At 29.1% G+C, this 71,767-nt stretch overlaps 6 protein-coding genes across 26 annotated transcripts; 5 read left to right on the top strand and 1 right to left on the bottom strand.

Annotated features, from left to right (window-relative positions):
• Window positions 1-23,060: 23,060 nt before the first annotated feature.
• LOC111280376 (uncharacterized) lies at window positions 23,061-26,714 on the bottom strand. Its single transcript, XM_089757057.1, has 6 exons — window positions 26,375-26,714; window positions 26,147-26,281; window positions 25,877-25,966; window positions 25,730-25,782; window positions 24,519-24,621; window positions 23,061-23,823 (listed from the first exon to the last, which is right to left on the bottom strand). The coding sequence occupies exons 1-6, from the start codon at window positions 26,630-26,632 to the stop codon at window positions 23,656-23,658; spliced, it is 807 nt and encodes a 268-aa protein (XP_089613183.1). The 5' UTR covers window positions 26,633-26,714; the 3' UTR covers window positions 23,061-23,655.
• A 1,211-nt stretch (window positions 26,715-27,925) lies between these two features.
• On the top strand, window positions 27,926-34,710 carry LOC111280375 (DEAD-box ATP-dependent RNA helicase 20). Of its 2 annotated transcripts, none has more exons than XM_022867714.2 (10): window positions 27,926-28,206; window positions 28,721-28,986; window positions 30,850-31,029; window positions 31,123-31,284; window positions 31,493-31,647; window positions 32,252-32,344; window positions 32,658-32,743; window positions 32,855-33,081; window positions 33,817-34,050; window positions 34,457-34,710. In XM_022867714.2, exons 1-10 carry the CDS (start codon window positions 28,151-28,153, stop codon window positions 34,513-34,515), a joined length of 1,518 nt encoding a protein of 505 aa, XP_022723449.2. In that variant the 5' UTR covers window positions 27,926-28,150; the 3' UTR covers window positions 34,516-34,710. The 2 variants fall into 2 exon arrangements, with proteins under 2 accessions (XP_022723449.2, XP_089612960.1); XM_089756834.1 differs by having other exon boundaries at window positions 27,951-28,206; window positions 28,729-28,986.
• Window positions 34,711-35,729: 1,019 nt separating this feature from the next.
• Window positions 35,730-39,968, top strand: LOC111281266 (uncharacterized). Of its 2 annotated transcripts, none has more exons than XM_089756835.1 (3): window positions 35,730-35,919; window positions 35,963-36,177; window positions 39,560-39,968. In XM_089756835.1, exons 1-3 carry the CDS (start codon window positions 35,852-35,854, stop codon window positions 39,880-39,882), a joined length of 606 nt encoding a protein of 201 aa, XP_089612961.1. In that variant the 5' UTR covers window positions 35,730-35,851; the 3' UTR covers window positions 39,883-39,968. The 2 variants fall into 2 exon arrangements, with proteins under 2 accessions (XP_089612961.1, XP_022724702.2); XM_022868967.2 differs by having other exon boundaries at window positions 35,733-35,894; window positions 35,977-36,177.
• Window positions 39,969-43,714: 3,746 nt separating this feature from the next.
• Window positions 43,715-46,928, top strand: LOC111280433 (3-epi-6-deoxocathasterone 23-monooxygenase CYP90D1-like). The gene is made up of 7 exons (XM_022867826.2): window positions 43,715-44,401; window positions 44,626-44,950; window positions 45,651-45,800; window positions 45,881-46,132; window positions 46,328-46,417; window positions 46,504-46,689; window positions 46,800-46,928. Exons 1-7 carry the CDS (start codon window positions 44,154-44,156, stop codon window positions 46,926-46,928), a joined length of 1,380 nt encoding a protein of 459 aa, XP_022723561.2. The 5' UTR covers window positions 43,715-44,153.
• A 4,566-nt stretch (window positions 46,929-51,494) lies between these two features.
• LOC111280431 (protein FLX-like 3) lies at window positions 51,495-59,418 on the top strand. Of its 19 annotated transcripts, none has more exons than XR_016334987.1 (8): window positions 51,495-51,768; window positions 52,728-53,268; window positions 53,421-53,566; window positions 54,205-54,281; window positions 54,383-54,559; window positions 56,661-56,756; window positions 58,394-59,034; window positions 59,133-59,418. XR_016334987.1 is itself a non-coding variant. In XM_022867824.2 (5 exons), the coding sequence occupies exons 2-5, from the start codon at window positions 52,739-52,741 to the stop codon at window positions 54,455-54,457; spliced, it is 828 nt and encodes a 275-aa protein (XP_022723559.2). In that variant the 5' UTR covers window positions 51,502-51,660; window positions 52,728-52,738; the 3' UTR covers window positions 54,458-54,717. The 19 variants fall into 19 exon arrangements, 1 of the variants encoding a protein (XP_022723559.2); XR_016334991.1 differs by lacking the exon at window positions 56,661-56,756 and having other exon boundaries at window positions 51,502-51,660; window positions 58,394-58,545; window positions 58,963-59,034; window positions 59,143-59,418; XR_016334990.1 differs by lacking the exon at window positions 56,661-56,756 and having other exon boundaries at window positions 51,502-51,660; window positions 58,394-58,545; window positions 58,963-59,034.
• A 3,739-nt stretch (window positions 59,419-63,157) lies between these two features.
• On the top strand, window positions 63,158-63,970 carry LOC111280432 (PRA1 family protein F2-like). The gene has a single exon (XM_022867825.2). It carries the CDS (start codon window positions 63,312-63,314, stop codon window positions 63,864-63,866), a length of 555 nt encoding a protein of 184 aa, XP_022723560.2. The 5' UTR covers window positions 63,158-63,311; the 3' UTR covers window positions 63,867-63,970.
• Window positions 63,971-71,767: the final 7,797 nt, after the last annotated feature.

Genomic DNA, 71,767 nt, shown 5'->3' with positions numbered 1-71,767 from the left:
TTATTCTTTTAGTTTAATTCCAAATAATATCTTAATGAAATCAATCTAAGATTATTTTAGTCAATAGAACTATCATTAAACAAATATTTTCACTATAACATTCAAGTCTACAATTATAAAGCATACTTACATCATAAAGAAGTATTTTCAAAGAAAAAAAAAGGTAAGAAAGCTTTCTCAAGAGAAAAAGAACAGGCTTTAAATCATAGTGTAATTTAATAATTATGATAAAGATAATGGGCAATGTTTCAAAAACATAATTGCATGATTCAAAACCTAGATTCAAAATTGATTTTGGCATTCTATCTAAGAAACAAGTATCAAGCAATGCATTTTCACATATATATTATATAACAACGAGTTTACCATTTTTATTTTGATTAGATTGATGACTTGAATTTGAAGAACGATAGTTTTCACGTGTGATTTTTATAGCACTATTTGCATCAGAAACCTAAAAATAATTCAAAAAAAATTTTTAATAAAATTCAAGATTCATGAGCAAGATGATAATTTACATATATATAAACTAAAATAGATATTATATATACCTCTTTATTCACCATGCGAGTAACAGTGTTCAAGATATCTATATTTTCATTAGAAAATTATTTTTTAAGTACTGATAAGATAGTACTTAAAATTTTTTTCAAGTATTTAATTTCAGCCTTTAACTCTTATACCTCTTTCTTATGCTAAACAAATTCAAAGATGAAGGATCATATTATTTAGATGAAGTAAATACTGTACCATGTAATGAACATGCCTTTTTCTCTTCAATCTTTTAACTTTTGAATAAATATCATCTTTTCATAAACTCCCTTCAGAATTCTGAGCATTAGTTTCGTTCAAACCATTTTTCATGAGTTCCTAAAATTGTAAACAAACATTTTAGTATAAAGAACTAAACATAAGTAAAAACAACTAATAACTAAATTAAATACTACAATTTCAACTACCTTGTCATTCACAATACTTCCATTTTTAAGTTTACGAGATAAAATATACACTTTAACACGTGATGGTGGAATTTTATTAGCTTCTTGTTTTTACAAATGTATAATATTAATTATTGTAATAATAAAATCGCACATATAAAAAGTAAACTTCATATTCATTTAACTGAGTGTAACAAAGAAACTTGATATATGTACCAAAGTTTGAATGATCCTCAAGAATGATTTTGTTCTTGTGCAAAAAGGCTCATCTAATTTTGAACAGTTTGTTTTGTTTATCTCATTTTGTTCCTTTAAACAAATGAATAAGAAAAGATATAAATAATTAATTAACTTAAATCACATTTTTATTATAAAACAATTTATTAACTTACTTACAAATGTTTATATATATATATTTTTCAGTGGATAATAGATTCCATATTCAATTGAAATTACAAATTTTTCTTCCTCACTTGACTCTTCAAGAAACCATCAACAAAAATAGAAAAACATTATCTCTAGTGATAGAATGAGAATCAAAGATGCTATCATAGAACTGCATACAACTAAGGCAATGTTGCTTTGGATAGGGGTTTGTGATTGGGAAAGGGAAAAAAAAAAAAACAAACCTGTTACCATCATAAGATCAGTTTTGATTGAATAAACAAGAGAAAGGAAGATGATAGAAAGAAAGTAGCTCAAAACAAAAATAAGAAAGCTACAAATGTGAAATAGGGTTACCAATATAGGGTTACTAATATAGGGTTATTTGGGTTTGGGTTTTAAGGCAATAGGAAATATTTGAAATAACTCACAATTGCAAAAGGACAAAATCTAGGCAAATTGTAAAAACTATGTAGAAATTAGAGATTTTTGCAAAGAAAACAAGTTTTAAAGCTTGAAATTTTAAATAAGGATTTTAGCTACGAAGTTAAAAAGATCAACGACAAGGTAGAGTGAGATAAGATAAGCTTTAGGCAAGGTAAGAATGGTGGGAACAAAATTTTCACTACTTTTGTTTTAATAAGTTTAGATTTTTTTTTTGAAGGTTTTCATGCCTAAGACATGGGAGCATAAGGACCAATCTTTTTCAAGTTTTTCTTTAAGTATTAATTGGATTTGTTTTGCATGAAACTCTTACATATGTATCATTCTTTTGAAGAGAATATTTTATATAAAAATATTATTTTATAAAAAAAACTTTTATAAATAAAAGAGAAAAATATTTATGCCCAATACGTGAGGGCATTTGGTTCACAGAATTGTAGATTTTAGAAAAAAGTGCGATCTCTGAGAAAATGCAATATCAAGGGTTTTCTTCCATTTTTAGGGCATATCGTGTTCAGATTCACTCGTTTGGTTAGGAAAAATCTATATATATTAAATATTGAATAATTACTATAATCTCATTGGCATATATGATGGTAACTTAAATAATTTAATTTTTAAGTAATGAGGATTATTAAAGGCATTTTTTGCCAAAAAACGTCTTAAATAATCTTTAAAAAATCTTGGCATATGGTTATTCAAGGTATTTGTAGCAAAAAATACCTTGAATAATCCCCTTCAATTTTTATGAAGAGATTATTAAAGGCATTTTTAACTAAAAATGCTTTGAATAATCTTCAAAAAATTTTTATGGGGGATTATTGAAAGCATTTTCTGCCAAAAACGCCTTCAATAGTCTTTTATTTTTTATGAGGGGATTATTCAAGGCGTTTTAGCCCAGAAAATGCTTTTAATAATCCCTTACAAAGAATTGAATGAGGTTATTGAAGACGTTTTAAGCAAAAAACGTATATAATAATCTCTCTTTAAATTTTTATAAGGAGATTATTTAAGGCGTTTTTGGCCAAAAACACCTTCAATAATCTCCTTTCATTTTTTTTTGAATTATTCAAAGCGTTTTTATCCAAAAATGCATTAAATAATCCCTTACAAAAAAATTGAATAGGGTTATTGAAAGCATTTCTAGCTAGATACGCCTTGAATAATCCTCTTAAATTTTTATGAGTAAATTATTGAAAGCATTTTTGACCAAAAATGCATTAAATAATCTCCTTCAATTTTTATGAGGGAATTATTAAAGGCGTTTTTGACTAGAAAACACCTTGAATAATCTCTTACAAAATATTAAATAGGGTTATTAAAGGCATTTTGTTAGCCTTGAATTAATCCTTATTTTGAAATGGTAAAACATTAAGCTAAATAAGCTTCACCAAGATTTTAAAAAAGATTTATTTAGTACATGTTCTTAAGTTTTATATTTTGGTACTAAATAAATAATATGTTTTTCAAAGTATAAACAAACTTTTCTTTGTTTTCATATTTCTCAAACCAAATCTATCTTTAAAGATTATTTATTTAAGCTTAAATGAAAGTCTAATTGTTGTTTTTAAAGTAAACTTATTCATTTTGGACTTAACACAATTTTAATAATACTAGTTTTGAGAAATAAATTAACTTAAGAAAGTTGTTTCACAAGAATAAAGTTTTTCAACATTGAAATTATTTTATTTTCCTGTATTAATTCACAAAGCTTTAATATTTAAATTTTATATGATTGGAAAGTTCTTTGAGTCTACTTTCTAATAGATCAAACAAAATCAAAATCTAAATTTTCTAAGAAAAGATTTTAAATTTTTACTAGACACTCTGCAGTTGTCTAAAAACTGCATAAAGGGTAGTTTTGAAAATTCACTATAATTCGTACACAATGAATTAGGTGATGAATTTTATATGAATTTTAAGTCTAGTTTCCAAATCTTCAAATATTTTGTGATTTAGATTTGTATAACTCAAGATATGATCAAATTAGTGAGTAGAGTGCAAAACAGGATATAATATAGCAACTTAACAAGATTTATCCTTTGAGTTACAGGATCGATCCCCTAGCTGACCCAATCGATCGGGTACCAAAACAAATCAATCCCTTCTGTTGTAACTATCAAAAATTGAGTAAAATTTAAGAACCAATCGATCCCTTCGTCCCAAACAAGCTTCAACGGCTAGTTTCAAAGGAAGAAAGCATGGTTTTGCATTTTTCCAGCATTCCTAATAGCTATTTCCTCAATTTCTCTATAAATTGGGCATTTCAACATACCAAAAAAGTTGATGAAGTAAGAGAGCAAGTGTTAACAAGTTATATTTTCATTTTCTCTTAGAATCAAAAGTTTTTAGAGCTTAAATTCAATATCCTTTATATTTTTTGTATCCAAAATATTGTTATGTTTCATTCATCATTTTTTTTGTACTGTATTAGGCAAACACTCAACCTTGAGAGGTATTTTGGTTTGTAAAAATATTTTGGTTATCTTATGAGCAAGAGTTTAGGTATCCTTTTGATATTGTAAGAATAGAGGTTGTTATCTAAACCTTGAGAAAAAGATAGAGATTTAGTACAAGATAGGTTTGTATCTTGTAAGAGTTTTTCTTCAATAGTGGATTGAAGCCTTGGTGTGGACAACTAAGAAGAAAAGACGTAGATGCCTTGTGGAGAGAGACCGAATCTCTATAAATCATTATGTTTGATTTCTCTATCCCTATCTTCTTACAATTTATTGTTGTTTATATTTGATTTTAGGTTCATTAATTGTTATTGTTTGCATTATATTTTTATCAAAAGTGCTTATTTTTTAATTTTCATTCAAATTATATTAAAATCATTTGTTTGGGAAGAATTTGAAAAAATCCAATTTACCCCTATCTTGGATCACCATCTCACCTACAAAGCTAACACATTTCTTACTAAAAATGTCTTGAATAATTCGTGAAATATTCAAGGTATTTTTGACTAAAAACTCCTTCAACAATCCACGAATTATTCATTTAGAGGGATTATTCAAGTTGTTTTCTATCAAAAACGCCTTCAATAATCTTAGCATTTTTTTTGGATTATTCAAAACATTTTGCCTAGAAACACCTTGAATATTCTCTTACAAAAAAGTGAAGGCATTTTTTTTTGGTAAAACACCTTGTGATCATTTTTAAAATTCATTCTCCTTTCTTGAATTTTGAAATCCCAAACTGCGATATAATGAATGATAAATATTATTTTATCAAATAACATAGAAAAAATAATATATATATATATATGAATATAAATATTACTATGTAGATTATTTATAATTTGACTTTCAATCTAGAATAATTTTAAAATTTTATGAAATCATATTAAAACTAAAATAGTAATTGAAACCAAATTAATATAATATTTAAATTTAAAAAAATTTTAGTCTAATATTTAATTATAAATTTATTAATTAATATAATACTTACAAATTTTATTTAAAACTTATTAACATTTAAAATTAATTAAGTTACAAATTTTATTTTTCAATAATTATAGTTTTTATCAAATTATAGTTTTATCCAATTTATATTCAAAGGAAATATTATGAATTAATATTTTTTTAAAAAAAATTAGAAATAAATATTTTTGAGCTTATACTGACAGTTATTATAACTGTCAGCATATATATTTACACTAACGGATATTTATATACCATCAGAAAAAGTTTATCTATACCAACGATTATACAAAGTGTTGGTATAGGCACTGTCTATACCGTCAATAATAAAAATCCGTTATTATAGATATTTTTTACTTACATAATTTTACCGTCAGTATAAATAAGTATTAGTATATAACATACTTATATTGGTGGATAGTTATATACCATTAGAAAAAGTTTATCTATACCAACGGATGTATAAAGTGTTGGTAAATATATGGTATATTCGACGATATTAAAAAAGCATCAGTATAAACTCTTTTATTGACACAATTTGATTATCAGTATAACCAAGCATTAATATATAAAAAATTTCTTGTAGTGTACATTCCATATATTTAGTTTTAGGCTTATGCAATTTATAACCATAAGATTTCAGCTTATGCATTCATAATTCTAATTTTGTATTAAGATCATCATTAGTTTACATTATTAGCAAATAACATATAACATGGCATCTAAAAGAGTTTACATATATAATTACTAAAATTATATACATGCTTTTTTGAGGTTCTAATAAGGCTAAAATAATAAAAAAAATATCCATGAACCTTATCATTTTATTAGATAAGTTCCTACCTTTTTTATTACGCTTATATAAGTTCTTAACCTTTATTTTGTATCCAAATTAATCTTTAAACTTTAATTTGTATCCAAATAAGCCCATTTATTTTAATTTATACCTAAATAAGCTTTTAACATAAATTAATCTTTTGTTTGAAATATGGATATATTTGAATACAAATTAAAAAATAAAAAATTATTTTAACCTTCTAAAAATATAAAAATTTATCTAAATAAAATAATAAAATAAAAAAATTCTTTTAATATTTTAGCCTTCCAATAATTCCTTGCAAACTATCAATATGGTTTCTCAATTCTAAACATCTAAATTAACTTTTACTTCTCATCCCATTTATAACCATTTCTTTCAATGCACTCAAGCCACATAAAAGAGTGATAACTCATAAAAAAGCAGTTGGGAAAATTCGAAGTATCATCAAAAAGTGAATTAAAGGCTATAAAAAAATGCAATAAATTAAGTGTATAAGCTATAACTGAATAATTAAGTTTTCATTCATATTTAGGAAGAGTATAAAAAGTTTTAACTATTCAATCACATGAGATGATCAGCTTAATGATAGAATTGTTATTTTAATATCTCTTCTAATCATTTTTATTCTCTCAAAAATTTTAAAAGAAAATTAATTAAGAAGAGAATGAACTTCATCAATTACCATTATTCATTCCAATCACTCTCTTCTTTTTTTGGTTTTTTTTATACAATATATATTGCGTGAGTGAAAATGTTTTTTTAATTGATTGGATTTATAGAGATGAACTTGCATTAAGATATAAGATCATCCTAAAAGGTGGATTTTTAAGCATCAACAAAATAATGTCACCTCATGTTATTTTTTAAAAGACATGTAATTATTATTATAAACTCACTCTCACCAAATTAACTTTCTAACTCAATTTAACTATGGTTAATTTATCTAAAATCAACAATTAATTAAAAAAAAAAGGTAAAAATGAACTGTTAAGTATGGTTTAGGATGATAAAAACTCAAATCCTAAAATTGTTTCTATCAAGTGCTCCATCAAAATTTACTTTGAATACTTGTTTTGGGTGGTGGAGTCCATCTATATTTACCTTCAGTACTTATGTCAGCAGCATGCTTCACTTGCGCTTGGCTATATACTTCTTTAAGTAAAATTATTCTTTCTATTTTATGTATAATAATCAATGGATCGAAATTTTGGTATGAGCTCGAACAAGATGTCTCGACACGTTTTAGGGTCAAGAAATTAGGTCCCAACTTAACCAAATTAATTATTAAAGGATCGAAGTCGTTGGATTCCATGCTTAACACCTCAGTTATTATACATTAATTTCTTTTTGTGCTTGTTTGTTGGTATAGAGCAGCAAAGGAAGATGAAGAAACTTTCACTTTCAGAATCATGAAGAGAATAAGATAGTTTACTTGCCGGGGAGAGAAAGAGGAACGTAAAAGAGAAAAAGCACTAAAAAACTGTTTTTATGAATTATATAGTAGTATTAGGTTAGCATTTTCGGTTAGCAATCCCATAAACTAAGCAAAGATAAAAAGAAAAATGGAAAAAGAAAAAGTATCGCATGCACGCTTCCTCTCTCGAATCAAAGCATGATTACAAGCACCCACTTCCTTAAAAGCTGGTAAATTTCACTTACAATTTTTTATTATAATTTTATAATTATTCAATCATAATAAAAATTATGTAAGAATCCATTTTGATGAACCTTATACAATTTTAAATTATAACTGATTTTGACAAATGTTATAAAATTTAAATTACAATTAATTAATTATTATATAATGATTGTAGAAGATATACTCTCCTTAAAAGCTCCAATAATTTAAACAAAATCATGATTCTATGAGAAGCAGTATTTTTTAGATAATTCTCTCAATCGAAAAAGGGACACGAGGAAAGGATAAGACACCTGATTATATCTTAATTGTAAAATGTACATATTTTTTCGTTTGATTATTGTTTTGTATGATATTCTATATTTAAGAGAAGTTTTCTATCATTAAAATTTTAGACTTCAACTTGAAAAACCCCAATTCAAATTTTGAGAAAAAAAAAGTGGGATTAAGAATATGAAAACCATGCTCCAAATATGTCCAAATAAAATGTATTATAATTAAATAACCCACAATATTTATGTGTAAGAGTACTTATCACATTGAATCTAAAATGAAAATGAAATCAGGTATGTATATGAAATATGGGAAATTGTTTGCTTTTGGATTTTTATAAGATAAGGATGCATACGAAGATTATGCATGGTTCCAAAATAAATAGCCTAATGAGAAATAAAGGTGTTTATGAGTCGGGATTAAGTCGGATTCGGGCCAAGTTCATGTTTCATATTTATAACTTATATACTTGTTCATGTTTAGTCTGATATAAAATTTTGGATCTTAAAATTTTCTTAAGCTCGATTTAAATTAATAAAATAAATTTCAAATTAATCTATTAAACTTAATTTATACAATAAAAAATTAAAAAATTGTGATTAAATTAAGTTTAATGAATTATATTTAATTCATACTAGTTTGTGACATGTGCTATACATGGGTTATTTTTATATAATTATACATAAAAATATTATTTTTAACAAAATATAAAATGTGCATATGCATAAAACCAAATGATATCTAAGAAAATAAACTTTTAAAATATTCAAACATTCAATAAATAATATTTTTTAATACTGAATTAAACACTTAATAAAATTAGCATATGCATATATCCAAATTATATCTAAGAGTAACCCATTATCATATGAATACTACTTGTAATTAAAAAGTTAAATAAAAAAATCAAATTAAATATTTTCCATAAGTGTGATTAAATTTGCCTTAATTAATTTAAGATTTCAATATGATTTCACCTTTTTTTAAATAATTAGAGGAAATGCATGATTACTTTTAATAACTATTTTTCTTTTTATTAATTTGAATACACATATATTAGTCATAAAATCATATCATTAAAAAATTTATATTGCTATTAAAAATTGAAATTTTAATAATTTATGACATTGTAAAATATGTTTTTGGAAAAAAATAATTATATATTAAAGTATATGCTGAACCAAAGATTTATTATATATGTTTGAGAAAAAAAGAACCAAAGATTTACTATATATGTGTGAAAAGAAAAGAATTAAAGATTTATTATATATGCATAAACTTCGAGTTGAAAGCCTAATAGAAGTTCAAATAATATCAAATTGGTTAAACTTTTTGTTGAATCACGTACAAAAAATGAAAAATAAAACTATAATAAAAATAAGTGAAGAATAATCTTTTTCCCTACTCATTACAAATGAAATACTTAATAATCAAATAAAAAATGAGAATAGTAGACTTTTAATCATTTTTTTTGGCAAATTCAATAATGAATTCATCAAAAAGATAGAAATACATAAGTGCCAAATATTAATAATAAATCAAAAAATCATTCAAAGAGGTCTATAAAAAAGTTAAAACTTTTGATAAAAAATTTATCATCATTCATATTCTTTTTTAACATTATAACTTTTTGTTTTAATATGAAAACTTTGCAACTGTAAAATTGAAAAGAAAAGATTAATTATCAATTAATTTTCATAGTAAAATATTTAAGAACACTAAATCAAAACTGAAATAAAAAGAAAAAAAATTACATAATCATAATTAAGATTAATCTAAAAATTCTAACTTGAATAATCAAGGAAAATATATTTACAAAAATATAATACTAAATAAAATAAAAGAAGATGTCACAAAAAATAAAAATAGTCACATAGTTATAATCTAACAACTCCGCTTTAGAGCTTATTATAAAATGTAAAAAATTGATGTAAAATATCAAAAAGTCATACTATTTTTAAACAATGTATAACGGTAAAAAAGAATAGAAGAATACAAATGAAAATTTTTTGACAATAGTTGTTGTATGTGTCAACTTAATCATATCATCTATTATATATATAGAAACTTACATACTCATAAATATGAATCTCAATGATTGAGTTATCAATCAACTACATATTATTACAAAATATTTTTGTCCCCTTAATTACATATTATTATAGAGTTTAAATTTTAAATATATAATTTGGCCTACCAATTCTTTTTATTTTTGTAATCAAACATTAAAAATTGAGGTAATGTAAGTATAAAAAATTTAAGAGAATTCAAAACAAAATTAAAGCTATTGAATGCATAACCAATACAACTTTTATTGTAAAAAAAAAAAAATAGAAAGAAATATTCATACTTAAAGTTAAAAAAAATAAAAACTAGAATTAAAGCCATTGAATATGTAGCAATATTTTTTGGACCCTAATTGAAAAAATATTAAAAATTAAATTAGTTTGTAATTTTAATTTTGAAATTTGAATTGTTGATTATGATCAAAACATATGACATCATTTGACACTATTCATGTATAAAAAATTACCCTACATACATAGACTTATTTGGTTTTTTTCTTTTTTTCATGTTAATATATTAAAGTTATCTTTTGTGTGTGTATATATATTAGATTGTTCTAGCAAATTAATATGTTTATATAATCATAAATAAAGATTAGTAAATATGCAAAACTATTCATGATTAATTAGCTTTCTATCTAAATTTTGATTTTTTAAAATTAATGATCAAATTAATTATAGCTAATTTATAAGAGGCAAGAATATTGATATTTAAACATAATTAATTTAGCCATAATAAATTATTTTAAAATTAATTATACAATCAAATTCATTAATTATATAACACATGAAATTTACCTATGGCATTCCACATGTCAAAAATGTAACTTATCTATATAGAATTATTTCCTTTTATGCTAAAAGCTTTGGCTTTTATATATTTATATAAGATATATAAAAATTAAAAATAAAAATTACGTTTAATAAAATATATTTTTTTTATTTTAAATTTTTATATACATGTAAATTAATTTATATATAATTCACATATATATAAAAATAAAAAATTTATATACATGTGAATTCAGACCGAACCAAATCAGGTTCGAGTTTTAAATTTTTTATTTAAGATTTAACTTGATATTTAAACCGATCTAAAAATTATATCTAAACTCATTTATAATGAATTTTAATTTTTTATTCAAATCCTCTCAAAATTTAAATAAACTTTCAAGTTTGAATGGATAGCTTGACCTTTAAATAGGACTAAAGAGAAAAGAATTGGAGGATTAATATTTTTATTTATTTTCAAAATATAATACATCAAACATAAAACAAGATAATATTATTTAATTTTATTTTATTTATAATATAATTTTATTTAATCTTATTATGTCTTATATATTAAAAATGATCTTAGACAACAGGTTTTTGTAATTAATTTGCTTTCATGAAATTTACAATCACTCCCTTTTTCCGCCACCGCCCCATGTTGCGCGTGACTAAATATTTGATTCAGTTTAGCATGATCGTTGAAAGTAAATTTTGCATTTTAAATTATTTTTATTCAATTTCAATGTTAAACAATTAAAAAATTATAGTTTTTCAATTTAAAATTTTAATTTATCAATCCAAATCAAAACACTTTTGAAGAGATGTTGTTACGGTAAAAAAAAATTATATTATCCCTATATTTTTAATATTTTAATATTTTATATATATATGTATAGATATATCTTCTTAATCATTTCAATTACTCCACTTATTCATAGTAGCATCCAATATTTAAAATTTCTTTTTTTTATCCCACTATTTTAAAAATATTTTTTTAATTCAAAAATTTTCCAACTGCAACAACAATATTAAACTATCCCTTCACTAACTCAAAATTGATGATGTTGAAAATTTATAATGCTTAAAAAAATTTACTAATTGGTAACATACTAACACTTTGAGATGAATATTTTTTGAAAATTAAAATTAATCCTTTAAGGATTTTTTTAATGCCAAGTTGCCAACTAATAATTATTCTTTCTAATTGCTACAACCCGTCCATAGACATTCATAATTCATTAATTACATATGTTTGTTAAACCTATGAAAGAAATGAATAGTAACCCTAACTTGAATATTATATTGATACGAAATTAATGCTTAGAATATATATAAATCATGTTTGATACATAAAATTATTGATCGGATAAGATAATAATCATTTTATATCATATTTGATTTGTATTTAAAGAAAGGAATAGGGTTTGCAAAGATTATCAATATTCTCTTGACATGCATAAAATTGTTCGATTCTTTTCAAGTGAAGATGATTATTTTTAATTTATGAGATTAAACTTACATATTTAATTTTATCTTTAAAAATTATATTAATAATTTAAATTATATACATTTTAAAGAATGATAATTTTGATAAATAAATAAATTATCATATCCTAATCATTGTATACATTAAACATAAAATAGGATGATATTATTTAATCTAATCATATTTATAATATCATTTTATCTTATCTTATCATAATTTTGTGTATCAAACATGATCATAATATATAAGAAATTGGATAAAATGATAAAAAAATTTATTAAAATTTATTATTTTATTTAAATAAGTCTCTATATTTTTATTATATCAAAATAAGTCATTAATTTTTAATTTGTATCCAAATAAGTTTTTAACTTTTAATTTATATCTAAATAAACTCATAACCTCTAATTTGTATTTAAATAAATTTTTAATCTTTAATTAGTACATAAATAATATCTTAATATAAATCAATATTTTATTTAGATATAATAAATTAAAAACATAACAACTTATCTAAATAAAATAATAAAATTTAAATTTTTTTGTTACTATAACCTAAGAAAAAAAGAAAAAAACGTTGGAGGAACTGGAGCTCAACCATCTTCGAATACATGCTTTGGTTTGAATGGTTTCTTTCTTTCTGGTTTCTGCATAATATTGAAAGTAGAACTGTGGCGTTTCATCGTTGGGATTGTTTTCAATGCCAAAAGTGAAAGATCTCTGTCTAAAAGATTTTTTTTTTTCCTTCAAAAAGTTGTTTGAAAATTGTCAGAAATCTAAAATTTTCATACTCATGTTCAGGTATTTTCTGTTCTGTCACTAATTTCCTCCACTTGCATGAAATTTTTGAAAATTATGATTTTCTTTTTATTAAAATAAATTAGTGGCAGAAGTCCAAGTAAAATGTGCCATATCACTTGTATTCAACATTAATTTTTAAAAAATACTAATAAAATTCAAATCTAAAATCATTTGCATCTAAATTTATAATATGAGAGTTACAAACAAGTCAACATTTTGACTCATGATCCAACAATAAATGTATATATTTTTTGAATAATGCAAATGGTAGAGTAATAGTAATTTCTTTCTATTTTACTTTTAACTTCAGATCCAAATTTTGCTAATTAGGATGTTCAAAAAAAAAAAATTTCTAGTTAGGAGTTTTCTTTTTCTTTTTCCCTTCCAATACTGATTAAAAATTAATCAAATAAATTAAAATTATACATATTAGCATGTGAATTAAGGTACATATTAATTACCTACCCTGTCAAAATTTCAAACTCCTAAAAGTGCGATTGATTCACAAATTTTTAAATTTTTAAAGGAAAAATAATTTTGAAAAAAAATGATATTGAAAAAAATGTGTGATTCATGAATTTTATTGATCTTAGAGAATATAATATTTTTGAGTTTAGTTAATAGAATATAAGATAATATAATAAATTCTTTTATTATATTATCTTTAATAACAGATGAATAATATGTAACATTTATAACATGAAAATAATAAGTGATTTATTTAAAATTTTATTTATTTAACATGTAAATCATTCATTTCATATTTTTGTTAAATTATCTAATTAAAAAAAAGTATTTTAGGTTTTATTGCATATATAATATATGTAATAATAAATTTTAGAGGAGGGATAACTTACACTAAAAAGTTTTAAGAATTGATTTTAATAGATTCAAAGAATGAAATTAAATATATATATATATATATATTTACTTATTTCTCTCATCTCTTGAATCTAATAAAATTAATGATTAAAAAAATATGTAAAAATTTTTAATTTTACCCTGTAAGTTAATCCCCTAAATTTTATATGTAATAATAAAATTTTTCATAATACACTTTTAATAAATATCGTGTTTTTAATTTTAAAAACTTTGTCCTCATTTAAAGTAAAAAATTTTGAAAAATATTTTTTTCATATGTTTTAACAAAAATTGCATATTTTATATTAAAAACTTTGTTTATGTTGAATTATGAAAGAATACTTTTTTTTTATACTTTCAACAAAAATCACATTTTTATTTTTAAAATGTCGTTTTTGTTGAATTTTAAACAACAAATTTTTATAATATATTTTAAATAAAAAATATATTTTTAACCTTAAAAACGTCCTTTTTTGTCGAAACTATAAAAATAAAATATAAAATTGTTACACTTTTAAGATAAATAATATCGTCTATATAGTTTGAAAGTACGATTAAGTAAGCGCAAATAAAAAAAAAATTTCACTTTCCATTCGAAATCTAAAAAAGCTTTAGAGAAACAAGAGTTTTATAAAATTTCTAATTTAAAAAAAATTTCCCAACCAAACAAAGAAATTAGATAAAAAAAAAAAGTTATATTCCGAAAAGAAAAATTAGAATTCTTGAACTAAATGCCTCATAAAAATCTTTTTTGGTTACATTCCGGAGTAATTCTCACCTTGTCATAATTTTGTTTTATAACTATACCTCTAAAAATTTAATGAATTAAAATGAGATGCAATCGAAAATTTCTCACCTCTCAATCAAATGAATTCTAATTATTTCTATTGTTAATGGTCAAATGTCAAAGCAGCTAAAAATCGTTATCAAAATTTCAACATGTTAGACTGAGTAGTCCCTTTTTATAGCAGGTAAGGAGTGGAACGATCATGCAAAACAAATATATTATATTAATTAGCAAAAGTATAACAAATTATGTATTTGCATGAACCAAATCACTTAAGAAATTATTTAATTTATCATATCTTGACTCTAAAATGGACTTTGTGGGGTACTATTCTTGTCCATTACTATTATTGAGTTGTTGGGGCCTGGAGGATATAATTGATTTTCATGGAATAATGAAAGTATTAGTTGTTGTTTCCTTTGACTCTAACATGGGTTTGTTAATATGATTTGTAGCATTTTCCTAATATATTATGTCAATTCTGTTCAAACCACATGAAAATAGCATTAAGTTATGAGTATTTTTGTGTGAATATGTTTTGAAAAAAAACATTATATATATATATAGATATATTTGAAAGTTTAGAGACTTGTTTTTCGCCCCCAAGCTTTTGGTTTAGTGTAGTAATTATATATATTTACAAATTATAATTAATAAAACGGTTATAGATGTTGAGATTTAAATCTTAAATAATTAAATTGTATAAATTAATTAGATTTAACTTTAAATTCTAATTATTTATATTTTTTATTCGAAGAATTTAACTAGAATTTCCTTTTTCTCAAGTTAAAAAAAATGTTGTATTTTTTATAATTCCAATATATCAAGACTATTTTTTTTTATTTATTTGGAAAAAGGTGTCAAATCCTATTATTCAAACAAAGCTCATGCACCAATTAATGTCATAAATAAATAAATACTACAATTTTTTTTCTTTCTTTATGAGTGCATATTTTGCAACTAGTATAAAAAAATGCGAGGATAATCACAAATAAATAATTTAACAAATCAAATAATATTATTCTTCCCAATCTATTATGCTTTTAAATATAATTAAGTATCATTTTCTACACAATGTATAAAATATATGTAATGGGTCCAATAAGTGGATACAATAATTGATTTAGGAGATCAGAAAGCACCTAATTTATGGCACATTTCTAATTATTTTTTGATGTATTTGTCCATGGGCACATTGCAATGGTAATCTTCAACTATTTACCATAAGAAAGAAGAATAATTTTACTAATTTTTTTATGATAGGTAAAAAGGCATTTTGTACCATCAAAATCTTTTTTATGATAGGTTTTTTTCCAATAAAAAAAATTATCAAAATTAAAATGAAAAAAAAAAAAAGTAGTACTAATATAATTTTGTTGAAGAGAATAATTTTCCTTATTAGACCATGAAAACCTTTTTTCCACTAAAAAAACAAATATGCTTTTAGTTGCTGTTATGATTTTCTCAATATATGGGCCCTGCTTTTCTCAGCTTGCCCAAAGTTATCATCACCACCCTTGACAATTTTCTTGGACCATATCATCACAGCCAGCTCATATAATATCTATATATATATATATATATATCATCACAGCTAAGCTGTATTTGAAAATTCTAGTAAGTATATAATTGCTATAGTCTGTCACGTCTATTAGGGAGAAAGTGCACGTGAATTGCTTTTCAGTTCCCTTCCATTGCAGTTACTATCTATTACAATGCGTGTGGCAAAGAGGTCGTAAATTAATTGGATTAGCTGTATATGTATTTTAATATAGTAACAATTTGGATTATGAAAGTTTCTGAATTTTATTCATGCTTGAAATCTACCACTTGAGAAATGCAACTGCTTGAGTAATTAATAAGAAAATCAGCATTCGGCAAATGGTTTATTACTGGTCAAATCAGAAATGGTAGCACCGGTACTTATTAACAAAGCTGAAAGCCTCCAACAGTGAAAAATATTGAAGAATCTATGAAATAAAAGAACTGCTTCAAAAAGTAAACAAGAGAACATAATTTTTAATAAGTGATGGAGTCTGCTTTGTCCTGCATGACATCATCTCTTTTGTTTGCGCTTGACATTGGATGGGAGCATTTTTTTTTTTTTTCCTTCGCCAAACTTGTTCTCACCTTATCTTTCTTGGCCTCCAAACAGAGCTGAATAGATTTTAACCCATATCTTCAACTGCCAATCCAACTTCAAAACTTGTGGCTGAAACGCAGTTCTTGACATATTGGTCCATCTCAATCACCTAATGAGCAAGCAATCTCACTTTTAAAGTTGAAGTTGCCTACTTCACATTCAACTCTTATTTGCTTTGCCTTTAGTGTTACACTTCTATATTAATGAAGCCAGAGAGTCCCCAGGTTCAGCGGCCAATGGGATCTTTAACACAAGGTTTGGCAATCTTATCTGTTGAATCATATATTATAGATGGTCCCATGGAAGTACCTTCATTCCATTACTCCAAAAAGACCCCAAGAATAAGAAGAAAAGTTGGATAGATTGTTTCAATATTTTGAGCAATTTGGAATAGGTCCAGACGCCTGCTAAAACTTAGCTAGATTTGGACTTTCGATCCGTGGATACGTACTGATCAGCAGGCTTTATGCGACTGGTATAGCAGAATAATGGTAAACCGGGGACAACTTCAGTAAAAATATCTATATGAATTAGGGACACCTTTGAGGAGCAGAATGCAGCAAATTTGCTGATGAATATGTACTCTTATAGGCCATTTTTTTTTCTTTGGAAAATTTTTTAAGAGTGGAATGAAATGAACCATCCCAAAAAATAAGAGTAAACATCCTACAAAGCAAGGACGATAAACCAATAATATGTGTGATAAATAATTCGCGAAAAGACTCGATCTTTATTCGAGTTTAATATATAATTATAAATAATATTTTATAATTTGTTAATTAAATAAAAAAGTTATGAATATAATAAAGTCTGTATTTGACAAATAATTTGTAAATAGATTTTTAGTTTTTATTTATTTATTAAATTTAATGAATGATTATAAATAATATTTTATAATTTATTAATTAAATAAATAAATTATAAACATAAAAAAATCTATTAATATTCTATTCATTTACACGCCTGTAAATCTTTAGTTGAAAATTGGGATGAGAACTACACACCTCAGCAGAAAGGGCAGTGGGGCTAGGGCAGCGACAGCGCAAAGATTGAGACAAGTAAAACTAAATGTGTCCATATTGGAAACATAAACATAATTCATCAAAACAGCTTGATGTTTCAAGAAAGATAGAAATTGTGTTTGGCTTTTATTTATACCAAAGAAAAAAGAAAAAGGGAAATAGAGAAAGGGGATTGTGGGTAACCATAAAATTGTAAGTTATCTAAAATTTGGATGAGTTTGCCACGTACACAAACCTAGCTAGCCGTTGAAGTCTACATCTTCACTCTTTTTGTAGCCATTGGAATTTTATGGGTCCTTGTCAATCCATTGAAACAGCGGTTTGCTCTCTATGTGGGCCAAAAAGTCAGAAATGTGGGCCTAAAAAGTGCATATTAATGATATTTTGTGGGCTTTTCATGGAATAGGCCCATTTGTTCTTTATGGGGATATAATATGCTAACATTAGCCAACAAAATTTCAAATTAATCTGGAAAGATACAGCCAGCCTTCAAATCATGTGTTTTATTTATTGTAGAATTTTAAAAGAAAAAAATAAGAAAAAAAAGAAGAGCCATCATTGTCATACAATGCATTTCTTTTCGAAGTTGGAGTTTAAATTTGATTGTGGATTTCATATATCATTACAGCTAATTATCGCTTGATATTGTGATTAAGTTACATTTGATCACAAGTTCCGTTAAATAATATATCAAATTTTGATTAAAACTGAATCTGAAATTTAATTTAATTAATTTGTTCAGTTACTTCAAGAGATTGTATCCACTAATTTTGAAATTAAAATTTTAGTACTTATAATCTCTTCAATTTTTTTCAATTATGTTAAATTTATTCTAAATTTTTTTTTTAAAAAAAAGGGCAAATATTGCTTTCAATTGCAATTGTCAAACTAAGCCCATTCTCTTAGGTGGCTCTGTTTGATTTCAGAAAATATTTTTTGTTTTTATTTTTTTATAAAATATATTTGATAATCGAAAATAAATATTATTTTTTAAAATGTAAAAATAAAAAATAAATAAAATATTTAATGATGTTATTATTAATGTCATCTAATTATAAATATAATATATATGATTAATTATTGACATTTAAAAGTGTTCAAATATGGTAACTTACAGAACATTAAAAAAAAATGTATATCCCTTTTTTTCATAATTAAAAACATATTCTTCTTTTTTTTCATATTTCAACCCATTTTGATTTTTGTTTTCTAAAAATTTGTTTTCATTTTCAATTACTAAACACGTTTTTACTCATTTTTTTATTTTCTAATAAATTAAAAATAAAAAATAGCTTTATTTTTTGAAACCAAACATTACCTTAAAATTTTAATTATAAAGATTTCAAATTCGATAATAAGGAATTTGGAAAATAACTATTTTCTTCTTGTATATAACAAATACAATTTTACCTACAGAACAAAGAAAAGGTTTCAACTTCAAAAACACTTCCTCAATCCATCCAAAGAAATAAAACATCATAAATTTGTAGTTTCCAAACTGCCTTGACTTTCCTCCCTTGTATGCATATTCAAACTCTAAACAAATTTTATCCTTGTTGGAATTGGTATATCATCAAAGGGGTCGATAGGGATTCTTTTGTCTGGATCAATGTGTGTTTATTTAATCTCTCTTGTATTTTAATTTATGTACATGAACTTTGCTTAGGCTAATAATCATCATTATGATCATAATATATAAGCATACAAAAATAAAAGATAATGATGGAAAAAATATAATGCATGATTATTAGTTTTGAGTTAAAAAGAATACGAAGGTGTTGATAAGATCAAATCAGTGTATAATCTTTCTAATAATGCATATAGTTGTTAGCAAAGTTATTGAAAACTTAGTTCGCCTTTCAAATTTACAAATTACATTATTTAACGGAAAACAAAGCAAAACAAAGAGTAAATGATTAAGTTTTCTCTTACATCCTTACGTTGTTTACGTTGATTCGGATGTGATGAAATTAAATCAAATCCATGTTCTTAAAGTGGTTCATTTAGGTCAATGTCAGAGGCGTTGAGGCAATGGACTTTTAACCACCCAAAAGCCCCACAGGAAATATTTCCTTTCCTACGCCATGCGGGGTATCAAAGCTATTTACAGTTTGGCAATGGCTTGCTTGAGCCCCAGAGCAATCGAGAGTGTCCCTTTGGAACAAAGAGGGTCCAACACTCTTCCCGTTTACGTCTTGGACCACTTTACCAAATGGGTCCATGCCCACGTTTGCTATACAACAATGCACCTTTAAAACTTGAAATAGACGTGAGCTGGCGTGGAAATGAGAGATAAAAAAAAATTAAAAGGTCTAATCTATTGCCTTTCGTTAACATAGCCACACGGTTTCCTTGATCTTCACTTAAAAAAAAAAAAAACAAAAGAAAAGTAAGTATTGAAAGATTGAAACAACTTGAGGTAATTGCCATATACTCTCCTTTATGACTTGAACAAGTTCCATCTAATTGGAAGATGATAAGGATGGCGACTCAATTATCTTATCCCTTGTAAAGAGAAATTACTTTGCAAATTCTTACCCATCACCGTTTCAAGTCGCAACTTGAAAAAAAAAAAAAAAGTTACAAATATTTAAATTTAAATTTCAAATATACTAAATATTATTTCTTAATGATGTGATTAATATTTTAAAAGCTATTTTTCAGCACAGTAGTAAATTAGATGACTCAAACTTAAAATATATTTGTATAAATCCTTGTTTATTTTATCATCTAAGCTAAGTATAGGTAGGAATACTGAATTTATCGAGATTATCAAATTAATATGTTGAATAGCATTTAAAAGATTGATATAGGGTATGCAATCCATGATTAGTGCTTAAGTATATGAACAATCAAGTGAAGATATAGATTAAATTTCCACAAGGTTTTTCTCAAGTAGAAATAAAACTAAAATTGGTAGAGAAAGAAAATTGTTTGGCTACTTTTGGAAATTTAGTCATAAGCAGAACATGAACAACACAATTAGCTAATTTGAAGACAAATATGTAGAAGAATGCAACCTTAACATTTTCCTTAAGCCAAAGAGATGGAAAATGCTCGACGCTTATCTTGATATTAACATTTAATCACTTCATATAAAACAAATCTAAGTAGCTATAATCATACAAAATTTGTTCAATATTTTATATTTGCAAGATTAACGAGATTCAATCTTAATTGTTTAAGTAAGAATTCGTGCACTTATCTTTTAAATAAAATATTAGGAAGAAATGATTTAATTTTTTTTAAATTAATTTTATATTGATAGTATCATCAAATATAAATCTTTAATAATATTTTTATACATGTCACCTTAACGAAATCATAGAGAGCCATATCCAAAAAAACCAGTGTAGAAGTTGTTCCTACATAATCCGAACAAATACATTTACAGGCAAACTTTCCTGGTGGAAAAAGGGGTTTCGTTTTTGTTTGTGCTATCTATCTGTTTGTCTGTCAATACCCAATGGCCTTCCATACAAAAAGAGCCATTGCATTGCGTTCCTCAAATTGCCTTATCTTTACATTTATGGCTTATCATATATACACTCAGCTGCTAAGTTGTTTGAGCATTCAAATTGGGGAAGAGCCTTAGAACTGCTGCTAACCAGTTATTTTCTCATCATGTCCATTCCCCTTATCTCTATTCCACAATAATTGAGTGTTCCCAGCTCTCTATGAACATGCAATTTGGCTTCTTAATCATTTGAAAGGCAATAAAAACTATATATATGCACAAGGCTAGAAGAGAGCTGATATTGTGAAGGATGTAACAGTAACTAAAGGACTGGTTTGGTGCTATATATGATGATTCTTACAATCTGTTGTGCTAATCGCTATTACCCATTTCTCGAAAAGGTTTAAATATCCGTTCCCTTGATTTTATTTACAAGAAAGTGAGACATTGTATTAATTAAGTGGTGGTAATCGGCTACTTGCCTATGGTACTGAGGCCAAAACCTGAAGGATAAGCTTGAATGGAGAAGTAACCAGTGAACTTGTTCATTGTGCAAGAACGTGACAAGAAATTTTCAAATGTGGGATGCAAGCTGATATGATTCTTTAATGCGTAAGCTAAAAACGCATGAATATACCCTGATTCACCATCATGCAAATTGCTGAGCTCCTTCATCTTGCATCCTCTGTTCAAAACAATATGAATAAAAGACAAATAAAATTTATCCTAGTACTTTTTTTTTGTGTGGTTTTTTCCATCCAAGCAGCTGATTTAGTACCGGAAACACATTTACTGAGTTGACCAGGAATTCATCTTAGGAAAGATGATAGAGAATCAGTTCCTTGGCCTTTTCTAGAGTCCTAGAAATTCATCACACGCTTTTTCCTCCGTAGATTATCAGTATAAAAGGAGCTTTTTTTTCCTTGTTTTGTTGCATAAACTAGATTTTAGGTGGCTATGATCAGTTCAGCATGAAGAATCAAAGGTTTGACCAAAAATAAATGTACCATTATGCAACAGTTGATAGATTAGCATTATATCTGGTTGTCAGCCTAATCAATGTTTCTGAAGACTTTTTCATGCGAATTTTGAAGGATATAGGGTAGTTGGATTAGAATAATTAGATGTTAGAGTTGTGTTTTTTACCCAGAAAAGCAGAAATTGTATGTAATTTGTTTCTCGAAGATATATATTAAGGAAAAATGTTGATACAAGAAGAAAACTTTTTCTACCGTCAATAATCACACCTTACCTCCAAAAATAATACTACTAACACGAATAGTTTAACTATAACAAAAATTATCTCATATACTTTTGGTAAAATTTAAAAACTCCACCAATAGAAACTAATTTTCATCACATTTAATTTAGAAAATATTACATTGTAAGTAGATATAACAATTAGTGTATTTATATTATGTAAAATAATAATAATTCATGTATTTGTATCATATTTTATACAAAAATTATATTTTACAATTCATATCGACATACAAAATATATATATTTTTTACTTTTGTTAAACTCATAAATTTTACTAAAATTTTAAACCACCTTACTTTCCTATATTTTTTCATATTATTTTTATATTATATCATCATATCATATCACTTTCGTATCATGTCACTATCATCATATTTGAATTGACAAATCGTGTATAATAGAAAACTTGGTTGATACTTGGCCAATGGCCATTTACAAAGCACTAATTATTTGATACTTGATTGATACATTGCACATGCTTTGTAGAAGCAATTGCTCGTGCTTTTCTATGGTTCTTTGTATAATTGTATTTATATATGTTAAATTTAATTTCACAAGTGAAAGCTGATACAAACAATTAATATATGCAGTAGCAAAATGGGAAAAGCACCACAATTATGGTGTCTAAAAATAATACAAGAGGCAACATCTTGAAACTTTGCAAGGCCCAAACCCAGAAGGGAACAAATGATGCGGCGGCTCTTTCTACTCGAGCCTGCTTGTAGGAAACAAGAGACGTTCCACACCAACTTTATCTACCGTACAGGTTTTGCGGGTGTTTTAAGGGAAGAAAATAAAGACAATCCGTGAATCAGACGATAATGAAAAAGATAAGAAGCCTGAGTTGAAAATTTGCAGTCTGTTTGCAAGGGCTATTTTGTTACAGCAGGCAATCGGTAAAAGTTGAAAGCAAGCAGTCAAGAATTAGATCAGAAAAAGACTAATGTCTGTTGTTGAACTTCCTAATAATTTTACACCTCACTTGCAACATTTAAGCTGTTACATAACCTTTCTCCCGAAACCTAAAAAGAAGGACCTACATTTGGCGAAAGAAGGCAACATTATCAAGAGATAATCATATATAAGCTTGAGAATAACAAACTACTGTTTTTGCACTCTGGATTAACTTTAACTTACCATTTACTTCCCTCAATATCATTTCTGCAGATGCTCCAGTGGAAAATCCGTGCTTTAGCGTGAGTTTTTCCAAGCTACTCACATTTGTAAGGTAGAGATAACCAATCTACAAAAAAAAAAAAATTATTAACAACTTAAATCGAAAGAAAATGATATTGAATTACGACTCATGACTTCTTTTGAACATATTAAATCTAAATACTGAATAACATAACAAATTGAATAATTATCTAGTAGATACAATACATGACCTTGGAGGACAAAATTAGAACGGCAAAACTTGATGTATGTACAGTATAGTAATCCTAGCATGAATCAGAGAGAATCAGATACTCTATGGGTAGTAAATGAAATCTCAAAGATACATTACATTTCTGTGGAAAACTGTTTTATTAAAATTGTATAAACTAAGTGGTAGAATTATATCATCAAATCTCTAGATATACTAGATGAAACATGAACTTATCCTCTTTTACCACAAGCAGATCCCTTACGTGGCCTTGATTACCATGCAAATACAATGAAAATTCCAAAAAAAATCCTCATGAGCTGAAAACAGAATAGTCTCCCTCATTTTTTAGCAGCAACAAGTCATAAATGTCATAAATAAAAGATTCCAGAGCTGGTCAAATTTCGTGTTTATAAAAGAAACCAAATACTTTGGACCAAGTCATAGCTTAGTAGCAGCCACAACTTTCCTCTGAAAGAAGAATTCAAGTGCAAATCCCTTTGTCCAAACTAACAATAACTAAATAAATCAAATACTATTTCAGAGGAAGCACATTGAATTAGGATACTGACTAGTGTTTCAAGTGAAGATGCTGTATTATAAACTGCTGCACCTGCACACTTTTTTGTCCGTGATTTAGCTGAACTAATATTCTTTCCCCATCGAAGAACATCCCTGCAGTAAGAATGACCAAATGCTAGTTACAATTTAAAAGTATATATATCAAGAGTTTTTGCATAATCATGTTTAAAAGGTTGTGCAAGCATAAGATTTTGAATCTCTAGATCTGTGCTGAAATGAGATCCACTACCGTCTCTTGAATCTTGATGCCTCTCCGTATGCAATGTAACTACTGGTTGGTGTACCTACTAGAAGCATTATTTATTATTACTTCTAGACTTCTAGTCATGTCATTACTACTACACATTGTACCATATCATGCAATCACTTAACTGCCTTAAATGTCAAGCCTTCTTCTGGTCTTATCACCATTTAGAACATATAAGAAACAAATAAAAAATTATATCATATCTCTTAAATCTTAACTATTCATCATGCGTTTGATGAGTTTCTGCTTGCGCTTAATAGAGCACCATTTACTAGATATGTAGATAAGCTCCTAATCGCATGCAACTAATATAAAAGTTGTATTAAAATCATAGTATAATCTGAAATTATCCAGAATATTGCTTTCTTGAACAACAAATAATCAAACAATTGTTCCAAATGAGGGGTTATTATTATAAAAGGAAGGAACTTAATAGTCATTAGAATGTTTATTATAAGTCATTCGTAGGAGGCATTGCAAATGTCTGACTTTTCTAGAAGACTTTCAACCAATCCTTTTTTAGCATACACTAGTAGCTTTAGAAATCCCAACCTATCTTGAGGTAGATTTACTTGCATATATCGTATTAATAAGAAAGCACATTGCTATACAAACACCTGTAGGAAATCAATCTACTTCTCAATGCCACATAGCTCATAAAGTTTCTGAGTAGATAACTTATCAAGCTTTTATCCCGTTTTAAGCCAAAGACATTTGATGTCTACACCAACCAATCTCATCCATTCTAATAAATAATCAAGCAACTAGAGCTGTTCTTTTGTTTTTAGTTGTTCTTGATGTATTAGTTATTGAACAGCTTGAGTGCTACTCAAAATGTCAAAGTCTGAAATTCCAAATTTTTAAAGAAGCATGATTGTTTTGCGGGCGTGCATATACATACAAACAAAGATATATGGAAAAGAAGGATAAAAGTATGAAAACATTTCCATTAACCCTTCACCATTAGATAAGAAACTATCATTAAGAAGTTCCTGTAGCAATGCATCCTAAAAGAATCAAAAGAAGCCATGAAATATTAACATGCACAGACAACCAAAACACCCCTCAAAACATTAATATATACTCTGGAAAACATCATACTTGTGCCTCACAACGTGCTACTGAGGTCACACGATCATTATATCCTTCAATACTTAGCAGTGGAAGCCAAAAATTCCTCCGCGCATAAAGCTGCAGATTACAGGTATCATTACAAGTAAGATAAGCACAAATATAGAACAAAGCTTTAAGATTAAAACTATGTCATCCTATACAATGACAGCGGAGTTTAAAAAAAATATAGAAACATGTTCATACGTTTTTCCAAGTAACTAAGAATGAATAGTATCAATGAAAATCTATAAAAACAACCTCATAAATGCAATCACCAATATAAGCTAATGTTGCCGCATTGAAAACTGATAGAGGCTTCTCCACTTTTGGTGCTGTTGGTAACCATCTCTCATATCCCAAATAAGAATCATCCAAATCTACCTTTACGGGGCGCTACTTCTACAATTATCGTTAAAAAAATTTTACAATAACTCAACATTTTCTACATACTACTGTAAGATTTGGAGTTAAAAAAAATTATACTACAGAATTATTGAGCAATGAGAGTAGGAGTTGAGGGAGTAGGGCATTACCTTGAATGGGACGCTTGAGGATATCGAAAACCGATGGGTCGGTGGTGACGGGCAGTGAGGGTTTAAGGTTAAGGTTAGGGTTAGGGTTAGGGTTGGGTTTCAGCTTTCGTGGAGCGTTGGGGTTGAAAGAGAGTCGCTGTTGGGTGTCCCATAAAGCTCTAACCGCCATTGGCAATGCCGTTGGAGATGGCGTCCAGGTTAGAATTGCCATTTCGCTACCGTAATTTTGGAAGAGCGAGCCAGCGAGGGATTGGGATTTTGGTTAGGGTTTAAGAGAGGGGCTTAAAACGGCTTGATGGGCCTTGAGCCCAAACGTGTTTCACCCATTTGTTTGTTTTTTTTCTTTTTCTTTTTATGGATTTGATAAAGAAATTAGAAATATCTGGTCAAAAACTTGACTCTCACGTGTAAATAGAACATTTTTGGATTTTTGGCTGTATAATTAGAGCTATTTTTTTTTCTCCAAAATATAAATCGTAGTTTTTAAAAGTATCAATTTGAATATAGAAATTTTAATTTAAAATCTCGAATGTTGTAGTTGGATTAGCCGATGTATTTTATTAGTGCTATTTTTGCATTTATAAAAATGAAATAAGAGAATTCATAATGTAATTCAATTAATTTTAAAAATAATATTCAATAAATTTAAGATTTAACTTTTATAATTTATTTTTAATTTTTAAATTGTAATCTTATTAAAAAAATGTAAAAAAAAGTTAAATTAGCCCCCTTTTTTTTTTAATTGTTGTTACTTGAAATGTGTATTTGCTATGCTATGCTATAGTCGAGGATACATACATCTCCAAAGAGACATGCCAATGATTAGAATTTAAAATTTTTTTATTAAAATTCTCAAATTTAAATTTTATAATGGACCAAATCATATTCTATAAATAAAAGAAATATTATATAAATATTACATGTATTTAAATTCAAGTTTTAGTTTAATTAATTTAAATAATTATTTAAAAAAATAATAATAAATTTAGTGCTCAAATTTTAATATTTATAATTAATTTTTTTATTTTTAAATTATGATCTTTTTAATATTAAAAATAATATTATATGTACTTAAAAAAATTACATTATATGAAGCATAATACAAATATACAATAATGTGTGTTAGATATTCATAATGAGACAATAACAATCTCTTTAGTTAATCACCTTTGAATTTAATTATATTGAATTATGATCGATCATATGAAAACTTACTATTATGTTTAAATAGTATATTGTTTAGATTATTATTTACTTGATATAGAAAATTCATAAGATAAAATATAAATATTGTTAAAATGCATATAAATTATATTTTTAAATGTATTTTTACCATGTAATTTATAAATAATTAATTTCTATATATTTTGTTATCTTAATTAATATATATATAAAATTATGGCAAAAAAAAAATACATATACATACGTACATATATATATATATATATAAGTACAACAGCTTACAGTAGTAGGGTAAAAGGCGTTGACAGTTTAGCAAACATTTATCCAGATTTCATTTTCTTACGTGTAGGTTTAGCATAGAGCAAGAAGTACAACACGGTTGTTCACGATATTGATTCTAAAAAAAAGTAAAAACTCTGTCGAATAAAAACCCTAGACCATTAATTAGACAAAGACAAAGACAAAATCAAAAACACAAATACTAATTTCTTTTTGGTTACATTAATATTTACTAACCTTTGATAACCTCGCCGCAGCAGCACAGAAAATGAGTCGATATGATAGCCGCTCCGGCGATCCTACCTCCTACCGTGACCGTAGAAGGTAACTACTGAAATTTTTGCATTACCCAAAAACTTTAACGTAATTTTCATTTTTATATGTTTTTGTTCATTTAGTATTCTGGGTATTTTTTTTGTTTTTTGTTTTCTATATAGATTAACTCATTCAAGTCATTAATCTTTTTTGTTCCAAAATTTGTGACTTAGAACTAGTTAATTCTTGTTTATTTTTAGATTTAGCTGTGTTTTTTCATCTGGATTTGCGTTTCATTAGTTTAATTTGGTTTAAAACTGAAGACTGATAAATGATAAATTTTGATTGAATTTGTTTCTGTTAAATATTTTAATGAATTTTATGTTGTTTTAGCTACCCATTGCTCTAAAATGACTGAATTTAAGTTCAAACTTAGTGGCATTTCAGTAATTTTAACACAACGGGCACTGGGCCATTGGCAACATCTACTATCTAAGTTTATAGTACGATGAAGTTTCTGTCCTCCTATCTAATTTTAGTATTTTCCTGTTTCTGTTTATTTAAATCTATATGTTGGTGATAGTGACTCAGGGTTTGGTAGGCCTTCAACATATGGCGGTTCAGTACGGTCCTCATTGAGCAAAAGGGATTATGATGGTGCTGAACCGCCTAGGAAGTTGGATTTGGATGGGTTGACTCCTTTTGAGAAGAATTTTTATGTTGAGTCACCGTCTGTGGCGGCAATGTCGGAGATGGAGGTGGAGGAGTATCGGCAACGAAGGGAAATTACGGTTGAAGGTCGCGATGTTCCAAAGCCTGTGAAGAGTTTCCGTGATGTGGGATTTCCTGGTAATTTTTGTTGGTTCTTTTAATAAGTCATTTTTTTCATTTAAATATCTATTTTTTTTTCCTTTTCTTTTTTTCTTTGTCAAGCTTTTTGTTTGTGTGTCTACTGAAAGTGAAGCTGCAGGGATTGTTGTATTTATACTTATTGCTTTTAAGGATGTGATCTTTACTTCTTTTCTAGTGCATTAGATGACAGAGGCTGTTAACTGGTCATCACTCTGGACTCTGAGATTCAATTGATACATATTTGATGATTTTTCACATTATTGCAATTAAAGATATATGTGTAATTTTCTCTAAACTCAAATACTGTAATGATTTTTTTCTATTGAATAATTAAAATTAGTTGTTTCAGTATCAAATATGATCATTAGAGAGGCCAAGAATTTATTAGTTGTAAGATTGAAGAAAACATGTTCTGTTTACTTAAATCCATTTTATATAAAATTTTAATTTTAAAGCTTTAAAAGTGAAGGGCACTTCAAAAACCAGAAAATCTGTAGAGCTTTTTTTTTTTTTTTTTATGGAGGATTTAGGATGTATTTAGTTTCTACAAAGACAATGTATTATTCACATGTTAGTATTATAAATGTCACGTGTTATTCATGTGTTATCAAGGACAATACATTAAAGGCCTTTATTAGGTAATCTTATATTCATGTGAACCAAACACAAAAATCTTACATTCTCTAAGTCAACAAAACCCAAGAATCACACATTCCCCTTCAATATTACTTTCCCCCTAAATCACTTTCCCTCCCAGAATCTAAGAATCCGCGAACCAAATGCCCCCTAAATGATATGTCTTTTTGAGTGACTAGAATACCAGGTGTATCATCTTACAACCTTAACATTGACCTAGTTTCTTTGAAAGGTGAATGTAACTGATGACTGCTGTTTAATGCTTAAACCTTTTTGTCATTTACCTAGCTCCCTTTTTGGGTTCTTTCTGTTTGCTTAGCTACCTTTTAGTAATTGGCAACAAGACAACAAGCTTAGTATTTCTTTCTTACTTGAAGAGTCTCGAATATGCATTTGCTACCAGAATAACATCTACATGATTCATGACTGGATTAGACAGTTACAGTAGTGACAATTGTTTTTGAGTCATAGCTTCTAGCCTTGTTCGTGCATGAACACTTTTATAAATGATGCCTGATTAGAATAAGTGCCAACAAGCACCTTAATAAAATTTTTTTTTTTTTTTGGAGGTTAGTAGAAGATTTTGATGCCATCTTATTTGTTGCTAGTAGTTACTAAATGCTTACAAGGAAGTATCCATCTGTTGCCATTATGGATGTACTGTTTTTGGGCTGTGAATTAGACTCATCTCAAACCTTTGTTTTCCTTTATCTTTGCTGATATTCTCTTGTTGCATCTAGATGTTAAATCATTGGTGGTTTTAGTGCTTCCATGTTATGAATTGTTAATGGGTTTTGCTAAAGAGTGCTCTTAGGGTACTCTTTAAGGTTGGTTAACTTACTATTTATAGTAATATCTTTGTATTAAATGCAGTAGTTGAGGATTAATGTGATAGTTTCAATGCATTGGAAAAGATACTTTATTAATATGGTAACCTTAAAGAGTGACCTTAGTGCACTTTTTAGCAAAATCCATTATTAATGAGTCTAGAGAGATTTAATGATGTGTAATATATTTTGCATATACACTTAATATCATAGTAAAAAGATTATCATTTTGATGGTTAAGGAAGTTGTTAATTTCAAAGCATTTTTGGTATTTTTTAGTTATATAGAATTTCACTTCAGTATTTGAAAATTATTTTATTTGTAAGTGTCTGGGGTATTTCTTATCTCTTTATAGATTCTTCTATTGTGATCATTGATGTTCTTTTCTTGACTCCAGACTATGTTCTGCAAGAAATCACAAAAGCTGGCTTTGTTGAACCAACAGCCATACAAGCTCAAGGCTGGCCAATGGCTTTGAAGGGTCGTGATCTCATTGGTATTGCTGAAACTGGATCAGGGAAGACTCTTGCCTATTTATTGCCTGCAATTGTCCATGTCAACGCACAGCCAATTTTAGGTAGAAAGTTAACTCGTAATTATGATTTACTTTCCTCACGATGTTTTTAATACTTGGAGGGAATAAGTCTTGGTCTTTTGTATATACTTTCAGCTCCTGGAGATGGCCCAATTGTATTAGTGTTAGCTCCGACACGTGAACTTGCGGTTCAAATACAACAAGAAGCTGCCAAGTTTGGTGCTTCATCAAGGATCAAGAATACATGCATATATGGTGGGGTTCCAAAGGGACCTCAAGTGCGTGATCTCCAAAAAGGTATATGGTAATATGCTTGGGTCGACTGTTCTACTGTATTTTGTTGTTCCTTAACTTCCTTAACTGCTTGTAGTCTCTTATACATGGTCTTTCAGTTTAAGATGCTTTCTTGACATGTTTATTAGTAGTTTAAATAATCAGTTATCTTTGGTTTGTAATTGCTTACACTTGTTGATAATGAAATTGTTAATATTGTTCGTTGGAACAGGTGTTGAGATTGTTATTGCTACACCGGGGAGATTAATAGATATGTTGGAGTCACATCACACAAATTTGCGAAGAGTTACTTATTTAGTCTTGGATGAGGCAGATCGAATGTTAGATATGGGATTTGAGCCTCAGATACGAAAAATTGTTTCTCAGGTCTCTGTTCTCACCTTTTTCTTTCATTTTGCTCTCTCTCTCTCTCTCTCTACCCATGTCCTTTAAAATAACAATTTCTTAACTTGATTTGGGGAAAAGTATGTCATGAATCATCTTTTTATGTACGAGGATAGTTCATTGTGAGTGTAATGGTTTCTCTTCTCACCTCGCTTCTCTATCTTCCTCATTAACCTTTTTTATGCTACTCAAGTATACTTCACAAAATGAGATCTCAGACCTTGCTAGTTATACTTGTTGCTTAAATTATCCAATTGAAGTAGTGGAATTTAACTCTGTAGGATGATAAGAGTGTTGATTTCAGATGTCCAAGGGAATGATTTCAGAGTTTATGAAAGAATTAGATTGTTTTCCCTGGTTTATAATACAATGCAGCCTTGCATCTGCCAGAAGAAAAATGATTTAAAAGGACAAAATGAGAGGAGGAAATATATTTAGTCTCTAACATTTCCCAGAATATAGCTAAGAATATGTGCATGTGTAGAATCCCTATTTTTTCATATAAGCACTGAAATGAATTTGGCAGTCTCACCTTCTACCTTAGCCCCTCTTTCTCTGAGTGGTACTTGTGTTGTACTTTATGCAGATCCGTCCTGATCGTCAAACTTTGTATTGGAGTGCGACTTGGCCAAAGGAGGTTGAACAATTGGCAAGGCAATTTCTTTACAACCCATACAAAGTAAGATGCCTCATAATTTTGATAATATTTACTCAGTGGCTTCTTCTGTGAGGAGATGTTATCTATCACTATTAGTTTTATAGTTGACTTTTTATTTAATGCTGATGTGATTTCCATGTATTATCTTGTTTACTTTCTCTATGTTATTTTATAACTCGAGGATTTCTAGTCTTTCCTAATATAATTCATGGCTTCTAAAATGTGGTAATCTGATTTATGTTATAATTACTTTTAAGGGTCTTTTGATACTCACTTTGTTGTTTTTGATGCTTTGTTATGTAATTAAGTTTTTGTCTCTTTGGTCTTTGTGCAGGTGGTAATTGGATCTGCAGATTTAAAAGCTAACCATGCAATACGCCAACATGTTGACATTGTTTCAGAGAGTCAGAAATATAACAAGTAAACATCAGTTTACTTTGTTCTTATGGTTTTTAATTCTTTTACCATAACATATAGTATTGGGATGTATTGAGTCTGTTTATACTTTATTGATCTGTCTTGATATTCCAGATTGGTGAAGCTGCTGGAGGATATTATGGATGGTAGCCGAATTTTGATTTTCATGGATACCAAGAAAGGTTGTGACCAGATCACTAGGCAACTTCGCATGGATGGTTGGCCTGCTCTCTCAATTCATGGAGATAAAAGTCAAGCAGAAAGGGATTGGGTCCTCTCAGAGTTTAAAGCTGGCAAGAGCCCTATAATGACTGCAACAGATGTTGCAGCTCGAGGTTTAGGTTTGTATATTTATATTTACATTTTACTGAATACTTTGCTTTTCTCTTTTTGGAACCTTTTTTTACTTGAATCTTGCGTCTGATTTGCTTCCAGCCAGTAATGTTGATAATTTCCTTCTTTTTAGTTGTCTGAAACACAATCTGTTTAAATTGTTGAAGTTCTTAATTATTTCTGCTTAGCTATTACCGATAGGTCTAGTTACCATATCCATGGCTCCTTTTTATGTTAACATATCATTGTTTTAGCCATTCATGTTCATTATTATTCATGCTTTGATAGCTCCGGTTAAATATTCATCCATCCTTTTGTCATATGATGCACGTAAATCATGCATATTCTCTATCCTGGTTTTTAAGGTTTAGCATTTTTCCTTCACATGTAGCTTTAGTGAACGAGGGATAGTCTCCTTAATTAATTAATTTGTGATCATGGTAATGTTTTTGACTTGAATTTTGCAGATTATCCTTAGCTTCCTTATTTATGTTTTTATCCGACATCTGTATTTTAGCATGTAACTCCTTATGACTGGTTAATACGAGTGTTTTGACTTCTTTTACAAAATAGAAAGTCACATGGTAGTTTGGGGTAATCTGGCTCGCCATATGACTTGATTGAAAGAACCACTTGCATGTTTAGAATGACAAATGGGTGCACTTGCTGCACTTCCGCAAAGGGGACTGTCAACTCTACTGGCCTCATTATCTGGATTACTTATTAACTTTGGTTGGTGGCAGATGTGAAAGATGTGAAATATGTAATCAATTATGACTTCCCGGGATCTCTTGAGGATTATGTCCATCGTATTGGTCGAACAGGAAGGGCTGGGGCAAAAGGAACTGCCTATACTTTCTTTACAGCTGCAAACGCCAGATTTGCGAAAGAACTTATCGCCATTCTTGAGGAAGCTGGACAAAAGGTCAGTCCTGAATTGGCAGCAATGGGACGTGGTGCACCTCCTCCACCATCGGGTTAGTTTACTGTAGTTCTTTTGGAGCGCAGGGACACGCATATATTGGCACCATATGGCAGCAGCAAATTAAATGGAATTGAATGATTTTTAGTTGGTTTTTTGTAGGTTTTTCACACCTAGATACTTGATCCATGATGGGCCATTAGAGAACACCACACGTGTTATGTGATTATTGCTCTGTTTCTGTACTTCTAAAGAAGTAATTGTTAACTTACTATGATGTCATTGGCTGGTAATTATATAGGAAATTCCAATGGAGCTGTAGGAGTTAATCGAGCTGATTGAATTGCCTGATGGCCTTGATTTTTATGCATAGATAAATAGACATGTCAAGCACGTTGTGACCAAGTTCTCATGCTTGATACATTCTTGCTCATACTCAATTTGTTTGTCTGATGAATCAGGTCATGGTGGTTTCCGAGACCGAGGTAAGGGTTATGGTGGTGGTCGCCCATGGAGCTGATTAATGAAAAGATCCCACGGGGGAAAAAATATAAGACTGAGGGTACAGTGTAGTATAGACATACTTTGTTTGACTGTCACTATTATATTTCTGTGTTCAACTCTGTTACTTGTAGGACTGGCAGGAAGAACAAGAATAGATGGAAATTTGTAAATTAATTTTGTATTTACTTTATGATAATCCATTTTTCCCCAACTCGTGATGCGGATTCAAATCCTAGCAGCATGCAAAAGAAAATACTCATGCCAACTCCTGTCCGGCAAAGGTACTATAGGTTGAAAACTTCGGTGGTCGGAGAGAAGAAAGGCTTGGAGGTAGGGTGAAGGAGAGGTTTCCGGAGGTTTTTTCTATTTTGTTTTTACCTTTCAAATTGGGGAATTTCGAAGAGAGGGAGATCTTCATGAGCCTGATTTGTTACCTTCTTCTATGTTACCATGTAATGCTTTGATAAAATAAAATAATAAAAAAAAATTAAAAAAAACAATGTTTATGACCTTAATCTTATAATCAAACTTTATGGCCACTCTCCTGTCCTCGACCATCAATCCAACCAGAGGAAGTGGCTTTTAAGATTCAGGTATGTAGAAATAAAATTTGATTTTAAAGAAGAGGAATTGAAATTTATCCCTTTTCTGATAAAAAAAATTTGTTTTGAATCTGAAGAAAAGGAATTGAAATCTATCCCTTTTCTTATAAAAAAATAGTCTTCCCTTTTTTTTTTTTTTATTTGAGACCACTGTATCACCGGATCAATCATTGTTAATTCTTTGATTATCTTTTTGAAATTGATTAAGGCTCTATATAAAAATTAATTAATATATTCATTTACCTTTTTTTTTATTATGCCAAAGGGTGGTCAGGTGAATTTTTAATGTTAAAATTTTTAATTTTAATAATTACGATTTAAATTTTAATAATCTTTAATATTAAAAAATAAGTATTTTTGAAAAATAAAATTAAGGTGAAAAATAAGAAAAAACTCTTACTAAAATGATCAATGAATGACTTTTTCACTAACATCATGAATATATCTTAACTCAGACTTGGAAATTGAAATATAATAATATAATTAATTCATAAAAAAACTAAAAAAAAAACTCTTATTATTAACCTTAAAATAAAATTTGTGTTCTTTGAAACTAAATAAATAAATGAAAGTAAAACTACAAGCTACTCCTATCCAGCTTAGATTAGTTGCTTAATAATAATAAGTATTTAAAAAAAAAAAAAAGGTATTTGTTTTCAGACCCTTTGGTAGCTTACGACAAAGGTGACGACGACACGGAGCGGAGATAGATCAAAGACGGTGTTGTCAGAAAAGAAATCTCAGCTAACCATGAGCGAAGGTCCAAAGCTCTACGACAACAAACCCAAAAAAGGTTCAAAACCCCCATTCTCTCTTTTGTTTTTAATAAAAAATTTTAGAATCATTTGATTCCTTTCTGAGTGAAAAAACGACAGCTCAACTGAAACAGTTTCAAGAGCAACAAAAAGGGAAGGATTCCGCTTCAACATCATCAGGTGTAGCAGCATCATATAAAATGGGGTCTCAGACTACTACCAATCCGCCACCACCACCACCTCAACCTCCAAAGGAATCGTTTGCGAAGCGTTACAAGTTTCTTTGGCCTCTTCTCTTGGCTGTCAACTTTACCGTTGGAGGTTATTTCCTTTCTTTTGAAATTATTTTATGCTTAGGTATTTAAATGGGTTTCTTTTAATTTGGCTTGAATGTTGATTTTAATGCTTGTTGAAGTTGAATGCATTGCTTGATTCTGTTTTTGATGGAAATAAAGTTTAGGGCTCAAGAGTTTTATATGTTGGAGAATTTTTTCACTTGATGATATTGATTGACTATTATTTAGTTTGGGAGTGATGAATTCCTGTACTCTGTTGAATATGAATTCTTTTATTGGCTTCTGTTGTTCATGTGGTGTTTGCTAATTATTGTGTTTGATTGTCGCTCTTCATGCTCAAGAAGAATAGTAAAATTTCAATGAGGGATGGCCACGATGTGCTAATTATCAGCTAATAGCTATTTAATTAGAGGTGATAAAATCCGAAGCATCTGAATTCACGTACGTCTGATACCCAAAAGAAAAGTTGGTGTGGTAGTTTAACAGTAAATAAAAGGTTGCATTACGAGGCAGGTTTTCTTACTGAAATATTAAAAGCATGGTTCATCCCCTGATTAACATTCTTCTTTGTCTCTTTCTAGTAACTTCGGGGAATGCATGCTGTTGTGTGACTTTTTTTTTTTTTTTATATTCAGTTATTTCCTTCTTCGTTTTCTAGCGAACCATAGGCCTTTTGATCATCTGTTGTCTCAAGTGTTTGATAGTAACAATATGCAGTTATGCACTGCAAGACACCTCTAAGTGCTTATGCTGAAAAATTGATCCTGGGCTGAGTTTGCTGAAGTGCAACTTTGAATTTCCATCTTGTTAGTTCATATCCTAAAGAAACTCAGGTTATTTGTCTATTCTGCTCTGATTGGAAGAGTACTCTTGGATTACCATTTAGCACTGATGCATTTTGTTATATTTTAGTACATGTAACCGAATAGAGTAATTTACCACTTCACATGTCTTTGTTGCTTATTAATGATGGATTTTTCTTGACTCTATGTGGTAAAGCAATTCCTGTTTATGTGCTAGATATCTACAATTGCTCATTTTTGTTAACATCTGCATATTCTGCAATCATTCTGATATTGGTTTTCTTTGTTAGTGAAGAGCTTTGACATATGAAACATTTTCCTCAGAAAGTATATTGATAGGAGTCTGTAGAGGAAAATTTTCTGATCTGCTGTTAGTAAAGTCATCCCAAGAGAGTCTGGATAGAAAAATAGTGCTGTCAATCAGGGACCCTTTAGATAGAGACTAATTTATCTTTTACTTGTTTAAGTGATCAATCATACCTTCATACCTTATCATAGAATAGATATTATAGTAACTAAAGGAAAATAATTTCTTTGGGAGTAGAGATGATGAGTTGGCACATTCTAAATCTATGATAATTTTATCCAAGTAGATTATTTTTCAACCATTTAAATATTTAATTAAGCTACAGAGATGGAACATTAGCTTATTTATCTGGTATTCACCCAAAAGAGGAATTTTGGTTATATAAAGAAATATAAATGAGTTATCCCTAAGTTTAGGTTCATTCATAATCCATAGTGTAGTGATTGAGGGAGTTAAACATTTTTAATAAATTTGCTGGAATTGGGACTCATTTTGATGGTTAGTAAAATTTTGCATGCGTTATGGTATTCTCTTAAATGCATAGTTGCAAACTTAAGCAACGAACATGGAGTGATTATCTCCATATTCATCTGGGTTTATAATGATGATGATGAATGAAATTATTTGCAATTTGTTCCCTGTTCACCCACCAACACAATGACTGCTTGAAAGCTCACATCAACATTGAAGTGATAAGTTGCAAATTGTATTAGTGAGTAAACTAAGGGGAGATTACTGCAGAAGTTGCCTGCTATAGTGTTCAGACAGCAATTACTTTTAGATAAAGTTGAACTTGTAGTCTCCAATCAGTGAAAGCATTTCTTTATGTGCTTTTCAGTTTTCTTTCTAGGTTTTTGCTATGATAATTAGCGACGGAGAACATGAAATACATTTAAATGATAGTAAAATAAGCTATTGCTCATTGGTAATAAAGAATGTCTGGATTTTTTTCAGTGTCGCTTTCTGATAATTACCAATAGTTAATGATAATTACCTTTAGATGCAAAAGAACTTGATGTTGGGGATAAGCAATAAATGTTTTCTTTTTTCTATGTATGTTGATTAGTTGAGAAGCATATATTGATTGCATTTTGTTGTCGCTCTGTAATAATACTTTTAAATGATAGTAAAATAAGCTATTGCTCATTGGTAATAAAGGATGTCTGGATTTTTTCAGTTTCGCATTCTGATATTTACTAATGGTTAATGATAATTACCTTTAGATGCGAACAGAACTAGATGTTGTTGATAAGCAATAAACATTTTCTTTTTTCTATATATGTTGGTTAGTTGAGGAGCTCAGCTTGATTGCTTTTGGTTGTTGCTTTGTAATAATATGTTTAAATGATAGTAAAATAAGCTATTGCTCATTGGTAATAAAGGATGTCTGGAATTTTTTCGGGGTCATGTTCTGATAATTACCAATGGTTAATGATAATTACCGGTAGATGTGAACACAACTAGATGTTGTTGATAAGCAATAAACATTTTCTTTTTCCTATATATGTTGGTTAGTTGAGGAGCACATCTTGATTGCTTTTGGTTGTCGCTATTTAATAATACGATTAAATGATAGTAAAATAAGCTATTGCTCATTGGTAATAAAGGATGTCTGGATTTTTTTCAGTGTCATGTTCTGATAATTACCAATAGTTAATGATAATTACCTTTAGATGCAAATTGAACTAGATGTTGTTAATAAGCAATAAACTTTTTCTTTTTTCTATATATGTTGGTTAGTTGAGGAGCATATCTTGATTGCATTTTGTTGTCGCTTTGTAATAATTAACATTAATCGCTTGCTTCTTTTATCGTGGTTGTTCTGGATCTTTTTCGTGTCGTGTTCTAATAATTACCAGTAGTTAATGATAATTATCTTTAGATGTGAACAGAACTAGCTGTTGTTGATAAACGATAAACATTTTTTTTTTCTATATGTTGTTTACATGAGGTCTTGAGGAGCACATTGAGATTGCTTTTTGTTGTTGGGCTGTAATAATTAGCTTTAATCGTTTGCTTCTTTAATCGTGGTATCTGGTTCTATTTCCAGTCCATATATTTATCTTGTCTGACAGAATCATACATTGTATTGTGGTCCACCCCACCAACTTATGACACCTGCTCTTTCCTTCTTCCCTCCACCCCCCTTCCCTGGTCCCAACTCAACTTTTTAATATAAGTTTGCCAAACTTGTGAATGTTGGAGTTTTTAGGTTGGTTCTTGAGAATCTTGACAAGTTAATTCTTCAGAAGCATGATTTGCTACTTGTCTGACAGAAATTTGTATGATTAGTGCAGCTTACCTTTTCACGAGAACAAAGAAAAAGGACACAGGAATGACAGAAGAAGATGTACCAAGAGATGTAGGCTCAACTCCTGTTTCAACTACAACTGTCACTGCCCCTCCAGTTACTGAAAAGCCATTACCTGCACCATCTATCACACAACCTGTGAAGTTGCCTGAACCGATTCCTGAGAGCCAGCAGCGTGAACTTTTTAAGCATATATTGGAAGAGAAAAGGAAAGTCAAACCGAAGGACCCTGAGGAGAAGAAACGCCTTGATGAAGAGAAAGCTATACTCAAACATTTTATTCGTGCAAAATCCATTCCTAAGATATGACTGATTTGTCTAAACTTGAATATTGCCTGTTCTTTCAGAATCTTGTGAGTTTGATTTCTTGAATTTCAAGTCTTCTTTTTCCTTAATACTTTAGTCTTATGAAATCTGGTAGAATTATAACATTTTCACGACGAGTACTTTCCTAATACAATTGTCGCCATGTAAATTTCAGACATTATTGCCTATTCAGCCATTCTTAAATCTGCAATAAATAATTGGAGATTGGATGACTACTAATTTTGAGTCTGCACGTTGAACCCTCAGCTGTTTTGCGCCAGCAGACTTCAACAATTGAATTGATCTTTGAAGCACAGTCATACTGGTCTGTTTGAGTGACAAATTATTAAACTGGATGGCCAGTTCTGGTTAAAATAAACAAGAATATGATTCATCTTCCAATAATCTTGGAAGGAATAATGAACAATCCATTACTTGTGAAAGGAGCGGTACAATTCATACACCAACAATATTTCGTGGTGTAAACTTTGGCCTTTGATGCTTAATCTCTTATAAATTCAAAATTTCGTTCAGTTAATTCATACAATCAATTTTAAAATATAATAACTATTAAATATAAATTTCAATTTCAATTCTTGCAATATCTTTTGTTATTTTTAAATTGCGACTTTCGTGTAAAAGGAAAATACTTTTATTTCTTTTCAATTTGCAATATCAAGAACGATGGAATTTACTTAAATTTCATCTTGATATTATCATTTCTAATGATGGGCTAAAATCATTTTCATTTGATGTCTCCATTTTTTTTATATATGGAGAAGAAGAAAGCATATTCTCCAACTTTAAAGTGTAGAGATTCACATGGGCCTAAATGCAACTATGCAAAGCATGCACAATTTTCCAAAAGGATGTGGACACCCCCTTCCCCTAATATGCAAAATTCTGAAAGTTCCCACATCATGCAAATGCAAAGCATAGATGCTACATTCCAAAACCGAACCAACTACAAACATTGTTCTTGCTTTCCCCCAAATATCCCTTCATTAATCACTACATAATATGAATAGAATCTAAGGTTTCTTAATTCTTTAACTTTTCAAAGCATATATATATCAAATTTATCCAATAGATGCTCTAGGATTCTTAAAAGATATAGTAGAATTAAACAAATACAATCCCATAAAAAGAACATTCAAGAGAAAGCCGAATGTTTAGCAAAGCAATTTGATGCAATCATGATATGAAAAATTAAAATAATATATTTTTTTGATATAAAGAAAATTACAATTTAAAGATAAAAAAAAAGATTACAAGTATTAAAATTTGAATTTTATGTACGATAATTACATAAATTAATTAAACTAAATCTCGTATAAAAAAAATACTTATAATTATAAGTTAGGTTGTTTGAACAAATGAGCAAAAGGCAAACCATGGAATGGAGCTGAGGCTTAGGAAATTAATTAGTACATGAGCAATCAAGAAATTGGGGGTCATTGTGATGAATATATTGAATAAAATTTGAACAACAGTCAAAGGAAGAATTTTGAAAGTTAAAAAGGTAGGTTTATAAAAGGGTTTTATTTATTTTCCTCCTTTCTGCATAATGAAATGACATTTTTGCCCTTCTCTAAACCAGGCCGTACGTAAAGTTTGATGCCATTTGAGGCAAATTGTGACCACCCATTTCCTTTTTGATTGAAAAGCTTTGGCTTGTTTATTTATTAATTAGATTAATTAAGGGAAGGTATAGAGGCAGATCATTGCGATAATTTTAAGTATTCTTGGGATATAAAGAGAGGTAGCCACATGCATGTGGTCTCTCCCTTATAAATTAAAAAAATGAGAAAGGATGGGCAAGAAGAAAGTTGCAAAAGGGGTTGGCCTGGGATGTTTGTGTAAGTATATATTGTATCAAAGGGTTGGGTGATAATATGATTGGAGAGAGAAGGAGTTAAAAGACAAAACATTCGGCAATTAAAAATTTAATTTAATTGTTTTACATATATATTTTAAAAAATAACATTTAATAAATTTATAATTTATAATTTTTTATAAACCGAGAAGCTGCAATCTCTTTTATAATAAAAAGGTTGGGTGATGATTTCATCGGAGATAGAAAGAGTTAAAAGACGAAACCAAAGTTTGAGAGAAAGACGGAAGGAAAAAAAAAAAAAGAAAAACAGGATTGATGATGGAGGGAATGTGGTTGGACTTATTGAATCTCACATGAAAGCACGAGGCCAACCAGCTGCTGCCGCTGCTGCTGCTGCCCTGCAACTGCAAAGGAACTGAGGGGTTGGGTGGGGGGGCTCTCATCAAGCCACAGTTCCACGAGATCAATCATGGAATACTTTATGTGGGGACTTCATTCCCTCACTTCTCCATCTTTATTCTATTCTATATTTATCTTAATATAATTTTCGTCCCATATCGTGAACTTGCCTTGAATCATTCTATCTGTTCACGGATTTTTTAGATTAAAAAAAATGTAAATAATCATACACATCAAGAAATTCTTTTAGCAATATCTATTTGTTCTCTTTTCTTTTTACCTTGGGTGACAATTATTTTTGGCTTATGCTACTCATAATTGGAACCAAACTCTACCAATAGGGGCCATGTAAAGGAAAAAAACTATCATTCATGCATGGGATATGTGTTTTCTCAACATATTTTCACGTTTTCCATTTGCTTTTGTTATTATTAAAAAGGAACCTAACACAGAAAGAAGGCACTATGACTTCAATTGAGGATGATTTTTTTTTCTTATAATGACCTTGCTATTTCAAATGAATAATTCAGAGATTTTATTATATTAAATCAAAGTGCTTAAATAACTTACAGTTTTGGAATCAAATCTTCAAAGTTAATGGTATATATCTATCTATATATATATATATATATATATATATATATATAGAGAGAGAGAGAGAGAGAGAGAGAGAGAGAGAGAGATATCATCTTCACTAGTATAAAATTAAAAAATTTTACACTTTTTTTAACCATTAATTTTAATAAATTTAAGGGATGAGAGAGAAATGTGAAAAAGAGAAGAAATTGTATAATCTCATCTCTTGGATCTATTAAAATCAATAATTAAAAATAAATATAAATTTTTTGTGTGCAGGTTAATCCTTCCCCAATTATTATGAATTTGTTTTTATACATTACTAGTATAAGTAATTTTTTAATTTCATAAGCAAAATTAAGAAATTATCACTTTTTTTTTTAAATTTTTTTTATACTTTAAGGATATATATTCTCTTACTAACTTTACTTTTAATTATAAAAACATTAATATTAAAGAATATGATAATTTTTCATATATATATATAAATTTAAAATTTGATTCAATTAATTTATATAATTATATTTAAAAAATTATATTCAATATATATAAAATTTGAATCTCAAACACTTATAATTTTTTCTTTTATTCTCAAACTTCACTTTCTATGCATAAAAATATATAAATATTTATATTTGGACTTTCCCAAAATTGTTAGCTTCTTTAAATAGGAAACAATCATTCGACCGTACGATTAAAATAATAGTATAGTATCAGTTTTTATGCCTTTCCTGCTTTCCCTTGTACTTCAATTCAATTATATATATATATATATATATATTGCATTAACATTGCTATGCTATGTATAAGACTTAAATTTGATTTATTTTCGTAGATTATATAACGAAAGATAACCTTATGCTCTTCGTTTTTTTAACCTCAACTAGAAATTAATTAAGGCTTTTAAATTAATAACTTTATTTTACTAAGAGAACCTTTTAACTTACATAATTGCCTTGCCCTGTGTTCATTGGCAACATTATGCTTTTTAGCTACTGTAACTAAGCATCAAATATAGGAACCTTTTGTCTAAAAGCAACAAAATTAAGTGCTCTCCAAAAGGATCCAATTACCACCCCCAAGGACCCTCTCAATATATTATATAATGCATTTGCTCTTTGAAATGCAATTTCAATTCGCTTATCTCCATGCATGATTCATCTCCCTGGCTAACTGGATTCAAAGCTCCAATCCTTGATCTCTCCCTTTCTCTCACTCACTCTCTCACTTTCTTTTCTTTTTTTTTTTTTTAGTTTTTTCTTCTTTTTCAATTCGCTTATCTACACGCGTGCAGGTACACATGCATATCATGTTTTCATCAAGACATAAAGGAAAAAAAAATTTATGTTAATGTTGGTGTGAGAGAGTAGAATCGTTTGGTATGATTAAGGGTATTTGAGAGAAGCAAAGAAAGAGAAAAGGAGAGAGAGCGTGCAGGGCGGAAGGAGGAAAAAATTCATCCATGATGGAGAATATGATCAGTTCATTGTGGATTATTGTGTTGGTGACAGCAATTGTATTTTGCATCATATTTCTCTGTAGCAAAAGCAAAAGCAAGCACAGCAGTCTAAGGTCAACTCCCTCATCGAAAACCTCATGCCAGCTTCCTTTAGGCACTCTCGGATGGCCTTTTGTTGGGGAAACCATTGAGTTCATTTCTTGTGCTTGCTCAGACCGCCCTGAGAGCTTCATGGATAGGCGTCGACGCATGTAAAGTTTTAGCTACTACTCTATGCGTTGATTTCTCAGCGTTTTTTACTTTTCTTTTACCCTATATACTAAAAACACTAGATAAGTTGAGGTAATTTGCTGATAAATGATATATTTTTACTTCAAAAGTACATACTTTGATTAATATATATGTTGCTAAAAAGATTAGGGTTTCTTTTCATTCCATACTTTGATGAATTTCATCTAATTATATGCTTTTGTAGGTATGGCAAAGTGTTCAAGTCACACATATTTGGGACTCCAACTATTGTTTCAACAGATGCAGAAGTGAGTCGATTTGTTCTACAAAGTGATGCAAAGGCTTTCGTGCCGTTTTATCCGAAATCCTTAACTGAGTTGATGGGAAAATCCTCCATTCTGCTAATCAATGGGAGTTTACAAAGGAAAATCCATGGTCTTGTAGGATCCTTCTTCAAGTCTCCACATCTCAAAGATCAGATCACAAGAGACATGCAAAGTTATGTCCAACAATCAATGGATAAATGGAGAGATGATCAGCCCATATTCATACAAGATGAGACCAAAAATGTTAGTGCCTTCAATTTCTCCCTTTCTTCGTCTCTTTGAGTGATCAGTAAGTAAATATTCTTTTTCATGATTGAAGTTTGTTCTCTGTCGCCATTGGTTCCCTTCATAGTCTTTTAGGATAAAATTTTTTTATTAGAGTTCCTATATATCTAGACACAGGATAAAACAAAAGACGCCATCTCTCTTAAATCTATATTTGGCTTCTTCTTAATTTCTAAGTTTAAGGGAGTTAATTTCATAAGCAAACACAAGAAAAATAAGAACCCTAGTTTAGTTGCTTTATGTAACTATCTTTAAGAGGTGACATCTAATAAGTCTAGAATTCAAATCTTAACACTTACAACCCTTTCTCTTCTCTCAAAGCTGCTGTCTCATTTACAAAAAAACACAAGGAAAATAAGCAGCAGACACAGATAAAATTCACACACGTGCACACAAACTCTTCTATTTTTCTATTTTTGTTTGTTTGTTTCTTTTTCTATCTAGTGAAAGGAATCATTGAAGTTTGAATTCTATTCTCTGGCTTCTAGTTAAGTTTAAATGTATGGTTTTGCTGGAAAGTGAAAACAACCCAGTTGAGATCATGGGGTTTACAATAATTCTGCATGAATCATTTTGTCAAAGTAATTTGCTTCATAATGATTGTGCTTATGTAGTCCTTTTGAAAAGTTACTAAGAAGATACCCTTTTGTGTCTCCAGATTGCCTTTCAAGTACTAGTGAAGGCATTGATTAGTTTGAATCCAGGTGAAGAAATGAAAATTCTCAAGAAACTGTTCCAAGAATTTATCTTAGGCCTTATGTCTTTTCCTGTAAAAGTACCCGGAAGTCAACTTTATCGATCCTTGCAGGCAAGCATGTATATTCAAATTCAATTGCTAGCTCTAGATAAATTTATGGGAGGGGTGTTGAATTTTTTTGTCAATTTCAGGCAAAGAAGGGAATGGTTAAGATTGTACACAAGATTATCCAATCTAAAAGGAATTCAGGCATGATCTCAAGTACTGTTCCAAAAGATGTGGTGGACGTTTTGCTCAAGGATGCTAGTGAACTATTAACAGATGATCTAATAGCAGATAACATGATTGATATGATGATCCCTGGTGAAGATTCAGTGCCTGTTCTAATGACCCTTGCAATCAAATACCTTTCAGATTACCCTGCTGCACTACATCAATTAACGGTATGCAACTTATTTCTTACCATCTAGACACAACTGGCGGGCTTAATTAATATTAGGGTTTTGTCCACACTATATGTACAGTTTCTCCATGAACAAAGCAACTGCCATTTCTAATGGATATTACTGATATGATATGTTTATAATATTCATACTAATAATAACCTAGCTTTTCTGATGAACTCTGGAATTTTTTAGGGGGAAAACATGAAGTTGAAAAGGCTGAAAGCTCAGAATGGAAAGCCATTGGTTTGGAGTGATTACTTATCATTACCTTTTACACAAAGTGTAAGTGATTCAACCAATATAAAAGATTACATGTATAAATCTGTGACTAAAAGAAATTAAACTAATTTTAATCTATAATTAAGCAGGTTATTACAGAGACTCTGAGGATGGGGAACATCATAATAGGGGTGATGAGAAAGGCCATGAAAAATGTTGAGATAAAAGGGTATCTGATACCCAAAGGATGGTGTGTTTTTGCTTATTTTAGGTCAGTTCATCTTGATGAAAATCACTATGATTGGCCTTATCAGTTCAATCCATGGAGGTGGCAAGTAAGAATTAATGAACCCCAATTTTAATATTGTCTTTTCTCTTGTTATGATCAAATACATGCTGCTTTTAGCTTTAAACCCATAGACAAATGGGGACTCATCATGTACAGAACAAAGATATAAGTAGCAGCTACAACTTCACTCCATTTGGAGGTGGACAAAGGCTGTGTCCTGGACTTGACTTGGCTAGGCTGGAAACTGCCATTTTCCTACATCATTTTGTCACTAATTTCAGGTAACAGACACTCCCAATTGAGCCTTCATATAAATTTTAATTACTTCTTTTAAAATGATTTATTAATATTTTTCAGATCAGATTAATTGTCAAGTTTTTATAAATAAATAAGTAAAACAAATACTATTTTAAGAAAAAAATTTCATTTAATACATTGTTTTTACTAAATTTCAAATAAGATAATACGATAATTATAAAATTTTTTCTAATAATATCATCTTAATATATATAAGTGCCAGATTGCCCATAGGATCTTTTAACATTTTCCATACTTTTTACATTATAATTAGGGAAGTCATCTTTGAAGGCTGTCATGCACACTCAAAACACTTACTATCTCTTCATTTTTACCACATGAGCTAGCAAAGACAACATCATAACAAAAGACACTGAACTTTTCTGTTCTTTTGAGCTCAATATAGCCTTCAGCAAGGCATTCATTTTCGTATATGGTTGTTTCCAACTATATGCATTTTGGTAATATTTTTCACATATGATGACCTTCAAAACCATAATCCATTCACATCTTTTCCAGCTAAAATGTGTGTTTCGAGCATTCCATCAATTCACACTGACAAATTAAATCATATCTAAAGATACCAGACATTTTCAGCTAAAAATCCAAATTCCTTGAATCTATCATGTTAGTTCCCTTGATGGCTTGAACCACAACTTGTCATGACCAAACTGATTTAATTAGAACCATTCAATTTAGGGGTCACTTCTCTTAATTCCTTTTTGAAATTTTCATTTTCAAAATTTGATTGTTTTTCTTTTGTCAAATTCATTGAACACATAACATTATTAATCAAATCAAGCACCTATCATATAGACTTTGCCGACATTATTGATTATATAATGCCTGAATCAAGACTAGCTCATAGATCATAATACACAAACTTTAACTACAGAAAGATGCTAATGCTATAGCCATTCATTTTAGGTTTTAGACCGACAATGAATGCTCTCTGATCTCGAGATCCTTAAAATCCAATATTTTTTTGAAAGTCAAAAGATTATAGTATTAGAAAGAAGAAAGAAATTAATTAAAGGAAAATACAAAATTAGTTTAATAAAACATTAATAAAAATAAGTTATAACATAAATAAAATTACCACATCAATGCATTTCAATAGAAGATTCGAATTAAATCAAACCGTCAACAATATAATTTGACACTTATTTGGAGTATTTTTACTAGCTAGGGGGCTTTGGCTACTTTTTCTTTACCTAGCTAGGAAAAACTATAAATAATGGAACGTGTGATCATGTCTCACCCCCCCCCCCCCCCCCCCCCCCCGCTTTCCCTATGTTTTGACTGCTTTTTTTGTGTTCTTGATTTTATGAATTTTAAAACTAATAGTTCTCTAAACTCACATATGCAGATGGGTGGCCGAGGATGACACCATTGTCCACTTTCCAACAGTAAGAATGAAGAAGAGAATGCCGATTTGGGTCAAAAGAAGGGAAGACTCCTGGTAACCTAAACATGCTTTGGCTATGAAAAGTTTAAGCAGAAACTTCCAATACAGTGATATAAAGCAAAACCCAAAGCAAAGTAAAATAAAAAAGGGTTCGGCCACAATGAAAACGTGTGGGGGGGAATTGACAAGTTCGACATGTTGTCCTCTTTCATAGCTAGGTTATTTCAGATTTTTAGACAATAGTAGTGGAAGTAAATTTTTTTTAATGAAACCCATAAATTATCCCTTGATTTTGCATTAATTCTCTAGCTATCCCCCTTTTTCAGCATTAGCAAAAAATACAATAGTAATAATAAAATAAAAGAAGGTTATATAATGAATCTAAATTTTAATTAAATTGATTTGTGTAGTTATTTTTAAAAGATAATATTTAATAAATTTAAAATTTAAATTTTAACAACCGTAATTAAGAATGTCAATATTATTCATATCTAATAGACAACTTGACTTTTTACATAGAGATGAGAATGGATATTATATTGTGAATAGATATGATTTTAAATGTTTAGTGGGTATGAGGATGAGGACTGGTAATATAGTATCCATCCTGTACTTGTACCTTATATATATATTTAGCAAATAGATTTTTTATTAAATAATATAAATTATTATTTTAAATTAATTAAAACTAATATAGTTTTATTGAAAAAAAAATATTAATATATATATTTATAAAAAATTGTCTAAATATATAAGATAAAAATAAAAAACTAAAAAAATAATTTTTTTTATTTTTTAAAAAATTATGAGTATGGGGAGTACCAATCATCTCCATTAAATACATACCCATAAAAATAAAAATGTAGATAAATTTAAAATACTTATTAAGTATGAATATGAGAATAGATATAATATAAAATCTGGAGATGGGGATGAAAAATATTCTACTCTCTCCATACCTATCCATTGACATCTCTAATTGTAACTTTTTTTTTAATATCGGATTATAGTCTTTTATTTACCAAAGAAAAGAAAGATATATAATTATCAAGCTAAGCTAAGTCTCTTAGGTTTTTTTACCCTTATTCCTTTTTTTTTTTGTTAAATCAAGTTTATTAAAGCAATAGAAAATTTACAAAGCTAGCAAAAACTAGAAAATAGAGTTCTATTAACATCTATATAAGCAATAAAAAAAAAAAACCCTAATTGAGAACAAAAGAACAAAAAAATTTCCATCTGATTGAAAATAAAAAAAAAAAAACAAAAAACAAAAGATATATTCTTTTTATTTTATCCAGATTTGAGATTAAACTTTTTTTTTAAGATATCTTTAAAGAGAATATTAAATTTGATGATCAAAATTCAATTCATCACAATATCGAATATATATATATATATATAAAGTTTTTTCAATGCATGCACCTCAAAAACAACCTAAAATGAAAATGTTATTTGAATTTAGGATGGAGTAATGTGTAGAATTTGGCAAATTCCTATTGGTTTTCATCAGAAGAAAATGGACTTACTCAATCCTGCTTTTGTAACTAGCTAGCCAGGATGATCTTTTGTCTAAGGTAATTAATAAAAAAAAAAGCCAAATTCAACATAAGGAAGACCAGGGTGGGACAAAAAATATATTTCTATTTGATGCGATTTGATTTAGCAGCAAATTTGTTCCATCTCCATTTGGTCAGAACTGAAACATATTAAAGCAATGGCAAAGGATTTGATATGTTTTCTGAAAAATAATTAAAATTAATAAAATTCATTTAGTTGGAAAAAGATCTGAAAAATTTATGATTGTAATTATTTGATAATTTAAAATATAATAAGATGATATAATACAAATATGATATAAAAATATAAAAATGATATGATTTAAAATTTTAAAAATAATTATTTATGAATTTAATAAAATTAAAAAATATATTTTTTATTTTTATATTAATACAAATTATGATACATAATTTTTATATAAAATATAATATAAATATATTAATTTTAATATCTTATATAATATAAATATACGAATCATTAAATACGGGACATTGTCTTCTGATTATATATGTTTTTGTCTTCACCCATATTTTTTTGAGTTAAGAGAGAATAAGGCCTAGCCTGAATTTCAAACTGGACTTTAATCCTTCATTGTTTTGGACCTTAACGTAGGTCGAATCCTCTTCATCATCAAACTAAATCTGATGATGGGCCTACTTTTTTGTTCACGATTCAGACTTCCAACGCCGAAAAAAAAAAAAGAAAAACGAAAACCGACCTGGCCATAAGACGGATCACTAGTTCACTACGACGTCGCTTATTCCTCGTTTCTGGCAAGAAGGCATCTCTCACCCAGAGCATGTATGATAGCTAAATGTATAAATAATATATTAATACTCATAAATTATTTAGATTTGATTCGAATAAAATTTAAATTCGATTCATTATTATTAAATTAAGTTCGAATTCGAATAATTCGACTTATCAATCGAGTCGAGTTTGAATGTTTTTATATTAAGATCGAGTATCTTACAATGTTAATCAAACTTTTATATTTTAATTAATAAAATATCTTGAATTCAAGTTTAAATTTAAGTACGAATAATTAAATTTTTATTGAATATAAAAATCGAGTTTATTTTTACATATTAATCGAACTTAATTGAATGAATTTAATAAGTAAAATTTAAATTAAAAAAATAAAATTAAATTGATTTCGAATCGAATTTAAATATCAAATTTAAAATCAAATTTAAACTCAAATTTAATATTATATTAATTTAAACTCGATTAATTATTCTATAATTAATGAGATATCCTGTTTAAGGATGAAAAAAAAATTAAAAATTAATTTAAAATGATAATATTTTATTTATTTGAATAGAAAATTTTTTTATTTAAATTAAGTTAGAATATAAATTTAAATAAGTTTAGATTGAATTTTAAATTAAAAAAATTAAAATACATTAAATTATATATTTTTACTAATTTTTTATATTTTAAATTTTTATAAAATAAAAATTAAAAAAATATAATTTTAAAAATTAATAAACTAGATTAAACCCATAAAATTTAATTTGGTTTAACTCAATCTTACGAAACATCGATTCAAATTTAAATTTAAATTTTAAAATTTATAATATTACGTAAATCGATGCCATACAAACTATTATCACCCGCACTCCTCATGGTTCATTCATCTAAACCCATCTCTTTCCTCTCGATTTTTCTCCCCCAAAAACAAAATATTTTTCTAATATTTCAATCAAGTCCCTTCTCACAAACACTAACTTTTCATTTATAACCTCATCGCAGGTTTCAATTCTTCTTCTTCTTTTTTGTTATTATTTGATTAACAATAAAAACATAAACTTAGGACTCAGATTTTTCCCAGATGAAGTTTTTCTTTTTCCTTTTTGAATTGTAAGTTTTTGCTTATTTATCTGTTTTGCTTGCAGACCAAACGGTGTAGAAGCAGAGAAAAGAAATGGGAATTTTTTTTTTCTCAATCTGACTGTTAATAGTTAAATAGTGCTTAGTAAGAAGAAAAAAAGTTAACTTTTTTAGATTGGGAATTTAGTTTTTTTTTTTTTGGCTAATATATGTGAATTTATGGTTTTGATCTTCTTCCTTGTGTGTGTGTGTTTGTTTTTTTTTTTTTTTTTATGTATGTTTATATATTTTGTATTCCAAAATTGGCAAAAGGGAACTTAACATGGCATTGGAAATAGATGATTGAAATTTTCAAGTTGGTTTAAGTGGAACAAGGTTTTCTAGTGTTTCCAAGAGTGGGTATTTGATGAGAAATTGAGGGATTTCAATCTTTTTCTGGAATTGGTAGGGCCCAATCAAGAACAATGGTAGCTTTATTGTTGAATGTCTGGCATAGGAGTCTAGAACATGATGATGATTATGTTTTGTTATGGGAATTTAAGGTTGAATTTATGTTGGCACCTTTAGTGTATGGATTAGGGAATTTAATGGTTCAGAAAAGGTCTGTTAATCCACATTCTTGATTGAAACTTGGGAGAACGATTAAAGTTCTGGATTTTGTTGTTTCTGTTCTTAGTATTCTACATATGATTCGTCTAAACTTTGCTGAATAGTTTTATGGGAGACTCAGTGGAGCTGCATTCTTTTTCTGTGTATTCGTTATGGAAAGTTTTTTGAATCCAGTTGCCACTTGTTGTGGGGTTAATGTATTATTTTTCCTCTTGATTGTTGACCAGATAAATTTCATTAAGACTCTGGATAAAAGATTCAGTGTGAAAATGCAAATATATACTAATTCTGTCATCGTTACCATATTCATAAAAGCTGATTATATTCAAATATTCATGAAAGCTGACTATAAAATTATTCAATTGTGTTACTTTTCCCAGAATAATTTAAAATGGCTGGGAGAAACCGCATTCCTCACGAAGCCTTCAATGACCGGCATGGATTCCCTCCTAAAAGACCTTTCTTTCGTGGTCCTCCTCTTCCACGGCCACCTCCTCATCCTGTGTTGTTGGAGGAGGAACTTCAAATGCAGCATGCAGAAATTCGGAGGTTTTTGACTGAAAACTGCAGGCTTGTGGAAGATCGGATGGCTATACAACAAGAGCTTGGTGCTGCAAAGGAGGAAATTCATCGTTTGGATATTTTCCTTGGTGAAATTCGTGCAGAACAAGAACTGCAGTCAAGGGGACTTATTGAGAAAGGCTTGAAACTGGAGGCAGATCTCCGTGAGACTGAGCCATTGAAAAAAGAGGCTGTCCAACTCCGTACAGAAGTTCAGAAACTGAATAATGTTAAGAAGGAGCTAACTGGCCAACTTCAGACTCTCAAGCAAGATTTTGCCAGGTTGCGAGCTGAAAATCAGCATATACCTATTCTAAGAGCAGAAATTGATGGCCTGCACCAGGAATTGATGCATGCGAGGTATATACCTGAATCCTTTTTCACCCTTCTATCATTTAAATTTTCCAAGCAAACATAAGTGCTTCCTTTCCATTGAGCATTTAACTTGCAGCACCACTCATTATAATATCCATTTATATATTTAAATGCCAAATTCAAAATTTATTTCATAGGACTACTATTGATTATGAAAAGAAGGCAAATATTGAGCTGATGGAACAGAGACAAGCAATGGAGAAGAACATGGTCTCCATGGCATGTGAAGTTGAAAAGCTACGTGCAGAACTTGCCAGTGTGGATGGTAGACTGTGGGCTGCTGGTATGCCTTATCTCTCTTTTATCTATCTGGTTGAAGTTTCTCCTTCAAACTTGTAGTGTAACGTTTGTTGTTTAATGTTCTGGCTTTTCATTAGTTTTCATCCTTTTGGCTCAGTCAATTTCTACACCTGTGAGTTTTCTTGATTTCTTTCTTTCCTGTCACCATTCTCATAGGATTTTCTAACATTTTCCTACCAGGCTTAGTTGTATATAATGGAGTTTTCTATGAGAAAAATTCTCAACTATTCATTCAACCTTCACATATTTCTGTGTATATATCATAGTCCATTTTACCTTGGACTAAACAAATGGACTTGTCTTCTCTCATCTCATAAATGCCCCCCCTCTCTTTTTGATTATGAAGGTTTGAACCTTCATGTGAAAGTATGAAGTTCAAATGGTCAGGTGTCTTTTTTGGACCCCATTCGACCTGCATTGATATTTCCTGGATTTTGCCTTGGTCTTTTGGTCTGTGCTCAATTTAATAATAGTAACTATATTTTGCTCCCTCCCCCCTCTTATCTTTTTCTTGTCTAGAGTTCATAAAAGAATGGATTAGTTGACATAATGTATTGACTCTGGAGTATCGGTGTTTTATGTTTCCTCTAATCTCAATGGCTTGATGGATGATGGCTCAAGGTGGACCATATGGGATGGAATTCAACATTTCAGAGGGGACTTTTCCTGCTCTATATGAAGGATATGGGGCTTATCTGGTATTTATGCTTGTCTTGTTGTTTGATTTATTTGTTTGACCATAAAGCTATTACATCAGGATTGTAATTTTTTTCTATTAAAAATTGTTTTTACTTAACAGGGTGTTGCTGACAAGGGTCCTTTTTATGGTCCTCGTCCTGCTTCTTGGGAGAAGCTTCACATGGCTCATCGCTAGGAGAGTTACTGCTTGATGTAAGAAAGGCGACATTGTTGCTCCACTTTTGAAGTGCAAAATATTGATCAGCATGGAGTTCAATCATCCATGTGTGCATGCCACGTCAGTAATTTTTATCTTAGTACATTGTTAGTCATCTTAAATTTCTTACATAAGATTCTGTGTTTCTTTCTGTTAATTGGTAGAGGAAATGATATCCCTTTATATATACACGAGATCGTAATATGATAATTTGGGCTTTGTTTGGGTCCAATTCTTCATTGCCAGTTCTTTTTTTTTTTTTTTTCCTTTTTGGATAAATATTTTAGCCCTTTTGTGTAATTATAACTAATATTACTTTAGGTATAAATGCTGGCCCCTGACTGAATGGGGTAGTTTTCTTGGGTCTATTTAAAATTTATCGCCTATGAATGAAGCTTTTGGTTGCAACTTACAAGTTAATTTACATGCTACCATTTTGACCGATTTCACAAAATTCCTGGAATCATTTGTGTGTGATAGTAGATTGTAGAAGGATGCAATGAGGTATGCCTAGCTGCAGAAAGATAATGTAATTTCCAATGGAACACAGACTGTGTTTTAATCTTAGTGTAGATGATTTTATTTAGTAGGCCGTCTTGTGCAACACTCGAATACTATTGTTTTTAGTGGAGGGCATATTTCTCTTGAAAATTGAAAGTTATAACTTTGTGGATATCATTTGAGGTTGATTTGTTAATCTTGATTGCGTGTTATTCTATGTGAGATAAATAGAGTATCATGTATCATGGTAGATTATGGTTCTGAATATGTGCATTTTGAGTATTTAATCTTGGAAGCAGAAGTTGGTGAGAGGATATGGTTCAACTTGCTTTAAAGGGTCACTTTATGGACATTGTTGGGGGTTGATCTGTTAAATTTTGAATGCATGCTATTCCTTCTGAGATGAATTGACACCTTATGCCTCTGTAGAATCAAGATGTGCAGTTTTGTCATGTAATTGAGGAGATTATAAGTTGCACTTTTACCAGGAATAGGGATCTCTGAGATTGAATTCTTATCTTTGAAGTGATATGGACATTCTATTGGAGAGTGAGCGTGATCTCATGCTCTAGAAGTAAAGTGTTTAGAGCATTCATGAGCTGCCCTCTTGCATGCTTTTGTTAGGTCAAATCTCTTGATGTCTGCTGTTGCAGTATATGAAGTATGATTGCTGCAAAATTTAGTGGTTTTGCTTTTAGGTCACTGATGTTCTCCTTGCCAACAACTCTTAGTGGAGAATCATTGTCTTACTTAAATTTACTGTAAAGTGTCTTCAGTATCCATGTATATGGTTGTGTTTGAAAGCTTGGAGGTGCAAGTGTTGTAGGGAATATTCAAAATGGCATGGTGTCTGAATAGAGACTTGTTTGGATATCTTTTCTTGGAAGAGTTTTTATATTACTTTCCCCTTTTAGAATATATGACATGGAAAACTAGTGGAGTGTTTTTATTTCCTTATGTTATTATTGTCTGTTGAGGTGCTGAAAAGCAAGAACTTAATTGGTTTTGACTTTTTAATGGATTTTGACTTGAGGTATCTTGGATGGAGAGGGTATTAATCTCGATGTAGTTTGCAGAATTACGTATAATTTCCTATGATGGTAAAATTTGTAAGAATGCGCTTTCCCAGTTATGAAGTGTGGGTCAATTTAAACATTTGTGCATGCAGTATCACTACTTATCTTGAGTTATAGTTAACATTTTCTTGTAAGTTTATCGGAATTACAAGAAAGTTTAGCTGATAAAAAATGAACTGTAGGGTTCAACTAGTCTTCCTTTATTTTTTAGAGGATTTATAATTGGGGGATTTCTAGTATTAAGCTGATACAGTGGGTGGCATAGATGAGGTAGAATATGTTTTACACAAAGGGTTTAGATTTTGGAATATTAGTGAGTTATTTTATGTGCTTCGCCATAAATGGCCCAATGCAATGTTTATATCCTTTCAGAACACACATGGCCATTGAATACAAAAATCACAACTCCTTGATTGGATGAAAAATTGTTGGCAATTCATCCTTTAATTAAATCTCATACCCATGGTCTGCAATTTTATACCATGTCCCTGGCATCATCTGCAGTTATGCAGTTTGATCTGGTGCAACTCTACGGCTCTGTTACCATTTTTTGTTCTGCAAAGTTATTAGTGGTCATCATATTCCACCCACCTACATGACTACAGGTGGCTCCATTATGCATTGACATGACAATGAAAATATCTGAAGGATGATGGGCATGCCATGTGGAAGAGGCTGACTACTGATCTTTACTTATGTAGGCAAGTTTTCTGTCTCTGTTATGAGTTCTATGAATCTTAAATTTGATGTTTGCTTTCAAATTGAACTTTCCTGACATCCTGTCTTTGATTTCATTCTCTTAATTTGGCTTTTCCTGCTTTATATAGATAGACTTATCTGCTAATGCTCACATCAAAGCTCATTATTAGTTTTGACTCTTTGAGATTAGTAGTTTATAATTTTGTTTTAATTTTATATGGTTAGGAATATTTTTGCAAAGTTTCAGTGGAATTGAGTTGTTAAATCTAATAGCACTGTCGCTGTGAAGAATTTCTTGAGCTTGTTTCATACTTGTATCCTTGCTAAGTTTCTTAGCATTTGCACATTGCATTGGTTTAGTTAGGTTTCGGGTGATCAATTTATAGTTAAACAAGTGGATATGTATTTGTCACTTGCCAAGGGTTTAGATGAGGATAAGGTCTGGCAAACAAAATTTCAAAGAGTTATCATGCTATCAGACTCTTGTTTGTGCCAGTTTGTGGTGAAAATATTCCATTGGATGTGCCAGAATTAGTAATCTTGGATTAAGAGGGGAAACATCTTATTCTAAGTGCTCAAGGATGATATAAGATGTTAGGTGTCCTTGGAACATTTGGTTGGATAATTCTAGATTTATGTGATTCACTTGAAAGTACATAACAATTGAGATATTCATGAAAATTTGTGTAGAATTTATATATCGTGTAGAAGGGAAGACAAATGGTGCACTGCTGAGGATGTTTGTTTCTCTTCACTATTTAAGTGGGAAGGAGTTTGTAGAGCAAGAATCTATGAGGTTATCTAAGAATGACTAGAGTGGCTTCTTTAATTAGATAAGATTTCTCTTTCATGGAGCACTTATACAGAGAAAATCTGTTGGAGTGATGAATCATTCACAGAAGCTAAATTTTGGTTGGCACCATGAAATTATTTTGATGCTAGGCTGTTAGAGGGAATAAAAAATTTGTGTTGCATTTCTGACTACATATTGCTATATCCCTTTTATGCTTAATGAGATAAGGTCTGATCATTTTGTTTTTTACAACTAGAGCCGTGAATTGGTATGAGAAAGTACTTGTTTTATCCTACATGCGAAGTCTGTGAAAGGTGGAATGGGCTGGATGAAGCAGACTTGAAAAGAAATTCCTGACTATATATAGATCTCATACAACAATAGTTGCCTTATGTTTGGGATTATCTTTCCTGCATCATGCTAGCAATTTGAAGAGAAATAGTTCTATTTGTCTATGTAAATTTGTACTTAAGCATTACAGTTGGATGTACATGATTAAGGACTTCCTATTTGCTTGTTGAGGCTTTCCTTCATGCAATTGAAGGTGTATGAAGAGTCAACTTCTGGCCGGCATCAAATTATTAATTTTTGTCATCTTGTTTGTAAGACACTTAAGTGATTGTAGAAGTCAAGGTAGCAGTAGATGTGATCCTTGCAAGTTCTTTTATTCCAGTTAATAATAATTGTAGTTTCCTTTAGATCACTTTGGTTGTTAAATAAAATTGTTGCTTGTTTACTCCTAATCTAAAGAAGATTGTTCCGTGTTTGTACAACAACTTTCCGTACAATGAAAATTGATATTTCAGTTTCAAGATTCCTCCTAATTTTTGTTTTTAATATTCGCAGATGGGAACCTGGCATGACTCGTGCAAAAGGTAAAGAAAGAAGATTAGGTGTATCTTACGTGAGATTGAGGAAATATGAATGATGTAAAGTTACAAGTGCTTCCAGACAAACTTGGAAGAAAATGAAAAAGAGAACTTTCTGTCTGCGTATCTGTGAGTTCATTGGTATATATGCATTTCTGTCTTAAATGAGATGCATCAAACTTTGTTGTATGATTTTATTTATTTTTGGGGGCTATGCAGAGAGGGTTCAAGTCATTAGGCTGCACAATGACAGCCACCACTTTCTTTTCTGTAGGCAAATGACCTCCATCCCCATTCTATTTTTGGAACTCCTGCAATCTCTAATGATGGCAGGATTTTGTCGCAACTCCTTAGAATGACCAACCAAGGTCGTTGTCATAGCTTGTTTCACAGTCAGCATTGCCATAAATGTTTTACACTCAGAGCCATCTCTGGCTAGATGGAATGTCCAACTAGCCTAGAACTTGCTAACATGTCCTAACTTCTTTTTTTTTTAATTGGATGTTCATCTGTGGTGATAGTTCTGAAAATTGTTTTTTTTTCTAGGTTACAACATTTACTAGCTTCTAAAAAAGCTTTGCTCGCCACTGGTTACTAGCAAGCAACAAGCACAAGATAGTATGCCTGCACTAACTAATTGTACTTTTTTATATTCTGGAATGATTGTTTGTGTGAATGTAGGTTATAGCTATTATGATTTTTTTCCTTTGTTCAAGTGTGTAACAGATATGGTCTCTTGCTCCATGATTAGCAACGGAAGTAGTGAACTGCATTTTGTCGTGCATGATCCTTCTGTCAAATTCCGATGCTACAGCCTGGTTGGTTGATTTTATTTAGATCCTCTAATTCTTGCTACTTTGATTACTGAAGCTGATGTAATGCTGTAACACTTTAGACCTTGTTCCCCTTAGCTCTCTGTAATATTGAGAGATGCTCTTGTAAACAATAGCTATGAATCTTGCTTGTTATGGGATTTTTTTAATTTTCTTTCTTTTCCCGTAATCCCTATATTTATAGTTTTGCTTTCCTAGCTTGATTATTCAGTGTTTTAGTGGGAAAAAAAACTGATTTATTCCCCTTTTTGAACTTTTGATGTCTTGGTTAGAGGTTCAAATAAATAATAAAAAAGGATTTTTATAAAATAGAATATTGAAATGAAATTGAAGGTTTGGAGTAAAAACGTTATGGCATGAAGAAACCTAGCAAAGACCCTGAGAATTTGTTTTCATCCATGTTTAGTGACAAAACCATCCAGTTTGAAATCATCGCAACAAATTGAGGTACTTCTCCCCGCTCGATAAATCCCTTCTGTCTCAAATTATGCAACCTAAATGAGACTGCATGAAACCCAGGGGGAGAGACGGGGAAATGTTGTTTAACATATCTCAAACCTGATTGTACAAACAAGACAACTGAAAATCAGGTGCTTGTTCCATGTCCACGATTTCTTCATTGGTATAAATTTGCCACATTTGGTCACCTCGTGAACGCATCTTGTGTACACATTCCACATTCTGCGGCTCCTGGAATATGTCAATAGCTAGTCTAGTGTGCCTGTACCATTGCGACATTCGATAGGTATGGATATTCTGACGGCAGCCGGAAGCATCCTATTTGCGATTTCTGTGTCTCGTCGCCCCGTCCATGGATCTTTGGTTTACGTTGGCACATCCTATTAGAGTGTACAAATCATCTGCTGAAAGTAGCAGCAATAAACGTGGGTTGAAAATGCCTGAAGCAAAGGGTTGGCGTATGGGATTTTGTATGGAGCTGGTAGGCAGCAAGAAACAAGGATCACATTGCTTAGTCCATCTTTGCTCAAAATTAGCAAGCACATCCCAAGCAGCTTCCCCTGTTATACAGGCATGAGCATCATGCCATGGTTCCCTTTGTCCTCCTTTGTGGAGCCTGGCTCCAGATAATATTTGTTTGATAGAAATCAAAACAATGAGATTCCGTATTACGTGTATGAAACAAGGAATGTTGTTTTGTATCATACCGACCATCACAAAAAGATCTAATCCACCAACAAAGCTCATGATTTCTCTATCGTTTACAGAAGAAATATATACTTTACTATCAACAGTTCTAGTCTTACAATGGCGAGCAAAGAGTGTTGGAAACTTTTGGTGCAATCTTGGGGATAGCTTGGATTAAAGTCGGTCATAATAAGATTTTTTTTTTTTTTTACATGATAGGCCGCAGCATGAAAATAAATTAAAAAAATAGATTGAAAGTATTAAAATTTAAATTTAAAATTTGCTAAATATTAATAGTTGTATAAATCAATTAAATTAATTTTTTTTATATGATAGATCATAATATCAAAATAAATTAGAGAATAAATTTTAAATATTGATATTTGAATTCTAACTTTATTAAATACTAATAATTACATAAATCAATTAAAAAAATTTAAGGTTTAGAGATAATAAAAACCATAGTTTAAAATTAGGAAATGGATTACAAATGTTAAGTTTTAAATTTTAAATTTTTTGAATGCCAATTAACTAAATTAAGTTTCGGATTTGAATATGAAAAAAATTGCATTACAAAAATATATAAAAAAAAATTACAAGAATAAAGATTTGAACTTTAAACTTATTAAATATTAATAATTGCATCAATCAATTAAATTAAAATTTTAAAAAAATAATAAAAACAATAATTTAAAAACAAAAATATGAATTATAAATATTAAGAATTCGAATATTAAATTTACTAAATTATCAATGATTATATATATCACTTTTTAACTAAATTTGGACATCGAAAATAATAAGATTTGATTGGAACAAATCAAATTAATAAAACTCAGCAGACAAAAAAAAATTCTTTTTGAAGAAACTCAATCGGTCATAAAACATTTAACTTCGTCTACATTATTAGCTTGGACAATGGCAAAAGTCACCAAAATGATTACCAATTACCATTGATTTGATACTCAAAAGCAAAACCGCTAAATTACAAACACAAAATAACACTCTCATACAAACTTACAAACACAAAAAAAATTTTATGCTGACTAATACTTTCGCAATTACGTGGCAATATTTGATTAGCTGAGCCTGTGAACATGAGTCCGCGTGTCAGGCACTGTGATTCCGGATTTAGCAAAGACACCCGCAAAGGTTGTATGAAGAGAAAAACGATTGTACCACCTTCGCTAGAGCTACCAACATACCACGCGGGCGACGTGGCTGGCTTCGTCGGTAACTTGCCGTCGCTTCATCAATGCCGTCCCTACAATGTTTTAGTGCAGTCTTATCTGCAAAAGGCTCCAATTTATCTCTCTTTGAAGGTTTTGTTGGACGTGTTTAGAGCGAGTATAATTTGTTTTCAACTTGTCTCATTGATCGAAATTGATTAAATTCGATCAAATCGATTTAAATTTATTTAATTTTGATTATAATTAATTTAATAAAATAATTTAAATAATAAATTTAATTGATTTTTTATTTTTTAAATAATAATTGAATCGATAAAATTAATTAATTTTTTAAAAGATTTATATATATAATATATAATATAAAATATTATATTTATATTTTTAAAAATAATGAATATGGCATTAATGATGAAATTATAAAGTGAGTTTTATTGGGTGAATTATTATAAAATTATTGTTCAAAATTGATGATAAAAGAATGGTGAAAAATTTTATTCTTTGTAGAATTTTTGTCGACTTGGTTATTTTTAATTGTTAAAAATAGGTCAATTAATTTTGATTATTCTTTAAGAGATCAATTAAGTTGATTTTTTATTTTTCAAAATTGAACCGATTAATTATTCATCCCTAAATGTGTCAAAAATTTTATTATCTTAATAAATAAAATAAAATAATATTGCTGCTAAGAAATTATACCCAATTTTAATTAATATTCAAAACAAATGTAAATGTTAAGATGTAGCTCAAGTCCATCGTATCCCATCTTGACCGTTGGAGAAATTTTAGTACACCACAGGTGGCTATGGTTGTTTTGTAGTGAAACATGACAAGCATTAATTCAAAGTTTTCCTCATTTTCATCTTTATTTTCCTGTCCATCCTAAAAAAATAATAGTACTCTTAATTATATATATTCAATATTTATCATATCACTCACTTAGTGCATTTATTGTTTCAATCATGTTTTTTGTACGTTGCATATTGCAATTGATTGAAATTTCAGTAATTATGACTCACAAAAATTAATTTAATTGGTAAAAAAGAAATTTTTTTATCTGTTAACTAGAATTTTATATTTTGAAAGCAAAATTTTGAATAAAATTAGATTATTATTCAACCACTATTTCGCCAAACTTAATTTCAACCTTTTTCTCTAAAAAAAAAAAAATTCAACCTTACTCTTTATGATAATTTGGAAATTTCACATAAAGATTATATGACAAAGGTATCCATATCAAGTCATGAAAAAGATAAAAAGAAAAAGACAATAGGTTGAATTGTTATGTGAATTTTTATAAAAAAATTTAATACTTTGTTAACATATTATATGATTATTAATATAATTAATCTATATATTTGATATAGAAAAATTAAAGAAAAATCAATCAAATATATAAATTAATTATATTAATAATCATATAATATGTTAACAAAATATTAAACTTTTTATAAAAAAAAATTAAACTTTTAATTTCAATACCAAAATTCAAACTCAGCTCAAATAATAAGAAAAAAAATTCTACACCAATTAAGAAGCATGAAATATACTACAGCAAAACACTTCAGAATCACATTATAAAGCCATCCACTCGCCTTTATCAATACTTTATTCCTTAACCCTCCCTTCCCTCTCCTTTCTAATTTCCTTCGAGATATTCTCGATCTTCTTGCTCTTCCCTTTCTTCTTCTTCCCCAAAACAGAGCCTCTGATCTCTTAAAAAAAAAAAATGACAAACTACGGCACAATCCCGACTTCATCATCGCCAGGACCCTCGGCGAATCTCGAATACCTATCTCGAGCCAAAGAACGTATCAAAGAAGGGCTTGCAGCTCGACGTCCATGGAAACTCATGTTCAACATCCGCTCTGTCAACTTCCCTGGAAACCTCTCGGAAGCTATTTCCAGGGTTAGAACTAACTTAGCTTACTTCCGCATGAACTACACCATAATCGTGCTTTTTATCCTTTTCCTTAGCCTTCTATGGCACCCAATCTCCCTCATAGTCTTCGTAGTCATGATGGCCGCTTGGTTGTTCTTGTACTTCCTACGCGATGAACCCTTGGTTTTTTTCAACCGTACGATCAACGATCGTGTGGTGCTGATCGTGCTGGGGGTTTTGACCATTGTGTTCCTGCTGTTGACTCATGCCACGCTTAATATTTTGGTGTCCCTTTTGATTGGTGCGGCTGTCGTTTTGGTTCACGCTTCGTTGAGGAAGACTGATGATTTATACGATGAAGAATCTGCTGGCTTGATGACTGAACCTTCATCTTCTTCATAGTTCTGGGTTTCTTTTTCTTTTTCTTTTTGTTCATTTTTTGTGGGGTTTAAACTTTAAATTGAGTTGTTATTGGTATTATAGTATGATCTCAATTTTTTTTTGTTTCTAAGTGCTCTTTAATTTAACATTGTTTAAGTGTCAAAAAATGCTTTTTTGGATCCGTTGAGTCATAATTGAATGGAAGTTTGCACTTGAGAGTTTTGAAAGGTTGATGAAAACTGTTGCTCAGATCATCTGATCTTTTTCCGACAAATTGTCTCTTTTTTTTCTTCTTTGGTAATTGAGAGTTTTGTTACTTTCATTACCTGCTAGGCTGCTATAAAAGCTAGCCATTGTTTTCAGTGAACAGTTTATGATATTTGGCTGATCAGTAAACTGTATATTGAAACAGTATGGTTATGGTTATTGAGGGTTGATTTGAATTTTTACTTTTTTTTTGGGGTTATACTTTGGTTTTTTCACTTTCAGTTTCATTCGGATTTCTATTTTGGCTTGAATGGTCTTTTTTAAGGAGTTAATTTTGAGGAAATGAATTTAGGCAGAGTATTGTACACGGTGTTGTGGCCATGGTTTTACTAAACCAAGATTCAATATTAAATAATTGAAGAGGAAAAAGGGTTCAATTTCATTGACATTGCTTTATAGCGAAAGGTAAAGGCACATGGATATGGTGCAGTAGTCACTATTCAAGAGGGAGGGACACTTCTTGTAAAGCAAGATTGAAGGCTTTTGGCATGTGATTTAAAGCCATATATAAGAGGCAAATCTTCATTTGTCAACAAATAGTTTGTCATTAAAAGTTTGTGAAGATCCATGATTTGAAAAACCCAAATTTGTTTTTTAACCAATGTTTGAAAGATCCCCAATACATAAGGAAACGAGGTTAGATTCACAAACAAGGGAATCCTATGGCTAGCAACAAGCTGGCCACCATGATCTTTGCACCATATTGGTAAGGGCAATAATGGTTAGGTTTGGCAATAGGTCGGATTGGATTTTTATTCGTTTCGAATTCGATTTAATTTTATAATCATAAAATTCGAATTTGATCCGATTTAAAAATTTTTTTTATTTTTTTCATATCCGAACATGATTTGATTTGATTTAAAATTAATAAAATATTATTTTTTAAATATAAATAAATATATAATTAAATGATTAATTAAAAAATAATTTTTATATAATATTGGATCGGGTCGGATTTGTTTAAAACTCGAATCCGACCCAATCCCAAAATTTTTAAAAATAATATTTAATTCGATCCAAAATCTGAATTTTATTTTTAAAAATTGATCTTATAAAATTGGATCGAATCGAAACTCGTTAAAAATGAATTGGACTGTCAACCCTAATCATGGTGACCTTGTGGGTCTCGTGTGAGAACCACACTTCCAGCTTTTTGGGATGCCTTTTTCTTTGTTGAGGCCCCGGCGATAAGAACTGAGAAGCCATACTGAAATGGGCTTGATCTCTGCACGTAGGACTCGGATATCAATTACAAGTGCAAAGGTTATAATTGGTACAAAGAAGGCAAAAAAATTTGAAGAAAAAAATTATAAGGTTTGATATTTAATGTTATTTTTAAGAATAATTATATAAATCAATAAAATTAAATTACAAATCATTCCAAATAGAATTTTAATATGGAACTATTGTACCAAAAAATCATAGAACTGGAAGAAAAAGGAAAGTGAACTGTAGAGAAATATCGTTTGCCCTTGTCCATATGTATATATGGCTTCACTATCCAAGCAGGATGAGACACTTTGTCTTCAAACTCTATCTTTAAAAAAATAATCTTATCAATTATTAATTATTTGTGACAAAAAAAATAAAGGTTTATTTTATTAAATATTTAACATAAAATCAATTAATAATAAGTGAAAAGATTTACTATTTTAACAAGTTCCATTATGTATAAATAAGAATTAAAAAAAAAAAACTTATTACGTGACAAATTTAAAAGAGATGTCGAAACAACAGAATAAAAATTGAACTCTTATATCATGTTAACCATTTAACCTAAAATCAATTAATAATAAGTAAAAAAGTTTAATTTAAATATAAAATTATAAAAAATACAATACTTAACGGATATGAGATAATAATTTTTAACATATTTCATATTTGACAAATAGTATATTAAACTTATACAATGTCTACATATAATAAAATGACCTAAATAACATTTATATTAAAAATTCTAGAAATTCTTATTATTAAACTCCGACATAAACCTTAATTGCTAAAATTAAGTATATTGAAAATTTTTTTTTAAATGACTAAAAAATGTACACCTATTGATGAAATGAATTGAATATAAGCTTATGACATGAAACACCAAACGAATGAAATAAAGCATAGAGACCAATTTATTACAAAGAATTTAATTAAATATTTTCATTCTTCAAGTATTTTTTTTTTTTTTACATTTTAAATCATAAAGAACGTCAAATAAAAAATATGAGAAAATAAAGAGTTCATATTTGATAACTTATTAATATAATTTTTTAATTTTACAATTGAAATTAAAAAAATTAATACTGTAGACACTTTATTTTATTCGAAAATTTTTTTGAAATAAAAAACGGACTTTGGCTATAAGTTGAACCCATTTAGTAAACTTTGAGCCTAATAAAAGATTTTAATTTAATTTGTTTTATTTATTTTTTAAATTTCATTTGTTTAAAAAAAAGGGAAGAAAATCAAATTCAACCAAGGTATTTAAAAATCCCGTAAGGAAGGGATTATTTTTGGGATTCATCTAAGCAAATTGGAAATCACAATCAATTGGTAACCGTTGACCTCCATTAAACAGGATTAAAATCCCAAGATTCAAAGGCTGATTGGGATTGAATCTGTTCAGAGACAAATTCGATCAATCCCCAAAAATTTTATTGAAAAAGTCTATAAATGATGCCCAAATATCACATCAGAAAGAGGACAACAATAAACTTTAGTGAAAAGATTTTGGTTTTAATTCTGGGCAATGGTTCTTGGTAGGAGGGAGATTAGTTTCTAATTAGAATTTGGTTCTCAGTTTCTTGAAATCTCAATGTTGAAACTGAGGCTCCTCTGGAGTTTCATCTTTTGAATTTGTGGATTGTTGGAATTTGGGAATATTGAATTGGATTTGATTTTGATTTCTGGGTATGAAGCTCTTTTGGTTTTTGGAATTCATGTTTGGAAATCTGTCAGAAAGTTTGTTTTTTTGGGTTGGAATTGAATGTTTAGATTTAGGTAATTTTTTGATAATCCAAGTTGAAATTTGGGTTTTTCTGGGAATAGCTGTTTTTGTTTTTTGGAAAAAAATTAGGTTTTTTGGGTTGATCATGACTTTTTTGGTTGGACTTTGAAGATTTCGATGATATTCACGATGGTTGGAGGATCTTGAACGGCGGTTTCTAGGTCTATTTGAAACTTTCGATGGCCAATTGAATTTTTCAATGCCAAAATCTAGAGTTTTTTGCCCGATGTTCTTGGTTTTCTAGTGGAGTTAGAGAGGGACCAAAAAAAATTTTTTCTAGAGAAAGAAGGAACCCAAACCTTCTGAAGGAAAAGCCAAATTTTTGGTTTATATACATGATCAAAACGATCTCATTTTTAGCTAAGCCAGGATTTGATTGACCCACATAGGATCCTTGCACCACCCGTATGTGTAACCCAACCCTTCTGCTAAGTAATTCTTTTTATTTTTTAATTTATTTTATTTATTTTTTAGATATTATTATTATCATCATCATCATCATTTGATTTAATACTTTAAATTAAACAATTTCTATTATTTTTTTACTTATTTATTTGTTTATTTTTTAAAAAAATGTCTTTATTTATTCATTTGTTTATTAAAAAAATGACTAACAATATTTTAAATTAAATTCATGAATCCTATCAAACTATTAGAGAATTTTTCATGAATTAAAATTTTTTATAAATTCTACCAAACTATTGAAAATTCTCATAAATAAATTTTACTAATAAAATATTTTATTTTAATCCTACCAAATTATTGAAGGATTTGCATCTTAAGTTATGTATTATCAAACTATTGAAAGATTTAATACATTTTCTAAAAATAAATTTACAAGAAAATCTCACCAAACTATTAGGAGATCTGTATCAAAGTAAATCTTATCAAACTATTGAAATATTTTCTTAATTATTTTCTTGAATAAAAATATATTAGCAAATCCGATGATGGAGCCTCTTCAGAATGAGACACTAGTTTTTATGAATACTTTTGAGGTGAGAAAATTATCTTAAATTACTACCAAACTATTGGAGTAATTTTAAGATTAATTTTTAATAATTAAATTATTTGATAAATTTACAAAAAAACTTTATGACTTGGTTAATTTGAAATCAAACTGGTACTATCTTTTGGATAGGCGTTGTGAGGGTGCTATAATTTTCTTTACATATAACCGTACTCTTGAACCTAAAATTTGGTTTCGTAAGCTAAAATCTACCATTTAAAGATACTTAAGTCAATTTTGAGACTTCTCTTTAAATATGATAGACTTAGTCAAGTGGCTAATTGCACTTAAACAAAAAAAATTAGTAGCAACTCCTAAAATTTATATTTACCTGTATTTTCACAAATTTATATGTTATGACAGTTTGACTACTCTACTAAGGATGTAGTGAGTTAGGCCAGTAAATGATTTCTAGTTATCCAAGCCTAATTTAATAAATTCAAGGTTTTTTTTCCTACATGTATTTTTTTTTCTTTATTCACTTTTTCATTTTATATATTTGTCATTCATTTGCATGTGTATAACATGGACTCTACACCCGAGTTTTATCTTGTAGGTGGGAGTAAAGTACCTTCATGAGATTTTATGTCTCTGTATGGACTAACAAAATACTCTCACTCAAATTGAATCATTTCCACTTATAGCTTATAATGGGCAAGGATTTGGGTCTCTTACTAGTTGGTGATGGACAATGATGTAAGAAACAATTTGAAAATCTTTTAGAAGCAACCCAAGCTACATATAGTTAACCTTATAAGCTAACTTGTAGGTAAAGCCATGTTCCTTTACTTGTCATAGTTAATCAGAAACTTAGAGTCATGTTTGTTAGCCTTGAATTGATCTTTATTTTGAAATGACAAAATATTAAACTAAATAAGCTTGATTAAGGTTTTAAAAAAAATTCTTTAATACAAGTTCTTAAGTTTTATTATTTTAGTACTAAATAAATAATATGATTTTCAAAGTTTAAAAAAACCTTTCTTTATGAGTTTTCTCAAATCGAAGGTATCTTTAAACATTATTTATTTGAGTTTAAATGAAAGTCCAATTGTTGTTTTTAAAGTGAACTTATTCATTTTGGACTCAATACAATTTTGATAATATTGGCTTTAAGAAATAGATTAACTTAAAAAAATTGTTTTACAAGAACAAAGTTTGTCAACATTGAACTTGTTTTGTTTTTCTATATTAATTCACAAAGTTTTAATGTTTGAATTTTATATGGTTGGAAAGATCTTTGAGTCTACTTTGTAATGGATCAAACAAAATTTAAATTTAAATTTTTTACGAAAAGATTTTAAATTTTTACTAGACACTTTGTAGTTGTCTAAAAACTGCACAAGTGGTAGATTTGAAAAGTCACCATAATTCATATACAATGAATTAAGTGATGAATTTGATATGGATAAAAATCCCTTTAAGTCTAGTTTCCAAATCTTCAAATGGTTTTTGATTTGAAATTGTATAACTCAAGATATAATCAAATTAGTGAGTAAAGTATAAAACAGGAGACAACCGCCTAGCTTAATCGGATTGATCCTCTGGCTAAACCAATTGATCCCTTCTTGTAATAGATCGATTGATTTTTCTTATAGAAACAAAATAGATTTAAAAAACACCAAAAAGGATCGATCAAGTAAGGCATAGGATCGATCCCCTATCAAAACCAATCGATCGAGTTTGCCTAGATATATGCATAATGGCTAGTTTTTTAAGCTTCCAACGGGTATTTCATATTCCACACTATCTCCAACGGCTAGTTGTTCAATTTTTCTATATATAAGACATTCTAACACACCAAAAAGGCTAATGAATCAAGAGAGCAAGATCAAACAAGCTATATTATAGACACTCATTTGTGTCTGAGATTAATTGGTGTCAATCTTTTATGTATATTATTATTATTATTATTATTATTATTATTATTATTATTATTATTATCATTATTATAGTATAGTATATTATATTATATTATATATTATTATTATGTTATATTATTATTTTATTTTCTTTATTTTCTTTTTCTTGATCTGCGATCGAAATAAGGAAACTAGACAATCCATCAAATCAAAAGGGTTTTAATTCAGATTTCAATTCAAGGTTGAAACAAATCGAACAAGTTGACAAAATGTAAGGCCTAATATCACGATGGATAGAATCCAATCCCAGAATGCAAGCTTGAATTGATTTTGTCCAATTCTTAATTTTTCTAGCAAAATAGCCTATAAATTGGACACAATACTGCAAAAAAAAAACATGGCTGATTTTTAGGAGTAAAGACTTTGTGTTAAAATTCTAAGAAAAAAGCTTATGGGTTGTAAGGTTTTTGGGATTTTAGTTTTAAAGCTTCTGGATTCGAGGTACTGGTGATTGAGAGGTGTTTGGATTTCTAGTTTTTGGTTTAGAGTATTGGGATTGAGATTTTGGATTTCTGGATTGAAGTTTAAATTTATGAAAAAACTTGGGATTTTTTGGTAATTTCTGAAAAATCTGGGTTTTGGGATTGAATGTTTAAAATTTCATATGATTTTTTTGGCGGAGTTTAAATTTTTTGGCCAGATTCAGACAATTTTTTCCAGAAATTAATGAGTATTCCAGTTTTTGATTGAATGTTCATGGGTTTTTTAGAGAGAAAGCAGAGGAATTTCGGTTTAAAAAGAGAAGCATTCTGGTGGAATTGAGAAAAAACTGAACCTTGCTCCCTTTTATACCGTCCCAACACGACATTATTTTTGAGTGCCCAGGATTCGCATAAACCCAAGTACGATCTGATCATCGCCTGTGGATCAGCCTGACTCGATCACATGGTTTCTTTTTTTCATTTTCATTTCATTTTTATTTTTTGATTTTATTTTTTATCATTTTGTTTTTTAAGTTTTTTATATTTATATTTTTTAACTTTTAGTATTTTATTATTTATTTTATTTTACTATTTTTTTTATTTTTATTGAGTAATTTATTATTTATTAAATATTTTGTAAAAAACTCCTTCTATTATTTTATTTTTGGAAAATAATATAAAAATGAAAAAAAAATCTTTTCAAATAAATTCATGAATCCCATCAAACTATTGAAGGATTTTTTATGAATTTAAACTTTACGAAATCTACCAAAATATTTTTAATAAAGATTTTGTACTTTATTCTATCAAACTATTGGAAGATTGCATCTTAAGTTAAATTTTACCAAACTATTAGAGGATTTAATGGGTTTTCTCAAAAATGAAATTTTTAAATATTTGACAATAAAATCTCACTAAGCTATTGGGAAATTTGCATCAAGGTAAACCTTATCAAACTATTGGAAGATTTTACTAATTATTTTCCTATGTAAAAATAAATTAATAAATCTGACAATGAAGTCTTTTTAAAGTGGGATACTAGTATCTATAAATAGTCATGAGGTGAGAGAATTATCTTAAATTGCTACCAAACTATTGGAGTAATTTTAAGATTAATTTTTAACATTAAATATATTCGACAAATTATAAACATGTTTAAAGCTTGAATAATTTGAAATCAAACTTGTACCATTCTTCGGATGGGCGCTATGGGGGTGTTATAACCTTCCTTACACATAATCATACTTTCGAACCTAAAATTTGATTTTATGGATTAGAATCTACTATTTAAAGATACATAAGTC

This window comes from Durio zibethinus, chromosome 28, assembly GCF_047325235.1.
Source record: "Durio zibethinus cultivar Kanyao isolate XHJ-2024 chromosome 28, ASM4732523v1, whole genome shotgun sequence".
Classification (NCBI taxonomy): Eukaryota; Viridiplantae; Streptophyta; class Magnoliopsida; order Malvales; family Malvaceae; genus Durio; species Durio zibethinus.
This window is presented reverse-complemented; position numbering and strand designations above follow the sequence as displayed.

Excerpts from the sequence above, each read along its gene's own strand:
- LOC111280376 (XM_089757057.1), bottom strand. The coding sequence starts at position 26,632 with ATGGCAATTCTAACCTGGACGCCATCTCCAACGGCATTGCCAATGGCG. Across the intron at positions 25,783-25,876 it reads TAGCACGTTGTGAGGCACAA|GATGCATTGCTACAGGAACT; the intron begins GTATGATGTTTT and ends TGATTCTTTTAG. Across the intron at positions 24,622-25,729 it reads TTCTTATCTAATGGTGAAGG|GGATGTTCTTCGATGGGGAA; the intron begins GTTAATGGAAAT and ends TTCTTACTGCAG.
- LOC111280375 (XM_022867714.2), top strand. The coding sequence starts at position 28,151 with ATGAGTCGATATGATAGCCGCTCCGGCGATCCTACCTCCTACCGTGAC. Across the intron at positions 28,987-30,849 it reads CCGTGATGTGGGATTTCCTG|ACTATGTTCTGCAAGAAATC; the intron begins GTAATTTTTGTT and ends TCTTGACTCCAG. Across the intron at positions 31,285-31,492 it reads AGTGCGTGATCTCCAAAAAG|GTGTTGAGATTGTTATTGCT; the intron begins GTATATGGTAAT and ends TCGTTGGAACAG.
- LOC111281266 (XM_089756835.1), top strand. The coding sequence starts at position 35,852 with ATGAGCGAAGGTCCAAAGCTCTACGACAACAAACCCAAAAAAGGTTCA. Across the intron at positions 35,920-35,962 it reads AAACCCCCATTCTCTCTTTT|TGAAAAAACGACAGCTCAAC; the intron begins GTTTTTAATAAA and ends TTCCTTTCTGAG. Across the intron at positions 36,178-39,559 it reads TGTCAACTTTACCGTTGGAG|CTTACCTTTTCACGAGAACA; the intron begins GTTATTTCCTTT and ends TGATTAGTGCAG.
- LOC111280433 (XM_022867826.2), top strand. The coding sequence starts at position 44,154 with ATGATGGAGAATATGATCAGTTCATTGTGGATTATTGTGTTGGTGACA. Across the intron at positions 44,951-45,650 it reads TACAAGATGAGACCAAAAAT|ATTGCCTTTCAAGTACTAGT; the intron begins GTTAGTGCCTTC and ends TTGTGTCTCCAG. Across the intron at positions 46,690-46,799 it reads TCAATCCATGGAGGTGGCAA|AACAAAGATATAAGTAGCAG; the intron begins GTAAGAATTAAT and ends CATCATGTACAG.
- LOC111280431 (XM_022867824.2), top strand. The coding sequence starts at position 52,739 with ATGGCTGGGAGAAACCGCATTCCTCACGAAGCCTTCAATGACCGGCAT. Across the intron at positions 53,269-53,420 it reads CAGGAATTGATGCATGCGAG|GACTACTATTGATTATGAAA; the intron begins GTATATACCTGA and ends TTTATTTCATAG. Across the intron at positions 54,282-54,382 it reads AAGGATATGGGGCTTATCTG|GGTGTTGCTGACAAGGGTCC; the intron begins GTATTTATGCTT and ends TTTACTTAACAG.
- LOC111280432 (XM_022867825.2), top strand. The coding sequence starts at position 63,312 with ATGACAAACTACGGCACAATCCCGACTTCATCATCGCCAGGACCCTCG.